The 72,089-nt window shown below is 33.0% G+C and overlaps 2 protein-coding genes across 2 annotated transcripts in view; both read left to right on the plus strand.

Moving 5' to 3' along the window:
- The first annotated feature begins 1,560 nt into the window (after positions 1-1,560).
- Positions 1,561-32,966, plus strand: LOC110107924 (NEDD8-conjugating enzyme Ubc12). Its single transcript, XM_020838372.2, has 6 exons — positions 1,561-1,798; positions 9,633-9,744; positions 25,035-25,143; positions 25,380-25,458; positions 25,547-25,663; positions 32,456-32,966. The coding sequence occupies exons 2-6, from the start codon at positions 9,636-9,638 to the stop codon at positions 32,591-32,593; spliced, it is 552 nt and encodes a 183-aa protein (XP_020694031.1). The 5' UTR covers positions 1,561-1,798; positions 9,633-9,635; the 3' UTR covers positions 32,594-32,966.
- A 16,173-nt stretch (positions 32,967-49,139) lies between these two features.
- The window catches only part of LOC110107920 (clathrin heavy chain 1), a 30,326-nt gene continuing 7,376 nt past the window's right edge, over positions 49,140-72,089 (plus strand). The window contains exons 1-16 of the mRNA XM_020838365.2: positions 49,140-49,375; positions 49,560-49,764; positions 52,791-52,879; positions 52,987-53,065; positions 53,169-53,296; positions 54,879-54,977; positions 55,088-55,196; positions 55,749-55,828; positions 65,238-65,465; positions 65,542-65,607; positions 69,850-69,966; positions 70,668-70,865; positions 71,036-71,152; positions 71,261-71,320; positions 71,787-71,873; positions 72,046-72,089. The exon at positions 72,046-72,089 is cut by the window's right edge and continues 40 nt beyond it. Of these exons, the coding sequence (XP_020694024.1) occupies positions 49,331-49,375; positions 49,560-49,764; positions 52,791-52,879; positions 52,987-53,065; positions 53,169-53,296; positions 54,879-54,977; positions 55,088-55,196; positions 55,749-55,828; positions 65,238-65,465; positions 65,542-65,607; positions 69,850-69,966; positions 70,668-70,865; positions 71,036-71,152; positions 71,261-71,320; positions 71,787-71,873; positions 72,046-72,089 (1,751 nt within the window). The 5' untranslated portion in view covers positions 49,140-49,330. The remainder of the gene's footprint in view (positions 49,376-49,559; positions 49,765-52,790; positions 52,880-52,986; positions 53,066-53,168; positions 53,297-54,878; positions 54,978-55,087; positions 55,197-55,748; positions 55,829-65,237; positions 65,466-65,541; positions 65,608-69,849; positions 69,967-70,667; positions 70,866-71,035; positions 71,153-71,260; positions 71,321-71,786; positions 71,874-72,045) is intronic.

The raw sequence follows: 72,089 nt of genomic DNA on the forward strand, positions 1-72,089 counted from the left end.
CATTTGTATCATCAAGCCAAGGCCTTCTCCCAAGGAAGGGCCTCATTTGTAATCGACTACAAATACTAGTGGATTCATTCAAACTGGGCCAGGCCCCATGATTTTTCCCCCATTTCAAGGGTTTTCACGTAAAAACTCTGGTGTCTCTTATGAACATTACACCCTCTCTCGTATCTGATTGTGTGCTGGATCTTCGTACAACATTAAGACGTTAAACTATTTCTCTACCGCTGCAAATACTCCAAGACAAAATAATAACTAAATTTATTAGGGTATAATAATTATAAAAAAATGTGGTTTGATTTTTAAATAAGAAAAAAAAATTATAATACCCTTAATCAACATTGTGAAAATTGGGCCGGACAATAAACCATAACAAGGAGAGTTTTACGGTTCAATCAGTTCGACGGGTTGAATCAGGCTCAAACTAGATGACATTATAAATAATAATAATATTAAAAATTAATAAAAATTAACATAATAATATAACTTTGATTTTAGCAAATATTAGAATTAATTTTAACACATTTGATTAATTTTAGCAAAAAATAAATGCAATTTCAGCACATACAAAGCTCAAATTCAACAAATATGATTATCAATTTTAGCAATTAAACTTAAACACACAATTTAAAATCACCAAACTAATAATGAGCATGTTTTATAATTAAAAAGAAATAAAACTATGAATTATATAGAGAGGGGCAAACAACAACAACTAGGAAGACATACATTAACGAGAAGAGAAGTTTCATAGAATTGAATGTAGCTATCAATGAGTGTGATATCAAAACAATTGAATGTAGCTATCAAGATGAGAATTCCAAGTTAAAACTAAACAGGAGAAAACATGTCAGGGAAGGGAGTCATAATATTAGGCTTTTAGTTCGAGGTTATTCCTCAAATGCCACTCGATCGAAATCCTATGGCTCATATTACGTTCTAACTGAACCTAATGGTTTTTTCAAAACATGCACCGGTTCCCTAGTTTCACAATCCGACTGCCAAGCCGACCAGTTCAACTCATGTTTTTTTTTTCTCGATTTTGGGATGCATTCCGACTGGTTCACGATTCAACCAATTGAACTGACCGATCTAGTCCAATTTTAAAAATTCTTACCCTTAATAATTAAGAAAAAAATATTTTTCTTATAATAATTCTACAACTATTTTTAAAGACAACTATAACCCCCAAATCCCACGGGCAAAATTCAGTTTAAATATATGAATATTCATTTGATAAAATACATGTATAATTTTTGTGCCAAAATCATATTTTTAAAAAAATTAATTCTTATCAAAATTTTCCTTTTAAAAAAAGATAATATAGTTCTTATAATTATCATACATCATGACCTAATTATAAAAAAAATATTTTTTTTGGGAAATAATATTATTATTATAAGAAAAGTATAAAAAATGCAATCAATTAGAAAAAGACAAGCAATAGAAAATTAAGTTCAACTCAAACAAATTAAATTTTATGAAAAAAAAAAAATAATCTTAAATTTGCATAAATTATAAAATTTGAACCTATAATCATATAATGAGAGCTAAATTTCTCAATCAGAATAGGCTGGAAAATAGAGTTTTGATGCCAGACGGGACATTGTACCTTTATTCTGATTTTTTTTCGCCTTTTCCATCGCTGCGAATTCCAGCCCCCCTAATCTCCCTTTTCCTGCCTGCACGCTCCGATCCGTTTCTGTATTGATATTTCCTGCGCCTCCACGATCCTCTTCCCAGCCGTCGGTTGCCCTGAAAGCTTACTGCAGACTCTCGCTTTCTTACTGCAGAGGTCAGTCTTTTTGGCTATCTTTACCTATCGCTTACCCGTTGCCTCTTCGCGTAGATCGTTTGTTTTGGGGGTTTGCTCTCTTTGATCGGAGATCGGGTGGGCTTAGGTTTTCTTTATGAAAAAACGCTGCTAATTTACTATTTTTAACGAGTTTAGATTGGCGTTTACGAGGGAAGAGCCAAGAAAGTGTTATTTTTTGTCTGATTAGCAAATAAGATGATAGTTTCAATTCTGTTCGGTTGAATTCGAAATAAAGATGGGTGCTCCTTAATTTCTTGAATCAAAATGTTATGCAACCAGCAAAATGGTCGTGATCCGTTAATGGAGTCATAAACTTCTTGTCCGAATTTCTGTCTTGAATCTTGGTTGATGAATTATGTAGAATCAGATCATATGTTGGTATGGACAAGATGTCTAGTGCTAGAAATAAAGTGGGACTAGATAGAAAAGCTGGAAGGTCCAAGTTTTTTTATTATTTTTATTTTCTTGAGATTTTTATTTATGGGCTTTTTATTAGAACTCTCAGGGGCTGTTTGGCAACAAATGAGATTTAACTTTAGTAGGATTTAGTAAATCCTGTAAATCTGAATTTAGTAAATCCAAAATGTGTTAAATCCTGAAAACTGTTTGATATGTCAAATGTTAAATCCTGTTAAATTTTAAGAAACTGTTTGGTACATATTTCAAGATTTATGATAGTTAGAGATTTAAATGTGAAGAAAATAATTATAAATTTAAAAATAAATGTATAATTAAAAATCAAAATTAATGTGTTATGAATTTAATAATATATTATGTACAAAGTACTTATTAATTATTAATTACACTATTAATTATATACTTAATAATATATATATTTTAAGTTATATTAATTAAGCTAATTATATTAATATTAATTACTAATTATACAATTAAGTTAAATCTAGATAATTAATTTATGCAATAAAAACCGTTTGGCTGGATTTAGCGTAAATCCGACTTAAATCCCAACATAAATCCGATACCAAACAGCCCCTCAAGGAGAATTAGACTATTGGATGGTGACGCATCTCAAATATCTAGTATTTAGACTGTACAATTGTATGTTTCACCTTGTCTTCTAAAAGAAAAATTCTTTATTTGAATCATATGCCAGTGTATAGGCTGAATTAAGGCAAGTTTTTTTTTAGCTAAATGTTAGAGAATATTAAAGATTGGATTAAAGTTTATCTTGCTATGCATCATAGATTTTCGACCCAGACATGAGGCAAGTATAGAAATTCATACCTATTTATCTATAATGTTTTGTAAGAAGTGCTAAGATACAATTATTGTATGCCTATTTTTAATCATTTAGATGTGTAAAAGTTGCAGAGAATCTTTGTTATCAAATATGTTGTATGACGCATGATGGGTTGGCATGGTGGTATAAGTTGAGAAAATCTCCCTCCTTGCCGCCATTCGAAGCGTGTGCTTAGTTAAACTTGCAATTTTTTGCTCCAAATTACTGTATGACAAAAAGGAAGATAATAAATCACATAAGTATTCATTTTGTGTAGGTTAGTGTTGTTGAATATCTTTCATTCAGTTCTGTTTCTTTACTGAAATCTAATAGAGGGGGACTAGAATGACAAACATGAACTTACAAATTTTTGAGGTTTCAAATTATGAAATTTTTTTTGAAACTTATGAAGTTTGGAGATATTAATTTATGAAAGTTTCATTAGGAATAATGAGAATGAGAACGTTAGATCATGACCCATCTAAAATATCTAAAATTAGGAAATGAATTTGATTGTTGCCCATATTTAATGGGGAGTTAAGGGTTTGCAAGGCAACTTTTTGATATTTTGATAGTTGACATGCTTCTATTTAGTTACAATTTTCTTGCTACTTTTAAAAATTCTTATGTTGTGAAGCAGTTTTTATAATCAGATTTGCTAGAGTGTGGTAGCTCTAAAAAAACCATTGTCCTATTTTTTTCAAAAGGGAAATAATCTATAATGCATACAATAGCTTTAAAAAGATTAGATTTTTTTATAGTAGTTCTACAATTATTTTTACAAACAACTGCAATGGCCCAAAAATACTCGAAAATCTCTTTGGAATGTTATGCTAGTGTATAGTTTTAACTAAGGTTTTATTTTATTTGTTAAATACTTGAGAAAACACTGCCATTGTGAGGTCCCAAGTCCTGGATGATAAAAGTGGAGGGTTGCGTTAGGTAGTCAACAGCCCACATAGAACTTTCGAATAATCATGACATGAATCCTTTAATGCATTGTGTTAATGCTAGGGCATTACCGGGAAGCGACGTGCTGTATGACCTGAATACAGTGAGAAATGTGCAAGGGCCGCTACATCGGCGCCCGGATGCAGTGTTAAATACACAAGGGTTCCCACATCATGGACGGATATGGGCGAAGAAGCTAGTCATGAAACTAAAATTAGGTTAGGATATTGGAATGTAGGTTCTTTACAGACAAATTAATGAAATTAGTTAATATTATGATTCATAGGAAGATAAATATTCCATGCTTTCAAGAAACTAAATGTGTAGGAAAGAAGGTTAAGGAGATTGATAGTTTAAGGTTTAAACTTTGGTATTCTGATATAAGTCGTACTAGAAATGGTGTAGGTGTGATTACATATAAGAGTTTGAAAGATTATATTGTAAAAATTGATAGAATTAGAAATATAATTATAGCTTTGAAGATTATTGTTGATGATAAAATTATTAATATTATAAATGCTTATGCTTCTCAAGTAGGTCTGGATATTTGTTCAAAATTAAATTTTCGAAATAACTTAGAAGAATAATATAAAAGATACCCCTTGAAAAAAAAGTTTTTATTGTGCGATATTTAAATAGGCATGTTGATGGAGAGGTAGAGGATTTTAAAAGCATTTATGGTGACTTTAGATTTAGAGCGCCTAATGAAGGTGGTAAGACTATTTTAGATTTTGCTCTAGCTTATGATTTTGTAATGGCTATTATCTTATTTAAGAAAAAAAATGAGTGTCTCATCACTTATAAGAATGTATATAATAAAACTCATATTGATTATTTTTTTATAAGAAAAATAGATGGTTTAGATTACATATATTGTAAAGTTATTCTAAGTGAAAGTTTATGTATCCAACATCACTTATTAGTTTTGGACTTTAAGATGAAAGAGCGGAATATAAAAAATATACTATATCGTTATTTTAGGATTAGATGCTGGTATTTAAAGAACTATAACAAAAATATCTTTTAGAGTAAGATACACAATCTTTAGATTTTATCAGTACATGAGGAAGCTAATGTTATGTGGGAAATAGTGGCTTGTACTATTAAGATTGTTGCAAAGGATGTAATTGGATTATCAAAAGAAAAAGCTTCTAATAGTAAAAATAGTTGGTGATTGAATCAAAATTTGCAAGAAAAGATAAAAAAAAACTCTGTTATAAAAATTGGTTTAGATAGAAAAACTCTAAAAAGTGGGAAATATATAAAGTTTCTTGTATAGAGCCTAAAAAAGCAATCTGCGATGCAAAGATTTTAGCTTTTAATGATTTATATAATATATTAGATACTAAATAGGGCAAAAGATATATGTATAAGCTAGCCAAACAAAGAGATAGAGTAGTAAGGATTTAGTTCAAGTGAAGTGCATTAAGGATGAAGATCAAAAAGTACTTTTTTTGGAGAGGATATTGAATAGAAGTGGTTGAGATATTTTACTAAGCTTTTCAATGAAGATTGTGAGAATACGATTGACTTTAGTGACCTTAGCACTCTAAATAAAAATAGAGATTTTTGTTTTTTATCGGCATATTACTAAAATTGAAGTTAGAGAGACTGTAAAGAAAATGAAGTGTGAGAAAATTGTTGGACCTGATGATATTCAATAGCAGTGTGTAAATGCTTAGGAGATGAAATAATTTCTTGGCTTACTAAACTTTTTCTATTATTTTGAAGACTAAAAAGATGTTAGATGTGTAGAGAATAAGTGTGTTGATTCTTATTTTTAAAAATAAAGGTGATTGATGCCCATGATTGTGCGAATTATAGAGGAATTAAGTTGATGTGTCATACTTTCAAACTAAGAGAGAGATATTGAGCATAGATTACGATGTGATACTCTCAAAATCAATTTGGATTCATTCCGGGTAGGTCTACTATGGAACCCATATATTTATTGAAAGATTTGATGGAGAAGTATAGAGAGAATAAGGAGTATCCTCCTATAATATTTATGGATTTAGAGAAAGCTTATGATAAAAGTTTCAAGAGAAGTTCTATGGAGAGTTCTAAAAATGAAAGTGGTTAATAATGCTTATATTCAAGTCATTATAGATATGTATGCTGGAGTTGTTACTTGTATGCAAACACAAGGTGGTTTGATCAAGTATTTTCCAATTTCAGTTGGATTACATCAAGGATCAACCTTAAGCCCATATATTTTTTCTTTAGTCATGGATGTTCTTACTAAAGATTTGCACGAGGATGTTCCCTGGTGTATGCTTTTTGCTGACAATATTCTTCTTATTGATAAGACTAAAGAGGGAGTTGAAGGTAAAATTGAATTATGGAGGTCAACCTTAGAGTCTAAAGGTTTTCGTTTGAGTGGATCTAAAACTGAATACATTGAGTGTAATTTTAGTAGTAATAGATATAGTGGGGGTTTGTGACTTTGAGCTATCAAGTCATTAATAAGAGTACACCTTTTAGATATCTTGGGCTTATTGTTTAGAGTGATGATAAAATAGATAAGGATATTATTAGTAGGATTCAAGTTGGATGGTTGAAGTTGAGGAATGCATTGGGCTTGTTGTGTGATATAAAAGTACCACTCAAACTTAAGGGAAAATTGTATATGATTGTGGTTAGACCTGCAATGCTTTATGATGTAGAATGTTGGCCATTAAAAGAAAAGCATAATATTAAGTTAAGTGTTGCAGAGATGATGATGCTCAGGTGGATGAGTGGCATTTTTCTTAGAGACAGGATATGTAACAAGCATATACATGAAAAGGTTGGAGTAGCTCCAGTGGCAGATAAGATTAGAGAGAGTTGCTTTGAATGGTTTGATCACATAAAACGGCGGCCTTCCGATGACCCGATTAGAAGAGTAGATGCATTAGATTTGACCTATTAAGAAAGGTAGAGGTAGACCTTAAAAGACTTGGTTAGAAAATATTAGAAATGGCATTTCTTTATTAGATATAAATGATAATTTGACTTTTAAAAGGACATAATGGAGAAAATGGATTCATGTAGCCGACCTCATGTAGTGGGATAAAGGGTTGATGATATTGTTGTTGTTAAATACTTGAGAACTTTAAGGATTGATTTAGTTTTTCCCTTGTGATGTACATGGATTTTTCATCGAGACTTGATGATGTTAACACACGTGTTGTATTTGATTTTTATGATAGATATTTGTGTTATTTTATGTCTTTAGGATTCCAGTATTTGTTATGGTTATTTTACCTTATGTCATTATGGTTGTTTAAGTAAGGGAAATCTAAGTCATGCAAGATATTTTATGGAATGTATAAGATTCTTATTACAGATGTGGAGACTCTTATTTATTTTTTGTCGAATTTTGATCATAAATCAAGGCTTGAAGAATTTTGGGAAATGCCGTGAGACTGAAGTTCTATTTTACTAGGACTATAGCTATTCTCATGGTACTATTATTGTTTATATGCCACTTACGGGTACTATTATTGTTCTTCACACACTTCCTATTTATGGAATGTCGAGGGATTTTTTTTTTGTAATTATTTAAATTTTAATTTTGGATGATCTTGAATTATGAACTTGAAGGTTATCTAGTTCAGATTGGGATTTTTGTGCTAACCATATCTACTATCCTAAGGATGAGGAGTCTATAAATAGATTTTTTAAATTATCATCATAAGTAAGCACTTCTACTTTAACTTTTTTTGTTGTCTTTTGTCAGAATTGACATCAATAATTTTTACAAGCATCATTGTTAAAGGCCCTAAATTGTCTACAAGGATGATTACCTTGTCTGCTATCATAATTAACCTTCAAATGATTTGGTTCATTGTTGTGATTACAATTCACTTTAGGTTCACACAAATGAAAATTGATTAGCTTCCTAATTATCAAATCTTATTTTTGCTAAAATAATTCATCACATGTTTGATTTAGCTTATTTAGCAACTCATTTAATTGTTGTTTTGAAGTAGTTAGAGTCCCATCACATCTGTTATTTGTTAAGTTATCTTGATAATTAGCTTACTGTTAAGTGAGATTGTAACACAACCTAAACTCCAATATAGTTAGATGCATGTTTCCTAATACAATTGATATGGTGCGTGTTATGTTTTCATGAAGAAAATGAGGATTTGCAAATCATAAGTTACCAATTAAGTAAACAAGCACTATTAGAGTTTTAAACTAGTTCATGAAAAAATCGAAATCATTTTTTGAATGATAAAGTTGAATTTAATTTCTGTGATTGGATTTTTGATGTGTCACTTTTTTAACAAAATTGGGAGTATTGTAGGAATTAATAGCAAATTATGTAGATAAAATAAAATAAAGAACAAAAATATCAATGCAAGAAAAAACTAGTCCTCAGATTGGTATAAGGAGATTACTTCTTTTGAAATCAGATAATTGCACTTGTGCTGCACTTAAAAGAATCACATCTAACTTACAATCACAAGTATGAAACTAGAAAGTGAAAATTTATTTTAGAGAAAAATTATCTGTCCCATGCCTCATATTAACTATTTCTAGACTCTTGTACCTAAGTAGATATGGCATATGATCAATCCCAATTGAAGTTTAAATTAATTCCCAATTTATTTTTAAATTTCCAAATAAGTTAACAACGACAAAAAATTCCCTAATGCAGATCTCATTTCCAGAAACAAAGAACCTACAATTACGCACAAATGAAATGCCAAAGACTTTACTATAACCCATTGGGGATTTCAAAATCATATGATCCAAATAACTCTATAGTACCACTGCCTTAGACAAAAAAATGCCAATCATAATCCAAACGATAACAAACGATTTGAGCATTAATCTCTTATAGGAATAAACCTAAATTGAATCCAGACTAAAATAATGACAACAAGATAAACTAACATTAAATTAGGAAATTAAATACAGTCTTTATTGACCATAATCACTAGCATGTTCTTTAATATAGTAGTAATAAATGAAATGGATTAAATAATAAAAGAAAATAAATAAATGCCATTGCAATTAATTTTTATATGATACTTTGGATAAAATTAAACATAAAGATTTTCATCAACTGTAGTGTTAGGAGTAAGGAGATGGATCTCATTAGATGGGTTTGTGTGGTAGTAGTGGTTAGTGACGGGCATCAACAACGGCCAGTGGGTGATGGCGGTGGTGGTGGGTGGCGGGTGGCAGCAGTTGGCAATTGGCGATGATAGTGGAATCAAGTTGCAATGTATTTGTAATTTAGTTAGAAACTGGCGAGTCAAAATGCTAGAGGAAATTTGAAATTTATGAGAATTTTACTTTCATTTATTTTCCATCAAACTAAACACCACGATTCCTAAAGCCCTTACATTTGGTATTCTTTATACTCACTTTCCATCAAACCAAATAGACCCAAACAAATTTATAGATTTTGTTTTATTCTTAGAAGGCCAAATTTTCAATGATTGTATTTTGATTTTGCTCTTTAATCAATTGGAACATATATATTTAGATCTATCTAGCTGATGTAGTGCTCTTAGGGTCTGCAGTCTACTTCATAAACTTATTGCACTCATAATATTCTTAAATTCTTTGTTTTTCTTTTCATGCCGCTGGAATGATTCTAATTTCTTTGTATTGTTTTTGTAGAACATGATAAATCTGTTTAAAATCAAGGACAAGAAAAATCAAGATGCAGAAAGTGCCAATGGAAGACCTCCTATAAAGAAGCAAAGTGCTGGAGAGTTGCGTCTCCACAAAGGTGCTTTATTTGCAAATGTATAACGATTGGTTTTGTTTGCTTGATGATTCTTAGAACAGCCGTGTATTTACTTTTAGACTGTTCTGATGTGAGTTTGGTTTTTAAGTCTTGGTGCATAGTTAATGTTGTATAGAATATTTCGAATTATGCAATTTGCTTCTCCTTTCGGACCTCCGACTACAAGGGTTTTCATTACCTCCATGTGGATGTCTTTTTTGTTTTGCTATATGACTTTTATTTGTGCTTTCAGAGTGTGCTTTAATTTTCTTTTGACATCAAGGAAATTATGACTGCTTGTCTTTGGAGCTTTTAAGTGAATTAATGAGCTGTAGCTTCATATTTAAGTTAATCCTCACATATTATAGTTTTTAACTAAGTTATATCTTGACTGCATTATCTTGGTAGCTAGCAAATATGTGGCAAGTGTTTTTGTCATGAGTTTACATATTGTAGATGTACAGAAACGTGCTATCATTTAACTTGAGAGAGTTATACTTGTAGTTGCACTACCATCTATTGTCTAACTTAAGGCTTATTCAGTTCTTTGTAAATAAAAAAATATGTTTTTTTGAAAATAATGATTCATTTTCCCCCTTTTTTGGTTTGAAAGTGGAATCATCACTTTTGATAGTTGTTAAGGTGATTGTAGAATTTACCATTGTTGGTTTCTAGCCATATCTACCAACGAAATGATGAAATCTAGCAAATTCATGATTTTACAAAACATGTTTTCTTACTTCCAAGCAACCAAATGAACCCCTAGGCCCTAGTTGTAAGTGATATGAGATTTAACGGATGGAGCACACCATTTTAAATGGATAATGGGATTAATTAAGAAGTTTTACCTTTATACGATAAAAAAGGTAAGCATTAGACCGTATTGGAACTGACATATGAAATTCACTTCAGCATATTTGAGAGTTTAAAGCCTAAAAGGTCATTTAATGAAATTTAATTATTGCACTCCATCATTGATAGTTCTATTAAACCTAACATTTGAAGTTAGCTGTAAAAAACATTAGTAGAACTAATTAATCGCAGTATGGGGAGTGCACGTGTTATGCTTCTTGATGAATCAAAAGAGTAAACACCTTCCAAGTTGGTGAAAACTCCTTTTATAGAACAAATGGAGAAATAGAAGAAGCAGAATTTTTATTCCATAACCTTCAATTACAGCAACTTTGGGTATTTAAAAATGTTAGGGGCCGGCTGGAAGGGTTTGTAGTGTTTTTGGAGCAGTTGACTTTTTTATGAACATGCAGAAAAATAAAAAAATAAACTATTTATTAAGAGCAGAAATTAATTAGGTTGCTGGACCAGCCCTGAATGGGTGGAATGGGGCTGGTTGACTTGCAGTCTATGGCTGAGAGCTTGCTGCAGCTGTTTGTGGTGATGTTGTGGTTTCTTTTGCTTCCTTCTGATAGGAAGTACTTGAATATTTCAAGTAAAACCTAACGCTTGGTAAAAACAGCAAAAACAATCCACAACTCCAATGGAAAACAGCAAAAACAGTAATTTTATTGGAAAATCTGAGGGAAAACACTTGAAATTCACTAGTAGAAGAAAAAGAAAGCAAGATACAATTGATCCTCTATTCAAGAGGAGGATCTATCTCTCCCAAACCTCTAGACATCGGTAGAGCCCAAAAGAAATCTAAACCTAAGAGATCCCAAATTCAGCCCAAATTCAAGATGTCTGAAACCTAGGAGAACAAACTATTTAATGCATATAATTCAAAAGGAAATCTTTAAACAGTCCCTACATTTAATTTTCCTCCTAAACTTTCTCAAAAATCCTTCCTAAAAAGTTCTGTGGAGATTTGCGATCCGCTCGGTCTCTGCGAGAGAGGCGGAACTTCCACCTCTGTTCGCCTAGGCCGATCCCGTGTGGACCGGCTGGACCGGTCTAACAATACTCTCATCCCAAAGATCCATCACCTTGTCCACAAGGTGGAAAGATGATGTCCTCCATTCCTTCTTCATCACAAACGGTAAGAACCTGAAGAGTTCGGTCTTGTGTCTGGCGTATAACTCTCGTCACATCTGAAATAGAGCCCCTTCGCCCTCTTCTCCTGTAATTCCGCCTCTGTGAGCTTCTTGAAGTTGTCCCCAGGTATTCCTTCTGCAGTCTTTTCCTTCGAAGTCCCTTGAAAAGTATTCGGTGTTGGCTCCTTGGATTTCAATAAGGTGGTGGTCATTCTGTACGGGCCTCTTGAGCTGTTGTCTCCTATCTCTCTCTCTCTCGAGGTGTCTCTGATCTTCTACATATTAAGCTAGCTTCATAGCCTCTCCCAAGTTACGAGGCCTCATTACTCTAATCGATGTCCGGATCTCTGGCGTCAATCCTTTATGAAGTTCCCCTATAGCACTGTCTTAGAAAGGCGGTCCAATCAGCTAGAAAGGTATTCGAACCTCTCCCAATATTCTATCACTAAATCATATTGTATCAAGTTGAAGAATTGCTCGTAGAAGTCTCCTCCCCTGCCGGTTCGAAAATGTTCTATCAAACAATCCTTGAACTTCTTCCAACTCCGGATGGGTCATCCCATGTCCCTCCATTGGTACCAAGCCAAAGTTTTCTCTTCCAAACATAGGCCTGCTAACGCCAGTCTCTCATCCTTTGTCAACCCATCGACGGCGAAGTATCTTTCAACCTTGTAGATCCACCCATGCGCATACACCCCCTCAAAGATTGGCATCTTCAATTTCCTCACCCTCGGAGCACCTCCGTCTCTCTTTTCCCACCATAATTTCTCATCCCCCAAGGGTATGGTTCCCCCCAAGTGTCACAATCATCTCTTCTACATTCATACCCAAACCTTTCATCAAATTTCCACCTTCTCTCAAATTCAGCACCCCTTGGATCATAACGAACTCTTCCCCTTTTAAATTCTGCCCCCATTGACATAATTACCCAAATCCCTTTCCAATCTCGTCCTTCGCCTCTTCAAATCAGCACATCTTCGTTCTTACCCTATCTCGTCACGCCCTATGATGCACCAACACGGACACGGCGACACGGACATGACACGACACGGACACGTGACACGGCAATTTTTAAAAATATAGGACACGGGTGTGGCGTGGACGACATAATAATTTTTTAATATAATATATAGAAATTAAGGTGATATTATAGTAAAAATGACAAGCAATAATAAATCAATTTCATGATAACTTGTTTAGCTTATAACATAAAGATGTTTAGTACAAAATGTCTAATACAACCACAAAAATATAAGTAAAAAATCATTTAGTACAATATGAAGGTCCAACTACTCAATAGAGAGAATGATAGAAATAGATTCAGATGTTGGTCTTTGGCCTTCAATATCATCATCATTGAATATCATTGCTTCCAACTTTGGTTCATCTAGAGAAAGATTTGCAACCTCCAATAATCCCATATCATCAAGGCACTTGAACACCCATCTCTAACAACATCTCACATCTTGTTATCACCTGTCATATAAAGTGGGGTTTTTCTTGATAGAAGACGAAGATTTGTATGCACATAAACTAAATCTTCAGCACGTTGTGGAGTTATTTTATTCCTCTTCATTGATTGAATAAATGAGTATGTGCTCCAATTTCTCTCACAACAGGAAGAGAATGATACTTGACCAAGAAGTTTTATTGCTATTGTTTGAAAAAGCGGTGCTGAAGCTCCATGAATCAACCATCACATTTTTGGATCTATCCTCCATCTATTAACCAAAGATTCTTGATCACCAAAATCCTCTAAATATTCAAAGAACTTTGCAAGTTCTTTATTAATTTTTCTTCTCTTCTCCTCATTTGGGAAATATCTTTTCCGGCATATCTTTCTCATATTTGAAACTTTTAAATCTTTTTATAGTGAGACACGTTGAGGGTCTTCTTGAAGTCATTATTTACTTGAATACCTTCAAATAATACAAAGCATATAAAATTATATGTTCATTTACCAACAAATTTAAATTAATTTAAAAGATGAATATAAATATACCTTGGATTTAATGAGCCAAACAATGCAAATGTGTGTTGCTTTTGCTCCACCTATCTTTAAGAATGGTATAGACAATGCTCCAAAAACTTGAGTCTCATCATGTGACTTTCTTTCATATATGTATATAATTTTTTTCACTTTTGCTAACATAGAGTCCCACATCTCATAAATCAAATGTAGGCATGATTTATCTGTGTCAGCCTCTCTCAACATATCATAAATTGGATCAGTGAAAGCCAAAATGTAGTCTACATTATCCCACCACAAATCATCTAAGACCTTTCTTTAACATATTTTGCCTTCTCAATATCATCTTCTCGATAGCTAGACCACTTCTCACTAATCACCATAGATTGAAGAGCATTTTTAATTTGTTTGAATATTCTCAACATGATTATTACAGAGGCAAAACGAGTTTCAGCAGCAGCTAACATTTTCAAGTGGGAGAAATCATTAAACATTGAAAGTCTCATCGAATGGTTCAGAATAAAATTTATGATCAGAACAGCATCATATGCAACCACTGTTATCCAATGACATACAGCATAGATGATTTTATTAGCCTCTGTATTCTTTGCTGCACAAATATTTTTAGAGCAAGATTTAAAGTGTGCACAACACAGGGTGTCCAAAATATATGTGGATAAGTTTGCTCCACCAATAATCCTGCATCTCTACACATCGGTGCATTATCTGTAATAACCTGCACAACATTTGAAGATTCAATCATGACTATCACCTCTTTAATCAAATTGGCAATAAAATGTTTATCCTTATATTCTCCTTCACAATTCACTTCTTTAATGAACCCTTGGTGGGGTTCGACCTGAACACTACCAAATGAGACAAGGTGACTCAGGTATTCAATTGAAGATACCGAGTGGTACTGAGTATGTACCTAGTAGTACCGAGCATATATTGAGCAGTACCGAGCATGTACTGAGCGGTACCGAGCATATATTGAGCAGTACCGAGCATGTACTGAGCATGTACATTAGGTTTTTCAACAATGAAGAGAAGAAATGGAGAAATCCACTTACAGGTCTTGGCTCTCTTATGCGCAGAAGGTGCTCTGTTTGGCCTTAATTCCAAACTTTGCCTCGGATGACCGCAGAAATCATGCAAGAATGAAGGAATGGGAAAGACGAGCTCTGCTTGGCCTCGGCTCGAGCACAGATGACGAAGGAACGGGAGGCGAAGGCAGCGGGCTCCGTTTGGCGTCGACTGCGAGCTCTCCCAGTCCGCCCTAGAAGATTTCTTTCGTGGATCGGAAAAATAGGGCTTCTCGTTCGCGGAAAAGGCTAAATAGAACGAACGATTTTATCATTTAATAACCTTGTCCGACACGCGTGTCCAATTTTAATTTTAATTTTTTAAATTGCAACACTCCAATGCCGTGTCGGACACGTGTCCGTGTTCGACACTGCATCCCCTCTTTAAGAGGCGTGTCGATGCATCATAGGTCACACCTCTCCTCATACCCTCTGCCCGGCTCCTCCCTAAATATAGGCTCTATAAGAGATATTTTCTCTTCTCCCTTTCGAGTCTCCCCATTTGCCTGATTGGCTTAGGGTTTTTCCCATCTCCGTGGTTGTCGGCCTTCCCTCACCTCTGACGGCGATATTTTGGTTTGACCCTCGAACACTTTGTTCAACATCTCCTCCAAGGTGGAAAATTTTTAATTGAACTTATCATGGATGGCTGAAACATCTTTTTTTTAATCTAAAACTTCAGTTTGGAGATCTAAAATTTTATATTTCATTTGTCCAATCTCCATTTCGAGGGGTTCCTCCAACACATCCATTTTCTTGGCCGCCATTGATGCCCGGATTGTTGTAGAAGTAACAATTTGGACTTCGACCTTCAAAAATAACAATTTTCTTCTACGAAATCCTAAGAACAGACACTGAAATTCACCAAAAAAGCCCACAAATGTCTCAAAAACAGCTCTGATACTAATTTGATAGGAATACTTGAATATTTCAAGTAAAACCTAACACTATTGATAAAAACAGCAAAAACAATCCACAACTCAAATGGAAAACAGCAAAAATAGTAATTTTATTGGAAAATCTTAGGGAGAACACTTGAAATTCACTAGTAGAAGAAGAAAAATAGCTAGATACAATTGATCCTCTATTCGAGAGGAGGATCTATCTCTCCCAAATCTCTAGACGCCACTAGAGCGTAGAGCCCAAAAGTAACATAAACCTAAGAGATCCCAAATTCAGCCCAAATTCAAGATGCCCTAAACCTAGGAAAACAAACTATTTAATGCATACAATTCAAAAGGAAATCTCTAAACATTCCCTACATTCAATTTCCCTCCTAAACTTTCTCAAAAATCCTTCTTAAAAAGTTCTGTGGAGATTTGCGGTCCGCTCGGCCTCTGCGAGAGAGGCGGAACTTCCGCCTCTTTTCGCTTGGGTCGGTCCCATGTGGTCCGGCTAGACCGGTCTAACACCTTCCTCTTCAATGATAGATCTTTATATGAGTATTAAAATCTCTAGTTTGTTCTTCCGAGTTTTTGGCCCAATTTTTACCCTGTTACTACACTGTATTGGTTCTAGTTGAATCTCTCGGTGCTTAAAACTCCCCTTGCCATGAAAAAGCAACTTTATCCTCAAGGTTGAGAGATGGAAATGAAGTACAAAGTGATGGAAATGAAGTACAAAGTGTTGAGAAATTCTCCCACGTGGCATCTTCGGGTTTAGTGGGTGTCCATTGCATAAGGTAAACTGGAAATGAGAATTGCATAAGGTAAACTAATGGGCTAATTATTATGATTGAAAGATGGTAGTGGGGTGGTTGTAATCGGTGGATTGCCTTTAAATGATTTTAAAATTGAAATATGTGAAATTAGATGAATCTTACTTTTTGGGGGTAGTGTAAGTCAGTATGCCACGTGAGTAATAGTAGACTGAAAACGGAAATGTCCAAAATATCATTTTGCCAACTTAGAATGTGTACGATTAACTATTAAAGATTGTCGAAAAGGTTGAAGTTTTATCATTGCCAGATCAACAATAGATAAATGTAAATCTTGCCGATGACAATCTGCCATAACTTTCATTCTATGTTGAGCTTGTTGCATATTATGTCAGAGTCTGAAAGAGTGTGTTGCAATTTGTCAATAGAGTGTCGACGACATCAATTTCAAATGTTCCACGAATATATGATGGGATGGACAATGGTAGTTTTCCACGGAGAGCCTAATGTGGAATCATTTGAATAGCTATGTGGAATGATGTATTATAACAAAGAGAGGTACACCACAATCATGGAGTGGTAGAGGTACATATGCATAGAAATATTATTCTAAATAACAGTTGAAAACCTCATTTTGGTCATTTGTCTGAGGATGATAAGTAGTGTTGTTATGGAGTGTAGTACCACTTAAAGCAAATAGTTGATGACTTGATGCCATAAATTAAAAAATGCTATCTTAATCAGACACTATGGTCTTTAGAAACCATGCAATTGAACAACCATATTGGCAAAGAGATCGATAACTTTGGATGCAGAATTAGCGGCAGGCAAGGTCCAAATGGGTGTATTTGGAAAGAGGATATATAATTTCTAATATTTTCTAAGTCTTTTTAGGTGTACCTCTACATTTCCTAACATATGTTAAATCTAATACACCTACACTCCTAACTGGGTCATCAGAAGGCCGTCATTGTATGTGACCAAACCATCTAAGTCAATTTTCTTTAATCTTATCTGCCACAGGAGTTGCTCCTACCTTTTCACGTATATGCTTGTTTCGTATCCTATCTCTAAGAGTAAAGCCACTCATCCACCTTAGCATCCTCATCTTTGCAACACTTAACTTAATATTATACTTCTCTTTTAATGGCTAACATTCTGCGCCATAAAGTATTGCAGGTCTAACCACCATCTTATAGAATTTTCCCTTAAGTTTAAGTGATAATTTTCTATCACACAACAAGCTCGATGCATTCCTCCACTTCAACCATCTAACTTGAATTCTACTAATAATATCCCCATCTATTTCATAATCACTTTGAACAATAGGCCCAATATATCTAAAACGTGTACTCTTATTAATATCTTGATCGCTCAAAGTCATAAACCCCCCACTAGATCTATTACTACTAAAATTACACTCTATGTATTCAGTTTTAGATCTACTCAAACGAAAAGTTTTAGACTGTAAGGTTGACCTCCATAATTCAAGTTTACCTTCAACTCCCTATTTAGTCTTATCAACAAGAAGAATATCATCAGTAAAAAAACATACACCATGTAACATCCTCTTGATTTTGAGAAACATTAGTATCACAACATAACATATGCTCCATAACTCTCTCCCATAGTTTTAAAGTATGACTCATCAACTTAATTACTCTATAATTCGCACATTCTTGTGCATCGCTTTTATTCTTAAAAATAGGAATCAACACAATCATTCTCCACACATCTGGCATCTTTTCAGTCTTCAAAATAATTTAAAAAAGTTTAGTAAGCCAAGAATTTCTTTCATCTCCTAAGCATTTTCATACCTCTATTGGGATATCTTCAGGTCGATTAGTTTTTCCACTCTTCATTTTATTTAAAGCCTCTCTAACTTTAGTTTTAGTAATAAGCTGATAAAAACAAAAATATCAATTTTCATTTAGAGTGCTAATGTCACTAAAGTCAATCATATTTTCATAATTTTCATTGAAAAACTTAGTAAAATATCTCATTCACCTTTGTTGAATATCCTCTTCTAAAAAAATTATTTTTTAATCTTCATCCTTAATGCACTTCAGTTGAACTAAATCCTTACTATTATCTCTTTGTTTGGCTAGCTTATACATATATCTTTCGCCTTCTTTAATATTTAATATATTATATAAATCATTAAAAACTAAAGCCTTTGCAGATTGCTTTTTTAGACTCCTTGAGATAACTTTATATATTTCCCAATTTTCATAGTTTTAACGTCTAAACCAATTTTTATAGCAGAGCTTCTTAATTTTTTGATCATTTCTTGCACATTTTGATTCCACCGTCAATTATTTTTACTATTAAGTAGAAGTTTGAGGAAAGCATTTTTTTGGTTTTGAGGGTGACCTCATGTACTATAAGAGGTTTAGAATGTAATTCGATAAGTAAATGATTTTTAAGGGTGTAGGTTTCACTGATATGAATGCGTTCTTTATGATAAGGAATGTTCTCCCTAATTTAATAATCCTTCATGGACAATTCACCCTTAGCCAGTTGCGAAGTAATACGAGGTATGTTAGTTGAAGTCATTGTTTCCTATTTTAACTTATTTTGAAAGGAGAAAGAAAAGTGAGTAATTAATGAAAAAAAGGAGGTGTAATTGACTTCCTGTCATCTGGTTGATGTGACAAAGCATCTGCGATCTTATTTATTTTACCCAGTTTGTATTCAATACGAAAATTAAAATCTAAAAGTTGATAAAGGTAATATTGTTTATTTGGAGTTTGAAAGATTTCTGTTTGGAGTTTGCAAAGGCTTATATGATCACTATGTATGATGAATTCAATGTCTAAGAGATAGTGACACCATGTACCTATTGCTTCTGTAATAGCATATAATTCTTTTATATAAGTGAAGGATTGAGATAAGCGAGAGCCCAATTTCCTGCTAAAAAAAGAGATTGGATGATTATTTTGTGACATGTAACAAAACAACACTGATGCTAACATTTGAAGCATAAGTCTAAATAAGGGTTTTGTGAAATTTGTTTAAGTTAAGATAGAGGTGATTTCATAGCATGTTTTAGATTATTAAAAGTAGTGGAGGCATGAATATCCCATTTAAAAGCATCTTTCTTAAGAATGTTTGTTAATGGAGTTGTAATGGAAGCAAAATTAGATATAAATTGTCGATAATATCCTCTTAACCCCAAAAAAAGATCAAAGAGGATGTGAGGAAGGAACCGACCAACTAGTCATTACTTTACTTTTATTTGGACCAGGCTGAACACTACCAAATGAGACAAGCTGACTCAGGTATTCAATTGAGGATTGACAGAAGTGGTATTTATTTAATTTAAGAAATAATTGATTTGTGGCTAAGCATTGGAAAAAAATTCAAAGATGATCTTAATGAAGATCTATAGTGGGACTATATTTCAGGATTTTATAGAAAAAAATAGGAACAAAAAACTTGATTCATTTAAAATTGAAAAATAGATGGGAGCATTCGTTAGATCAAGTGGTAATTGCTTTACTTTTATTTGGACCAGCCTGAACACTACCAAATGAGCCAATATAACCCTGGTATTCAATTGAGGATTGATGGAAGTGGCATTTATTTAATTTAAGAAATAATTGATTTGTGACTAAGAATTGAAAAAAAAATCCAAAGATGATCATAATGAAGCTCTATAGTGGGGCTATATTTCAGGATATCATAGAAAAAATAATAACGAACTTGCGAAGATAGGAATGAAAAACTTGATTCATTAAAGCTTGAAAAGTAGATGAGGGCCTTTGTTAGGCCAAAAGGCATGACTAAGAATTTGAAATGGGCATCATGAGTATAGAAAGCTATTTTATAAATGTCTTTTTGGTGCATTCGAACTTGATGTAGCCCAAATGGAGATCAAGTTTATAAAAAAGAGAGGCGCCATGCAATCATTCAAAAGTTCGTCAATTGTTTGAATAAGGAATTTATCTTTAATAATAAAAGCATTAAGGGCTCTATAATCTACATGAAAACTCTAAGTGCCATCGTGTTTTTTAACAAGAAGCATAGGGTTGAAAAAAGGGCTATCATTGTGTTGAATAATCTCAGATTGCAACATTTATGTGACCAATTGTTCCATTGAATCTTTTTGAAAATGAGGGTTGTGATAAGGGCAGATATTAATTGATTTGGATGATGATGGAAGATTAATGCGATGAACGATTGGGCATGGAGAGCGTAAACCTTACGGTGGCTGAAAGAAGTGCTTAAATTGCAATATTAAATTGGAAATAGAGTTAGGTGATATGGTGGGTCATGGAGGCAAGCTTGTTGTCTAAAGTATTTTCAGGTGATGAATTATCATTATTTAAAAGCTCATATTGAATAGTAAAAATTTTTATCGAGGATGAATAAGAGATCAAGGTGCGAAACAGATGAAAAGAGATAGGACCAGCTACCAATTGAGGTTTACCGGATAATGTAATTTAGCAATTTTGATAAAAAAAATTGTATTGTAAGGTCGCAATAGTTGTGGAGAATGAAACCTAATGATTGAAGTCATTGCATTCCTAGAACAATATCAGCTCCATGGATGGAAAGAACAAACAAGCCTAAAAGAACTTTATATCCTTGCATGGAAATGGTAACTTGAGAGCACTTGGAGTTGCATAATAATAAGTTTCCATTATCTATCGAAACCTTGAATTATTTGATAGATTGTGTTTGAAGAATGCATTGATGATCGAGATTGTCTTGAATAAAGCTATGACTGTTACCACCATCAATTAAGATATGAGCATTATGATGGTTAATAGGTCCAGTTAAGAAAATGGGATGAGGATTAATTGGCCGGCTAAAGTATTTAAGCTTATTTCCGAAGACAAATCATCTGTATGAATATTTGGATTAGGAGAGATTGGATCCTCTGATTATTCTTGGTCGTTCGTGCAAAGTAAAACAACAAAAACAAGCCTTATCCCACTACGGGGTTCTGTGCCAAGTAAAAGATAAAAAATTTTAGCATTGTAGTTTTGGGGCTCAAATTTGGCATCAGATTTAAAACAAAGTAATTTTTTGTGATGAAACTAAATTTCAACTGGGGAAAGTTTACGAATATGAAGTGAGGGTGTTTTAGTAGAAGTGGGTGTTGGTGGAAGAGGGGTGGTGGACAGTTGGCCAATGGTGGGAGGTTGGTCAAATGTAGAGTAAAGATATTTTGCCTGCAGAAAAAGGAGGGATGGATTTGCACCAATGTGAGAATGGAAGGAAAAAGAAATCTTGAATTTTTTATTTGTGACGGCGAGGTAGTCCATGGCATCCAGGAGAGTAGGATTTGGTGAGCAAAAGTTCTCTATATAACTCTTGTTTAAGATAAAAAAAACAAAATAACTAATTAGAGTGGATTTCAATAAATTTGAACTTTAAAAGCAATATTTTCAAAAGATGTTTGGTATTCAAAAATGAAAGAAATTTGGGTTACTTTAGATAGATTGCCATCCAAATCTTCATAAGAAGAGATGCCAAAACATTGTTGTAATGATAACATGAATTTGGGCCAAGAAGGATTTTGGCCTTTCATTTGAAGTCATTTGAAGTATTATGAAAATTTAAATACTCATGGATTTTAAAGATCCATATTTCCACAATGGATCCATTAAAATGAGGGAGTTTGATTTTCATGTTTTTAAGGAAATGAAAGCATGAAATGGACGGAGGCTGTTATTGAGAGGTGGGATTGACGGCTGATCCTAGGATTGAGCGGACTGAGCAGACGGTGGCGTTCTTTGATGTAGGGGAAGCGGCTGGTCAATGCATAGACTGTCGAGGCACTTGTCCACACTCCACAGTCTATGAAGATTGAGAATTGTTGTAAGGTTGTGCCGATTGAAGTGAACTGAACATCAACTTGTTGAAGGGATTTTTTAATTTAAAAAATTTTGAGATTCTTGATGTGTTTGCATAGATCTCAAGGCTTCTGACGAAGGTGCGACTTTCAATGATGAATAGGAAGAAGGAGAAGGCCTCAATTAAATTTGTAGATGCTGTAAAGCAGACATTTAGCTAGCATATTATTGCTTAAGTATTCTTTCATTTTATCATAAAGAAATTATCATTTAAAGGCTATTCTTGAGCTGCATTTTTGGGAGTGCTTTTTCATTAGAATTTACTTTTGAATTTGATGGAAAAGCAGGCTGGAAAATTTACTTTCTTGTTTACTAAAACAACGACAATAATAATAAAACATACCTAGATGCCATGCAGGCCATGATGCCGTCATGCGCTTGAGTATGTTGCCTCCATAATTGAACGCCTCCACAATCTTCTTCTGCCATTTTATGACTCTCACCTTCTCCTATAGAAACCCCCAACACACACACACACGTTCGTTTGTGCTTTGACACTCTTTTTCCTTCTGGCCTTTTCTATTGTGTGACACTTGCTGACAACCCATCCCTCTTTCATTCCAATGCTAGCTCTCTCTCTTCATGCGCAAACAAATGTAAAATTTTATTTTTTTTCTACCCCAAAATACCCTCGCTTGAAAATATAGGTGAATCATTAAAGGGCCAATGATCTTTGGTCAGGTTAAATTCACTATCATTGGTTGTGATATTTGGTCTGGTACTAAGTCACTTCTTTAATTATTGGTTTTGGATACAGGGAGTGATTGCTTGTTTGCTAATGAATATGAATAATCAAAACAATGCAAGTTAATAATGGAGGAGCTACTCATATTAATTCTAACTAAATTGAAGACCCTATATCATCGATACTTGGTCTAATTGAATTTTGAAGATGACTACTTTACTATTGATCTTTGGTTTAACAAAGGGTCCCTCCTTTCTCCATTGTTTTTTTAGTCCGGATAAATGGAGTGATTGCTTTTTCGCCAATGCATATGAATATGAATGATTAAAGTTAGGTGGTGATTTTTGAATCGTTGTTAAATGATTGTCATCATGTTTGTTAAATGAACAAACCACATCAATGCATCCAACACTTACGACTGCTCACTAGAGGGATTCAATATCACATCATTCTTGCAACCACTGACAATAACAATAAGAAAAATAAAATACCAAAAAAAAATATTACCAAATTCTTACAAAAATTGAAAATAATACTAAATTATTGCAAAAATTTAAAATAATGTAGGTGAATTGTTAAAGATCTATTGATCTTTGGTTTAGCTAAATTGAAGACCCCTCGTCTTTGATGTTTGGTCCGATTAAGTTTTGAAGACTGCACTTCTTCCATTGATCTTTGGCTTGGCATGAGGTCTCTCCTCTCCATTGATCTTTGGACCAGACACATGCAGTGATTTCTTTCTTGCCAGTTATTGTGTCAGATTGAAACTCATCAATGGCTTATGATCTTTGAGGGAAGAAGTGACAACGAGCTTAGTGTGCCATCTCAATTATCAACATCATCAAAGTCCTTCTAATGGGATAAAAATAAAGATGGGTCTACTAGCATGTTTTTGACCCACAAAAACAGGTAGGGAAGAATACCCATCATGATTTAAGAAAGCACACAAAAGCAAACACATAAGTTTGAAATGAATGAAAGAAAATGAAATTTAACCTTTGTAGTATATGTCGATATATGTCGATAAATATGCTTAATGTAATATGCATTTTTTTTATACCACAAAAACAACTAGAGAAGAACACTTATCATGATTTAAGAAAGCACACAAAAGCAATCACATGAGATATAAGCTAACTATTCTTAATTAACATAATTAATTAGGATAGCATATAAATAACAAATTTATGATATAATTATGAAATATAAGCTCAAATAAATTTTATAATAATATTAGCAAGCAATTCTAAGATGAAATATATTATTAGCATTTGATTATAAGAATTCATGCAAATAAGAAATACTATTAAATTAAATACTTAGAAAAGAAATTCAAATAAATTACTAAAAATCTTTTAAAAAAACCTAGAATTATTTGACAATATATATATATATATATATAATAAATTTTAGCTTATGTTTATTATATTTGAGGCATTTAAATGTAAATAATAACTTATCCATGCATTAAAATACTTAAAACACTGTAATTTATTTCTTATACTCTTTTGCTTTGCCTCCTTAAAATGTCTAGATTCACCATCTATAGCTCAATTTCAAACTTCAGATCCTCCATGCAAACCTACTCGAATAGATTATCTTCTCTATGATTTAATCAATGCCTGTATAACTTGTAGAAGCACTTCGCAAATAATTAGATGACACCACATAAAGGTGGGTCACACATAGGTTGCATAGGCTCGTGGGGTCAATAAGTTTGTAAGCTAACATAATCTACCTCAAGGAAAAATAAGTCCTAAGTACTCTTATTTACGGAACAAGGAGCTCAGAAGCAAAAGATAAGTTTTTCCTAAATTATCATTTCTTTGCTCGCTTTTATAGCGATTAGCTTATGGCCACCAATTATTTATCATAACTTGGGTATGTTTTATCATCTGTTTGCCTACTTTATTTGCATATGTTTTTTTTTTTTTTTATTCTCCAAGTTATCCTAAAATTTCAACATGAGTTGTATGCCTACTACTTGGTGCATTGCATTACCAAACTTTTATATGTTCTCTATTCTTTAATATTTTGATTTGTAGATATAAGTGAGCTGAACCTGCCAAAAACGACAACCATATCATTTCCTAATGGGAAGGATGATTTAATGAATTTTGAGATCAGCATTCGGCCTGATGAAGGATATTACCAGTAAGTCGTAATGCTTATTAGAAAACATTGGTTACTTGCGCAGCGCGCATTTATTCATATTTATATTTATACCATATTTGTATGAATGTTTTTTTGTTTGTATAATATCTGATAAATGATCATAAACCTGTTTCTTATGAGATGACCTCTTGTTTGCATCCCTTTTTAATGATGCCTTTCCCTCATCATTTAATCAACTTGAACTTAAAAACTCAAAACTTTTATGCTTTTCCTAGGGGAGGTACATTTATGTTCACGTTTCTAGTTCCTTCATCCTACCCTCATGAACCACCAAAGGTCAAGTGCAAGACAAAGGTACATGTATTGTTTGTAGTCTAAATGATCTCCCACATTCATTTTTTCTTAGAGAAGATCATATTTCATTTGTTCATTTATAATGCAGGTATACCACCCTAACATTGACTTGGAAGGAAATGTTTGCTTGAACATTTTGCGGGAGGACTGGAAGCCCGTCCTTAATATAAATACTATTATTTATGGATTGAATCATCTTTTTACGGTATTTATACATAACCTTGGACGATTAATTTTCTTTGTTCATTTCTTTCTTTATTGGCTCAACGAAGTTAGATTTAGTTAATTGTGATTGAGTTTTTATTAGTCCTTCGTTGTGCTATTATTGCCTTCTATTGTGTGGAAAAATATTTCTTAGGTTTGGTGTTTTGTCAATCTCATATGTTTTAAGGCTTGTCCTAATTGGTGATTGGAAGGATAGGATCTCTTATTATTTAGCTATGCCTTACAAAATGTATTCAAAGATGAAGAATTTGTTTGGGGTTGTCATCTACTTCTTTCAATCTGAAATAGCTCATGCACGTTGTGCCTAACATGTTTAAATTTGAAGTCATGACACAAATACATATACATCTAATTTTTTTTGGCTGTGATGTCACCATTTGGGTAGCATCTCATTTGTGTCCTCGTATGATTAAGCCTTTTTTTGTTGATCTTTACTTACAGGGATCCTTTTAGTTTGTGCGAGCAAATGCATTTTGGAGCATAAACCCTAGATTGATGAAGTTGCCATGACTTCTTCCAAAGAATTTTTGATGGTGTATTAATTGAATAGCCAATTGAGATTTGAGAGTTTTGACTGTCATTTGTACTCCTATTGTTCTGTAAATTTTATATCTTCTGTTTTTTTTGTGTTCTATTTTATTGAAATATTTGCAGTCCTCTCAAGTATTAAGTGATATAGAGTAGTGCAGTACAAAATCGAATAATCTGCTGTAGGAGGAGATTCAGGGAGATAGAGAGACGAAGGGGTATGTAGTTAGATGAAGGAATGCCTCCTAGGAAGGGTGGCAAGGGGTAGAACAGTAGGGGAGGGCATAAAAAATCTCACTTGTCAATTCACTTTATTATTCATTTATTCATTGCAAGCCATAGTTCTCCTTGTTTATAGAAGTAGGGCTACAAGATATGATCAAATTTAGAACTGTAAATTTATTCAAACTACCTAAAATTATGCAAAAGGTAATTGAATATAAAATTAAGTAAATAAATCCAAAATCCTAATTTAAATGAAAATAAATTCTAAAGTACTAAAATACTTAAATCTAATTTATTATCCTGGATCAGTAAGTCAAGAATTTGTGAAATCAAGTGTGCTTCTGTGCTGTTCATGCATGAAGGGGCACTCACTTGCAGATTTTCGTGTTTCCTATTTCTGTCATCAATTAAGCTTTTTTATTTGTTTTGTTATGATTATGAACATATTTTTTTAGGAAAAGCATACTCCATTTAGCTTATCCTCTTTTTTTTTTCTTGTTAATATTTCAATATTAAATTGAAGTTAAATAGGCTTTAAAGAATATGAAGTGTGGAAAAGGTAGTGGACCTAATGATATTCCAATTGAGGTGTGGAAATGCTTAGGAGATGAAGGAATTTCTTGGCTTGCTAAACTTTTTAATATTATTTTGAAGACAAAAGATGTTAGATGAGTGGAGAATTAGTGTGTTGATTCCTATTTTTAAGAATAAATGTGATGCACAAGATTGTGTGAATTATAGAGTAATTAAGTTAATGTGTCATACTTTAAAAATTTGGGATAGAGTTATGAAGCATAGATTGTGACGTTATACTAATGTTTCTCAAAATGAATTTAGATTCATGCCAAGTAGGTCTACCATGGAAGCTATACATTTATTGAGAGGTTTAATGGAGAAGTATAGAGAGAGTAAGGAGGATCTACATCTACATATGATTTTTATTGATTTAGAGAAAACATATGATAAAGTTCCAATAGAAGTGCTATTGAAAGTTCTACATAAGAAAGGGGTTAACAATGCTTATATTCAAGTCATTAAGGATATGTATGTAGAAGATGTTACTTGTGTTCAAACACAAGGTGGTTTGACCAAGTATTTTCCTATTTCAGTTGGATTACATCAAGAATCAGCCTTAAGCCAATATCTGTTTGCTTTAGTCATGGATGTTCTCACTAGACATTTGCAAGAGGTTGTACTCTGGTGTATGTTTTTTGTTGATGATATTCTTCATGTTGATAAGACTAAAGAGGGAGTTGAACGTAAACTTGAATTATGGAGGTCAACCTTAGAGTCTAAAGGCTTTCGTTTGAGTATATCTAAAACTGAATATATGGACTGTAATTTTTGTAATAATAGATCTAGTGGGGGGATTGTGACTTTAGGTGATCAAGTCATTAATAAGAGCACATGTTTTAGATATCATGGGTCTATTGTTCAGAGTGATGGTGAAATAGATAGTGATATTATTAGTATAATTCAAATTGGATGGCTGAAGTGGAGGAATGCATCGTCTTGTTATGTGATAGAAAAGTCACTCTCAAACTTGAGGGAAAATTCTATAAGTTGGTAGTGAAACTTGCAAATGCTTTATGGTGCAGAATATTGGCCATTAAAAGAGAAGCATAATATTAAGTTAAGTGTTGCAAAGGTGAGAATGCTGAGGTGGATGAGTGGCTTCACTCTTAAAGATAGGGTATGAAATGAGCATGTATGAGAAAAGGTTGGAGTTGCGTCAGTGGAAGATAAGATTAGAGAGTTTGATGGGGACATCAGAGCTTTGAAAGTCTATTAGAGGCGTGGACTCCGATCGACGGCCACGATCGCGCCGATATATTTTTAAGTCGTCATATATATTTGTTTTTATTTATTTGTATTTATTTTAGTCGTTTTTCCTTTTTACCCCTTAAGGGTGGTCTTGTCTAAGCCCAAAGGGCGATGTTCTCTTTTATTTTCGTCCATTTTATTTTCGTCCATTGTATGGGGCTTTATATAGCCATTATGTTCTCTCTTTTGAGGTAATGAATGAATGATAAAATTTTCCTGTGTTTGAGTTCTTGTTAGAGCTTGATAGAGATTGGAGAGAGATCCCTTGGAGAGGGAAGTGGATCACCCACCAATCTTGGAAGAGTTCGGATTCGGGGTAAGTTTTGTAGTTCTTGTTCCTTTTTCCTCCCTTCTCTTCTATCCCACGGTCTTCCCCATTCAAAGCCGCCGGCCATCTCCACCAAACCTCCACTGCCGGCCAACCAAAAGCCCCCATCCCCTTTGATCTTGGGCTAGCACCCCTAGCTCCCCACTCCACCCGACCCCCCCACCGACTTTTACCCAAAACCGGCGGCAAACCCATCTAAGCCGCCAGCCCCCCTTGGGGATTTCCCCTCTTGGCTTGTGTTCAAACTTTTCCAATTGGGTATTTCTAAGATAAGAAACTTATTTAATTCATATTCAAATTTAATTTGAATTTAAATTATTTCCTAAATTGTGAAACCTATTTTTGGAAAGTTTCCTAAATTAAATCCTATTTGAATTTAAAATTCAATTGGATTTAAATACACCTTTCCAAATATCTAAATCCAATTCAAGCAACTTTTAATGCTTTCCATAAACCCATCTCCCTCCCATGGAAGGCCCCCACATATATATATATATATATATCATAGTTAAATTTTTTGGAGGCAGATGCTGCTGAGAGATTTCGTCCGCTTGCTATGACTTTATATATTAGTTAGAGGTTTTCCTATAGGTGCATGATGCAAGATATCTTAAGTTCTAGGGTTCACCCATTATAATTAGGATTAGATACTCACAAAAATACAAAAGAGTAAACTTTGCGGTAGCCTAACCTTTTTAAGGCAAATAATTCATTGAGACAAAATTCAAACACTATCTATTCCAGATAACAATATAAAACTTGAAAATTTTAACATTCTACTAGAAATATGAGAACTGATATAAAATTTCCCCAAAAAATAAATAAGACTTACATCACAAAAATGAAAACCAATGTATAATGAACTTGACCAAATCTTAATCATGTATGCAAACCAATCACATAATGATTTAGGCTTCATTTGAGATAGCTTTTTTTTGCTTTCTACAACAACTTTCTAGTATAAAATTTCTTAAAAACAGTAATCAAAAGCTGTTTCAAATGAAGCCTTAGTTGAAAGAAAAGTGATAGAAGTCCCCAATTTAAAGATCCAGGCCTTAAACTGGTATAAGGAAAAACATCTCTCTAAACTAAACGTCATGACTTGTGACATGTTTAAAAAATACATCCTTTATCAAATGAGCACATAAGCTCATATAAAATTACACACAAAAAAAAAAAAAGATTTACTTCACAAAAATGAAAACCAATATATAATGAACTTGACCAAATTCAATCATCTATGCAAACCAATCACAAAATGGGTTAGTTGAATGAACAATGATAGAAGTCACCAATTTAAAGATCCAGACCTTACGCTGGTATAAGGAAAAACATCTCTCTAAACTAAACATCAAGACTTGCAAGATGTTTAAAAAATACATCTAGTATCAATCGCTTACACAAGTCTGAGAGGAAGTAAAAAAATATATTTAAAAATTCATTAAAAAATATAATGCCTCAAAGGTCCTATTTATAACTCAAAAGACCAAATATTAGTAACTTAATTTGAAAACTTTAAGATCTAACCTAAAACTGCAAATTTTAGCACACTCGGCATAAAAAACCAAAGGAGACCATTGCCTTCCTTCTAGATATAGCTTTCTATCCTCTGCTTTGGAATCCCAGCTACAGGAAAGAATCCTATGTAGTCATTTAAGGAAAACTTCAAAGGCAGCAAGCACGTGAAACAACTGTTGCAAGGAATTGAAGACCGTGGTATTTAAGGAAAACCACAAAAGACAGCAAGCATGTGAAACACCTGTGACAAGGCACTAAAGGCAATGCCATATTAGGAAACCCTCAAAAGGCAGCAACAATGAAATTCTTGCGGTCCGAGCGACTCTCATAATTTCAATCAATATTGAAAGTCAACTAGTCAACTAAAGCAGGATGATAGGGAGTGCTGCAGCCTGTAGGAAAGAGGAAATTTGGATTCTGAATTTTAATGTGAATGTTGGTTGGATTGAAATCACTTTTAAAGTAAACCAAATTTAACAATATAATCAAATATTAGAGAATGCATCTTGTTCTTGTAAGCGTCGATATTATGGGCATGTTACATTTAAAAAAAAAGGATAGCAAAACTTGATGCCAAAATCAATTTACATATCATTTACTTTCGGCTCTATCAAATTGAACATTTGATATTCATCAAGTAGCTTTGGGCATAATAGTTATGCTTCATGTAAGTTAATCCATGGATCATTATAAATAGATATGTCATGCTAATGTATATAATCTCTCACAAATTTACAACCATTAGTGAACAATCTCACCACTCGTAACAACTTTAGTAGATCTATTTGGTAACTTATTTGTGTGAATTAGCGAAGAGGAAACTTATTGTGTGAATTAGTGAAGAGGAGATGAATAGAGAGAAGAATCTAAGACATTGATAATAGATTTATAAATAAAATAAAATCAAATAAATTGAAGATTGGGATAATACCCATTTTTTTCTTGGAATTTTCAATATAGATTTATTTGGTAACTTATTCGTGTGAATTAGCGAAGAGGAAACTTATTGTGTGAATTAGCGAAGAGGAGATGAAAAGAGACAAGAATCTAAGACATTGATAATAGATTTATAAATAAAATGAAATAAAATAAATTGAAGATTGGCATAATACCCTAATTTTTTTTGGAATTTTCAATTTATAAGCATTTGTTCCAATGCATTGTATTATTTCATATGCTTTCATATGCTATCGCATTTCTTGCAGTTAATTTCTTTGAGGTTCCCATACGAAACTTGTTAGGATACAGACAGAACATTGTATTGTCACTTCATTTAAATTTCATATATCTCATATTCACATCAACATCAAATATATAATTTTCATAAATAGCAATTAATTTATTGTAATATTTTCATGCAAATTCTGCAATTCATTAATATGAAGCAATTTATGCAAATATGAAAAATGCTAGCATTCCTCATAATGGATACTAATGTGATAGGCCGGCCCAGGAGGGGCCGGTTGGACCGGTCCTGGTCTACAGCCGGCGGAAGCCAGGAAGAAAAGAAGGGGACGGAACATTGGGTGGGGCCCACTTGGAGTTAAATCCAATATTAGGAGGAAAAATTTGAATTAGAAGGGTAATTAGGTAATTTGTAATCCTCCTTTCATGATTAATTAGGGGGAATTAGGGTCATCTTGGTTTTGAATTTCGTTTGGAGATCTAGGTTTATTCTTGGGCTCTTGGCTTTGCCGGAGATCGTGGAGAGTGCTTCCTTCCTCTCGAATTGAAGGAAGATTTGTATCTTGCAAGTGCTTTTCATCTACTATTGAAATAAAAGTGTTTGCTTTGTTTTCCTACGAATTTTTGTTGAGTTTCCTCTCAGTTTTCCACTGTTTGGGCTGTGTTCTCGCTGCGGACAGCAGTTTCTTTGTGTAGGTACTTGATTTGGGTTAGGTTTACTTGTGCAAACGAGTATTTCCTATCATAATGATGGTTTATAACTTATTCCTAGATTATGAGATAATAAAGGAAAGAAAAAGCAAACAAACCACACATATATGATACCTATATGGACTTACTATGAAGAAATCTATAACCCAGATGGCTTAAATATTAATTGTGATAATTTATATACTTTTTAACTCATTTAGATGGTTGAAAAGATATCTTTCGTATTTTCTTTAGGGTTGGCACGGGCCCCTTATGGCCCTCCCCCGCCACTGTTTGTAGAGCTTGCTTATCCGCAAAATTAACATAGTTGGTATAGATCATCAGCATAAGAAAAAAGATAAGAGCAGAAAATGACTTCCAATATTTTGAATTTGCATGATACCATAGTTTCTCCATTGAATTGCCTGCTCCAAAAATAATCTTTCAACAAAACTCAAGATATTCTACTTGCAGCAACCAAATCATGAGGATCCCCTGAACCATGACGCTGCAGCTGTTCTGCGTGACAACCCGAGGTTGTTCGAGACCAATGTGAGAAGAGCAATGGCTGGAGGATATGTAGGCCAGGTTCACTTTCCCCGTTGCATATGATGAAAGCCTCTGATGCCTTGCAGAATAAAATAGTTAGATTGCCTTAGCAAAGCTGCTCAGGCTGCAGCAGCTATAGCTTCTTCTGTGAAATAGCATCGGCATGTTCTTCAATGTAAAGCAGTCTGCACCTTGCTGTATCTCAAAGACCTTTGCTTGTATTATTATTTCAATGGAATGTTCACAGATGTGTGAGAGACAGAGACTGATTAGCAGTTTAATTTTTTTTTTTAATTATTGTTATTGTTATTGGTAAACATGGCATGGCTAGCTTATGATTCATAATGTATGCTTGTATTTATAACTTGATTGTTTTTTTTTATTATTGTTAAGTGTATGGTTATAATAATCTTTTGATGTACTCAGTTCATGAATTTTCCTATGCTGTAGCTGTGTGATTTATTGTAGCATTGGCACAAATTTGTGATTTATTCTTTGATTTTTAATTTTTATTGAAAGATTCTCACTACCAAGCTCAGTTATTAAGATGTGGTTTCCTTAGGTAATGCTCTTCTTTTCTAGCTTGTCAGCTCAAATAATGGAAAAATTATTCTATGCGGACTCCGGACGGCGGCTGGAGACCAATCAGAATGCGCCATATCATTTGTTTGCTCGGCACCGGGTGATGTGATGATTTTTTATTGGCCTTTGGACCGCCTTGTATCCGCACAGAATAATTTCTCTCAAAAAATATGGCTTTAATGTCCTGAAAAGCATGCTACTGTACATCTTAATATGTCTATCTTTATTATTGTCATTTTTTGCAGGGGGATACTGATGAAGGGGAAGACATTTTCTTGTACACAATCTTGAGTGATTCAAATATGCATATAGCTTAATTTTAAAAATATTAATTTATTATACATTATATATTTATTTATTCATATTTTGATAATTAAATTATACATTATGGATTTTTATTTATAAAAATAGGATTATAAGGTTTAGATAAACATTCAAATGCAAAAACAACCTTATACAATCTTAGTAATCATTCAAATTTAAATGTATTTTTATTTGATAGAAGATAAAATTTTAATAAAATAGTAAACATTTTAAAAATATGAGGAATTCAGCCATACTTTAAAATGTGCTTAAAAAAATTTATATATGAATCATGAATCACTTTATTATGTTCTAGATGACTTCTCTTAACATTTATATTGGTAGAATATTTCAAGTAGTGTTGGAATATTTATAGGTTGAATAAGAATAGCAAATTATTTTATTTGATAAGTAGAATACCTCTACTTAGCCTTATTCAATTTCTGGCCATAATAAATGATTAGGTGATTGTGATTAAGAATATCACTCATATTAATACTATAGGCATTGAATGATATTTTAAAAGCATTATAAGATAAGAAATTTTAAGAATTGGTGATGTTGTCACTCATTAATATCCTTATATATTCATAGGTATTCACAAATTGTTCCTAAGCTCATCACAATCAATTTTAGTAACCTTTTAAGAATAGTCTAAATAATTAAATCATGAGGCTTTAGACCAATCGCTTTGATTGTGATGCATTTGATAATAACAAGACTATGACCAATGTTGATTTTGATAATCCCGTCATAGTATGATTATGAAAAATATTATCTAGCCTCGTGTTTAGCCTGATTGCAATGATGTCATTTTATTATAATTACAACCAAGGTCCGTATGTTCCTCTCAATGACATGCACCAAGCTTTTTATGGTATGAGTTAGTATGAAATCAATCAATTACTTACCTTCTACCTTGGATCTATAAGATTCTCTTGGACAATATAGTACATAATTATTAATAAGGATTTTTTTATTAAGTTGAGCTTCTCCACTAATTGAATTGATCAAGGTCCATGATTTTTTTTAAAGATGACAAAACCATAAGATCTCAATTGGGTGAGTAATCATCCCCTATTTATATATGTCAATGCATGATAAATGATGTCTTCTATCAATGAGAGAAAGATATTATTCTTAATTCCAGTAGTATAATAAAGTTGATGGAAGAAAATTTTGATGGCCTTATTATTAGGAATGATTTTAAGAAAGTATATGATCTAATTTTAAACTTCTAAGAAGATGTTAAGGATATTCTTATTCTTGATATGAAGTTTTTGCCTTTATAAGAGTAAACCAACATTGATGGTGCTTTGTGAATAAGGGAACTATAGGATTTGTAATAATTTTGAAAAAAAAAAATTCAACTTGAGTTTTAATTGCTGAAAAAAGGTGATGTAACTTTGCTATTATTGAGGTGAAATTTGTCTCTCAATAACAAATATAATGTTGCAATTGAATTTTAATTTAGTCAATTGTAAAGGTCATTAAATGTTAGAGAAATTTGTATTTTAAATTTTCTCCAACAAATTGCATTTAATCTAGTCAATTTCATCACAACACATTTGCCCAAGTCAACTACTTACGATAAGTGCCAAACAGGTAGTAGTGATTAGCAGTGTAATTCGAGTCAACGAGAACTTGACTCATGAATGGCAGGTGAGTGGAGCAAATACAACCACTAGCTCAATTTTACATTACATTTCTAATAATAATTATTATAATAATAATAATAGCAAAATTTACATTATTATTAAAAAAGTAAAATGTGATTATATCAATTTATGATCATATTTTTTTAATTGTAAAAAATAATCCCAACTGTTTATTAACTTTTCTTAATACTAAATCATCAATTTTTGAAGATTGAGAGTTGCAAAGAATTTTAAGAGTTTGAATTCGAAACGTATAGATCGTACATATATCAAATATGTAAAGAGTCATTAGAACACAGAATGTTAATACTAATTTTAAACAATTACCAAGTGAATAGCTAATAGCAATCATTCCAAATATTTATGGTAACCGTTTTGAGAGTTAATAAAGAGAGTATGGAGTGCGGAAGAGCTAGGGTTAGGGGGGAAGTGAAGGGAAGAGGTGTGGCGTGTAGGCCATTGAACCCTAAAAAACACAAGTGGTCACTAATAGGGTTAAGAATTTTTGGGGAACAATGAGATTATTTTGTGGATTTTAGGAAGAGGTTAAAGGTTAATTGGATTTATAAAAGATTTATAATCAAAGCAAAAGTCTAATTTCCACACCAAATTGACTATAAGAGTAAAATGTTAAAAAAATTAGCATAAAATTTTAACACCATAAGGAACATTATAAATATCATTTAACCAAATGATTACCTTAATTATGATGATAATATTGTAGTATGGTTATGATATAAATCCTTTCACTAAATAGTTAGCTTGTTTGAGACAATGCCATTATAATAAGATTATGATAAATATCATTTAGTTGGGGGGTTTAGCCCATTTATTACAACAACATTATACTCTTGGGCTTTTTTATATTTTTATTTCTGTAACAATTTGAAAACCATCACTTTGAATACAAAAATGATTGTTCCATTGTTGTATCTACAACGATACCAAAATGCTATGTGAACCATCCATTGCATCAAAATTTCACAAAATAAAAGCTTGCTAATATTCAAGCTTCATTTGGGACAACTTCATTACTATTTTCTAAAATAACTTTTTAATACAAAAATTTTTTATATCAAGAAATTATTGTACTAAAAAACTAGTTTAAAAAGTAATAAGAAAATCATTCCAGATGAAACTAAATTTTGTGATAAGAAAAAATGAGAGCTATCAAAATCACAACATTAGCCCAAAGAGATTCAATAACAGCTCAAAAAAAATTCAACTACAGAGCATCAACAATTCTTTTATTTTTTTCATTAAATCATAAATTATTGAAACCTAATAAATAATATCTTATAAACCACTACACGAGAAATCATATTAGTAATAATGCATAAACTTACAAAGAATATGTTAGAACTTGGAGGAAGTAGAAGCTTCTTTTGGCTACAAGAACAACCTTTCTTGCAAGAGATCGAGAGAGGAAAGGGAGGAGAGGGAGAGAGGAGCGCCTATAGGAATTATAAATTCCTTCATTATTGAACTTATTACAATAGGGGGTCTTCACATTCCATCAATCTATAATGCATATTTATAGGCTTTAACATCGGTGTGATGTCATGCAAAGCAATATAATTAAAAACCTGGACCACTACACTAACAGAATAGCTAAATAGTCATATCAATTTGATAAGTGAAGTGTATTTTCATAAACAAATTAAAATGTATTTGATATATCTCTGTAAAGGCTTGTTAGAGAAAAAATAAATGGTATAATAATTAATGAAATAGCATTTGGGATAAAAGAATTGTTGGAGGAGTCTATATGAGAGTAATATCATCTTAAATATTATTTTAAGAAGTAATAAGAAAACCGTTTCAAATGAAGCCTAAGTGTAGATTGAAATTATAGTTACAGTATGGCAAATTTAAAAGAAAAAACCATAGTATAAATCATTTTATAACAACAAATCTAGTTATGTATAAAAATCATCCTAAGCATTAGGCATGTATTATGCGGTATTACCGGGCGTGTTTCTTGCAAATTAGAAAATAAAATCTCTCGATGGAGAAATCCTTCTGCTCGGCTTCATTGCTTCGCAGGAGGTAAGATTGCACGAGTGGCTTCTTCGGCTCCTTTGTTCTTGTTCGACTTCGCTCCTTCGACGACACTCCCTTTGCCTGTCGGATCGGAAGTTTCGACATTTTCATCAGAAGTAAGGACGGGAGCTCGCAATTTCTGAAGATAACTTTCTCCCTTTCGCGCTTCTTCGGCCAAATCCCGTCAATCCTTTGAACGACATGAATTTGGTAAAAAATCCCTATTTTTTTCTCAGTGAGATATCGCGGAACTTAATCACTAAAGCTATACGGAGACTTAATCACTGAATCTTCACGGACAAGAAGGTGACTTAATCACTGAATCTTGATGGAGAACTGAATCAAAAGGAACTAAGGCTGGTCACACCTATTTTAGTTATGCTGAAGCATCTCTCTCATCTTCCACTAGTGACAACTTAAATTTATCTCAGCTTGTTATCATTCATGCACAAATTTTTATTTGTACTTCGTTACCATGGCAATTCTAAAAGTTCACTTTGCTGAGTCAGGGAAACCTCTTCCAATTTGTGGTATAGGTCATATACAGTTCAAAAATTTACATCTTTTTGGAGTTGAGCTGAAGATCTCAGGTCTTCTTTTTGGCTGTTGTTGATGAGTTATTAAAGAAATGAACTGTATTTGCATTTGGCTGTTTTTCCGATAAGCTTTTCTAATTACTATTATGAGCACTCGTTTCTAGTAAAAAAAAAATTTAGCCATTAAGCTGAAGATTGTAACATAGTTTAATTTGTATCTATATCAACTTATTGATCGGTCATTATAAACAAATTGATGTTGAAACAACATATCTTACATGATCTCTCTTTGTTTTGATCTTTTTTTGAGTGCAGTGTGTATTTTCATTAGGATACCATCCTTACAGAATGACATTTTTAGTTGTAATATTTCATATCATAGTTTGTTGACTAACCTTGTTGCTACAAAAAATTGAATGTGCATATTTTTCCTACATAGAAAAATTCAGTTGCTATAGCCATCTCTTATTATTTATTAAAGTTTATTGCTCATTTACTATCAAACTTTTTCTGTTTATGTGATGTAGCTTCTTAGCTATACATAAACAGATTTTTTCCCAAATCCGACTCCCCTTCTAATGTTTTCCAGCCTTCCGGATCTTCTTCTCTGGTTCCTCCTACGAGTGTTGAAGCCCCATCGCTGGAGCCGAGCTCTCTGGATTCCGTCTCTTCGTTCGTGAACTACATCGAGAGCTTTCTTATGGACGATCTCTATTGGGGCGACGGAGGAAAGAAGGTCGGCCAGGATAGTGTCGTGGATCTATTCTCCACGCTTGTAAATGCTCGTTTTATTTCATATTTATCTTTACTAATTTGATGAATCTTAAAATTGAAAGTTTTCATTACTTTCAAGTTGTTTCGTGGTAATTTGTTAATAATCTTTTTACAATCTTTTTACACTTTACTCATTTAATGTTATAGGTTACTTTGTTTTATATGGATATTAGATTAGAGGATGCTGTTTTCATTATCCAATAAATAATTAAAATTGATTTTGTGCTTCATTTTTGTTATGAAGAGTCTCGTGTCCTTTTTTTTCGTTTAAGGTTTCTATTGCTGCTTATATAAATCCAGCAAAGCAGACTTTGAGTGTGCTTACATGATCTGTAAATTACTTGAGGAGCTTTTGAATTCAAACGTGAGCAAAAAATTTGGTGAAAATTAGTCTATAATTTGAAGAAACTGTTATCATCTCATTTATGTTCCCTTACTCCTTACTGAAATTTCTTATTCTTTGTTTTATCTGGATTCATATACTCTACACAATTACTGGATTTCTTACATGCTATTCCAATGGATGAGTAAAGTTGGGTGTAGAAAATTTTAGTCCTGGACGGAGGTGTGTGCATTTTTAGTAAATCCAAGCGTCAGATTTAGTATAGAAAGTAGAAAATGAGATAGCCAAATGGCTTGTCTGAAACACTGTTCAAATGTTTAGTTGTTTGACATGTTATGGTTCATAATCAAAGCTTGAATTCGTTCTTCATATGGAGGTCCTCAGACCAGACATTTGATGATTTCCTTTTTGCAGATTAAACTGAATTGATCATTCCTGTTCTTAAATAATTGTTTTGGCTCCTACACTGATACCTACATTGTCAATATCAATGTCCATTTTGATGAATAGTTGTAGAGTTGGCAACTCAAGATTGATGGCTCAATGTTTTCATGTTCAACATATAGACCCCATTTTCATATCAGCTTAGCAGCTTTTGTTGTACTGTTTTTAATGACTGTGATTCGGCATTTCATTGTTTCCTCTGTGGGCATGTTGACTTCAGCATTGCAGTCATGGGATACAACCTCCATATCTCTCTCAGCTGGCTGTGATTTATTCATGCGCTATGTGACTAGATCTTCCGCATTGGAGTATGAGGACTTCAACGCTGCAAAATTTATGCATTGGAGATTTTTGCTTCAGCGAATCCTTTGCCTTGTCTGAAGCTTTTTAAAATTTTCTGAAGGACCTCTTTAAGTGGCACATTTATAGAATCAAGCAAGCCTTGCAAAGATTGATATTTATGAATGTAGTGTGTTAACTCTAAGAAACACATTTTGATAGGTTATTTTTTTCATTTGTTAGTGAAGATTTAGGTTAAGAACAATCATTCAATCATACATAAATTCAGCATGCATACATTCTCTATACAAATTTGTTGTAAACTAAAGTTCATCTTTGGATCCTTTCTAATTTTCAACAACGTCTACTAGTATGCATTGTCATTTATAAATTCCATCCTGTTCAGGACTTACATGTATTTATCATATTTTATGTAAGGGAGAATTATATGATTTATTGATTGCTAATCGAAATCAATTATTTTTATAACTAAATTAAACAAAGAAATCAGTGTGAAATTTTAATTTTCTGCAATTTTTTTGTAAAAACATTGCTTGAAAAATAAAAATTAAAAATTTGAAAAGAATTTAAAATTAAAATTTCTCTATATCATAAGTATATTTCCGTCTATTACAGCACACTGCTAAATTAATATATAGCAAAATTTTAAATCTTAAAAAAGAAATTATAATAAGATCATGCAATAAATGAATATACTGATTTTATTTTATAACACCAAATAATACTAACTATGATAAATACACTTCTTTTATAAATACACTAATTTTAATGTCAAAATAAATTATTAAGAAAAAATGCTTTTACTTTACTCTGGAAATACTTAATCAAACAAGGGAAACAATTTTCCTGCGTTTATTTTGCAGACAACCAAACAGGTTCAAAGTATTCGAAATACATTACATTTAATTTACATTGCATTTACTTTACACTGCATTTCTTTTTCAGGCAACCAAACAGCCCCTAAGAGATTTCTAGTCAAAGCAAAAGTCTACATTCACGTCAAATTGACTAAATGGTTAGCTTGCTTGCAATAATGTCATTATAATAAAATTATGATAAATATGATTTAGCTGGGGGTTAGCCCATTTATTAGAACAACACTACATTCTTGTGCATTTTTTATATTTTTATAGTAAAAATTTGAAACTTTCAAATTTGGGCAATGTGTAAATAAAATGAGATGAGAGGGAGGCAACTTAAAAAACCTAAAATAAATATTTTTTTCTATAATTAAAACTAAAAATCAGTTTTATAGTACATGAAAATCCTCAAATAATGTGGGTAGTAATTATTATTATTATTTTGGAGAACCATCACTTTCAATACAAAAATTATTCTTTTATTGTTGTATCTACAACGATACCAAAATGCTATGTGAACCATCCATTGGCATCAAAATTTCACATAATGAAAACTTGTTAAGATTCGGGCTTTATTTAGAACAACTTTCTTACTACTTTCTAAAACAACATTTTAGTACAAATTTTTTTTAAATCAAGATATTTTTTTTATAAAAAACTACTTTATAAAACAGTAAGAATGCTATCTCAAATAAAGCCTCTATCTTGTTGCACGAAGAAGCCCTAATTTTTATCAAAGATATTTGTATATTTCAGTTTATTAATATAATTTTACTGTTGATTAAGATCAGAATAAATTTCAAAAATATTGAATTTACTTTAAATTTGATGCAATGAAAACTCTTCTTAAAAAACACTAATAAAAAAGCAAATAAATAATTTTTAATTCTTACAATATGTTCCATCAGCTCAATGCAAATGGATCTCCTCTTAGGCTTAAAATTAGAAATCACAGTAACAAAAAAAGAGAGAAGTTTATTAGGTAATATTTTTGTTTTCAAAAATGGGTTTATAAATGAAAAAATAAAAATATATTTAGAAGCTATATTACAGTCTCTTATATCTGAAAATAAAATGGATTGCTTTTTAAAATTGTAAAAGCCTATGAATGTGTTTTCACATGATTAATTAGAATATGCTTAGTTAACTACTTTAATTAATTAGGCTAATTAAATATTGATTATTCGATATATCTATATAATAAAAATAATAATTTAATAGTTAATTACTATCATAATTAAGATCACTAGACTTTCTAATTTTTATCATAAAATCAAATACTTAGTTTGATAATTACATAATGGATATGAATTAATTTAATAATTAGTTAGAATAATGTTTAAATAGTATTTATTAAACTGACAATTGATTAATTAGTCTTAATTATTCTAAATTACTTTTATTATTCTTTAATCTCAATAATTCAACATATTATAATTAATTGGGAAATTAATCAATAATATTAGTAACCAATAATTAACTACTTAATTAAATTAACCGTTAGTGAGTAATCATAGTTGATTAATATCATTATGTATCAACTATCATTATGTTGATTAAGAATTTTGGCTATCAATTAAAAGATCTTGAATTTAAAGTTTAAGTATGTGACTTGTGTATTTGACTTATTTGTTTGCGTTTTTATTTTATTTTCTGGGCTTAATTTTCTCAAAAAATTTCTCAAAAAAAAAAAATGTTTTTTTAGAATTTAATTATGATAATAAATTTACTGATCAAAATGATTAGAAATTATATAACTTATTAGGCTATTTAGAAATTAATTAAATTATATTATTATTTTATCAGTATTTAATTATGATAACTGAGAATATAATCAATTTGAATTTATAACTAATCAAAGCAATTGATAACTAACATTTTATATAAGCTAATTAAGATTTAACTAAAATGTAATTATAATCATTAAAATTTTTATTAGTAACCGTAATAATTCTAACAAAATTAAACACAGCTAACAAGCTCTATCACAGACATAAAAGAGCCCCCAAAAAATTGTAAAAAAGGCACTGACAAAAAAATTAAAAAAATGAGGAATAACCCCATCACGCTCCCTCACTTGACTCAATCGGGAGAGAAATCAGACAACGCATGCGCGGATTCATAAGTACCTCCAGGCAAGCTCTCAATCCGAGACAAACCCCTTTCCTTCCTTACTGCATCTCCATCCTTCTCATCAACAACCCCGTTGCCCCGTTCCCCTACGGAGCCCCTCTTGCCGGCCACCTTCCGCCTCCTTCGTCCGGTAATCTCCACACCTCTCCGCTGTTTCTCCTTCCTCAGATTCAATTTTCTGACGCCGCCCGATGAGCTATCGGTATCGCATCCTCCCCTACGGCGCTCAACGGCGAGAGCGAACTCGAGGAGCTGGGCTAGGGCTCGGCGGTGCAAGTAATAGGAGGAGAAAGCGGCGACGGAGGCGCCTGCGAGGGCCGCCATGGCCATGTGTAAGGGGAAGTCGCCCATGGGTGGGAGGATTGGAGAGGTGAGTGAGAGAGCGAGAGGAGTTTTAGGGTTAGGGTTTCGTCTTTGAAAGCGCGGGTTGGGTTATTTATAGAGCGGAGAAGAGGGCCTTTGCGTGATTGGAGGGAAGGAAGATGCTCTGATTCGCCGGATTTGGCATTATGAGTTTGTGGAAATGACGGATATGCCCCTGAGAGAATCGGACTTCGAATATGTGGCTATAGCATATGTCATTTAGTTTGAAGATATTTTTTTAATCATAATTGTTTCTTGTGCTAAAGAAAATGCTTTCCCAAGGACAAAAATATGTTGCAAAAATTTTAGCTTCAAAATTTGTAATTTATATTTAAATTAATATAAATTAAGATACTATTAAATTTAGTATAATTTAATTTATGAATAGGGTTCGGGTCGGACCCGGAACTGACCCGGGTTCAAATGGGTCAACCCTAACCCGACCCGGTTAGGTAAACGGGTCGAAAATACGAACCCGAACCCGACCCGACCCGAGAAAGCAGGTCACGCTGGGCGAGTGCGGGCGGATGTCTAGCTTGCCTAGCGCCGCAGTGCTCATCAGATTAGTGTTCAAGCACTCTACTTCAAAAATTTTATATTTTTCAAAAAAAAAATAATTTCATGTATTTGAGTTATTATAATGCTTGGCCATGGGATGGTGATTTTAATAATTTGAGTCTTAAATATGAAGATGTCTAGCTTTCTTTTTTATAAGAAGCTCATTATTTAGGTTTTGAAATATAATACTAGTAAAGGACACTTAATAAATTGAAAGTCAAATATGATAGCTTCAAAGATGACATGATCAATGTTTTCTAACATTAAATAATACCTAAATCAACATAATATCCTAGAGTTATAGCCTAAGAAATTTGTTGGAGGGTAGAAGCTTTATAACCCAAAAGGCTATAAAAAGAGTAGGATTATGATAAATGAACTTAAGTGATATCATCCTATTTGAGTTGGACAATCTTACAAAGAAGGCTAAAGTAATGGTCAAACTGACTAACATAAAGGAATGTTAACTAATCCTAAGAGACCTGCTAACTAACCTAAAGAAGGCTATTTCTAGCTTAATATGAGGGATCATAATCCTTAAAAAAGGAGATGTCTAATCATAAGATAAAGGATGATCATCCTAAGCGAGGAGAGAAAATAAATCGTATGCATAGCACATTATGGTACATCAATATCAAGTCCTTATAACTCCTAATGCATGGCACGTTAATATCATTACCTTAATAACCCTCAGTACATAGCATTATTTTTCAATTCAGAACTCAAGTTCTTATACCTCCACTTGGCTGCAAAAAGCATCAATTATAACCGCCAAATATTTATTCGCACATTCAATCACACAATTACATAAACATTACAATTTTAACAGAGATAAACATAATTAGACACATCACTGAATTTTCATAAAATTTATAACAGAGCAGTCAAAATTTTAGGGATAAATTTACATATACACTACTTCAATAGCTGATAATCGTAAAATTGTTTTCGTGGATAACATTCATAATAGTATTTTGGGGATTTTATCCTTTTATAAAAATTTCTATCAAAACCTGAATGCACGTAAAAAATATTTAAAATCCCATACAATCAGAAATACCCAATGAAAATTTAGAAGAAATATGTTAAAATATACATAATAATAAGAGTAACAATATACTAAAAGTTGCACAATAAAAAATTTCTAGATGTTAGAATATTCTGATTTTTTTGGTGTCATTATAAACCTAAAAATTACATAAAACTTCTACTTATTAAAAATACAAATATGGTAAATGTAACATATCTCGATTTGAATAACTTTCTCAATTGGTCTATTGGAAGAAAATTGCTCTAATACCCCAAATGTAGACTTTTTCTCACAAGAAATCACATCTCATCTATTTCTCTCTAGTTTGACGATCCGATGGTAATAGTGAGAGGGGTTTTGGAAATTTTAATGAAAATTGATATTTGTAAAAATTGTAGTTATAACATTGTAGCGTCAAAAGGACCAGCGTCGTAGCGCTCTTAAGGAATTTCATTTTCAGTTTTGAATATAAACAGCTCAGTGTTGCAACACCCAAAAATCCAACATCAAACAAATCAGAATACCGAGAACACATCATTGCAATGTTCATAAAGAACATGTTATTTCTACCAAGAAGTAGAGAAGATATCGTCGTAGTTCCCAGAAGACAACGCCGCAATGCTCTTATAGGATTTTTCATTCTCATGCAGATTTTTCCACACCTGACCCATAAGCATCAATCTAGTGTAGAAAACGCATACAAAAACATTTAAGAAAGAAACATAATGAATATCTCATTTTACCAAATCCAAATTATGATTATAAAAAGTTCACAAATCACTGCTACATCAGTTCTCACAACCGTTCTACATCTTGAATTAATATACAATCTCAACTTGTCTCGCTACCTTGTAGCACCACCCTGCCTTCACAGCCTCATTAATCATTCATATCATCTCACTACATCTCATAGTGTTGCCTCTTTGCCTAAAAATTACATAAAACTCCGACTTATTAAAAATACAAATATGATAAATGTAACATATCTCGATTTAAATAACTTTCTCAACTAGTCTATTGGAAGAAAATTGCTCTAATATCCCCAATGAAGACTTTTTCTCACAAGAAATCACATCTCATATATATATATATTTCTCTCTAGCCTAACAATCCAACGTGATAGTGAGAGGGGTTTTGGGAATTTTAATGAAACTTGATATTTGTAAAAATTTTAGTTATAACATTGTAGCATCAAAACGACCAACGTCGTAGCACTTTAAGAAATTTCATTTTTAGTTTTGAATATAAACAACTCAGTGTTGCAATGCCCAAAAATCCATCAAACACTCCCAAAGACCCTAAACAAACAAGAATACAGAGAACACATCATCGCAATGTTCATATAGAACATTTTATTTCTACCAAGAAGTAGAGAAGATATTGTCATAGTTCCCAGAAGACAACGCCGCAGTGCTCTTATAGGATTTTTCATTCGCATGCAAATTTTTCCACACATGACCCATAGGCATCAATCTAGTGTAGAAAACGCCTACAAAAACATTCACAAAGATAAATAATGAATATCTCATTTTACCAAATCCAAATTATGATTATAAAAAGTTCACAAATCACTGCTACATCAGTTCTCACAACCGTTCTACATCTTGAATTAATATACAATCTCAACTTGTCTCGCTACCTTGTAGCACCACCCTGCCTTCACAGCCTCATTAATCATTCATATCATCTCACTACATCTCATAGTGTTGCCTCTTTGATCCGTCATATGTTTGAATTATCACCCTTTTTGTAGTAAGGAGATAATATTACATTGCAATTCAATAGTGCATCTAATTTTGAATTGTATTTTCAATCAAACAAAAAAAATACTAATTTCCATACATGCATTTACCATAAATACAAGCAAATAACTCTTTAAAATAAAAATAGACAACATTTGCTTAACCACAAAATCTCATCATAAATACATGCAGTTTTTAAATATAGAAATTTAAAATTTTGTACTGAAATGTTGCTTTAAGAAGCAATAAAAAAGTCGTCCAAAACGAAGCCTAAGCAATCATAATTACCCTATAAAAAATTAGCTGCAAAATGGAGGTGTATTTTAGTTTAATTTATTTCTCAATTCCTTAAAAATAGAAGTGCCTAAATTTGTGGATCTTGTCGCCATCAAGCAAGGCTACTCAAGTTGGCAATGTTTGTTCATGTATAGAATCGCAATAGGCTAGCTGAGGCATACAACTATTCCTTCGAATAATGCATTCATGAGCTACAATAAAAAGAATCCTTTGAAGGACACTACAAGTATCTAATGCCTTCTTGTATTGTTATCCAAATATTCTAAAAAAATTTCTCATTTATCATAAATCATATATATCATCTAATTTTTTTTTTATATTTTTATATATCTACTTTCTAAAATTTAATATTTAGTTATATAACAGTTAAATTCTTAAATCATATAAAAAATATCAATAATATTATTTTTTAAATGAAATACATATTTACATGTATTTATTTTAATGTGATTGAGATATTAGAGCCTTAGAGGGTGTCTTATATAAATAAATATGAAAATTTAAGTATTATATATATAAATACATAAAAATTTTATGGTATATATGTAAATTATTGGATTCATTAAGAAGTATTTATTCTTCATGGGTGGTAAGAATTCCCGCTGGTTTCAAATAGAAAATAATTTAGGATGGAATCGAATACGTCTCAACATTAAAAGTGAGAAAGGAAGAAAAACTCCTTAACTTAATTTGCCATTCTATTTGAATGCAATTTTTTTTATAATGAGAAGCAAAGAATATTATGATTTGAATTGATTTTATTTGGTCTAAAATGATTTATTTGTTTAATTTGATTTTGCAAATACTAATTTATGTGATTATTTAAAAGGGGATTGATATTTCACAAATTAAAAAAATCTCAATCATTTATTTCAAAAATTTTGTTTTAATTTATATCTATATTTTTATTTGATAGTGTAAACAAATCAAATTATTTATATATGTTTCAATTATAATTTTCTATTTTATGTAGCTATATTAATTAAAATTATTATTTTGATTTATGCATAATTATCAAGTAGTCAAATGACTTTATATTTGCATTTTTTTTGTCTAATACCTAAAAAAACACTAATTCTTTTGATTAAAAGAATAAGGAAATTTAACTAAATATGCCTCATTATTAATCATTTTAGTTTAATAACGGCTTGTTTTTTTATTTGAATAAATATCCCCTAAAATTCATTTGAGACAAATTACCCTTTAAAAGGGATATATCCTTGTACAACAATATCTCTCTCAAAACATAATAATAGCATCCTTAGCCTTAGCTTGGCCACTTGAAGTCTTACATTTCCCCTTATAACTATTGCTAATATCTTCTTTTTTCACAAGGAATTTGCTTCTTTGGCTTCGTTTGGGACAACTTTCTTATTGTTTTATGAAGCGATTTCTTAGTATAAACTTTTTTTTATTTTTAAATTTTATACTAAAAAACTGCTTCATAAAAAAGTTAATAATATTGATATTTCTAAATGTGATTAAAAAAAAAAGGTAAGATATAAATAAATATTAAGATTTAGATTTTATTTGTGAAAATTTTATTACTGCTTTTTAAAAGAACTTTCAGGCATAAAAAATTTTTAAACTAAAATTTTTTGTACTAAAAAATTTCTTTAGAAAGCAATTAGAAAGCCATCCCAAACGAAAACCTTAGTGTAAGATATTATAAATTCATAAGAATTATATAATATATATGTAAATCTCCTCTTTTATAAATATGCAAGTTTATCAAACTACAATTCCAGTGAAGAATTTGAGTAAAAAAATTTCTAGTTCAAACTGTCTCAAGTTTGATTTGTCTGGTGACCGGACGTAGCTCTACGTGCGGTCACCATTGAGATCACGCCAGATGCTCATACTCTTTACCGTGCGGCCCGACGACTTGACCCGGACCGGAACCCGGGAATGCTATGTTCGCGTATTGCTAGGTATTACTCGGTATTTGCTTGGTATTGCTGAGTATTGCTTGGCAATAACGAGAAATACCGCTCTGTGAAGACCAATATCGAGTAATACCGAACAATACCGAGCAATACCGAGTTTTTCTCGGTATTTGTCTTCACATAATGATATTTCTCGTTATTGCCGAGCAAAATAGACAAATACATAGCAATACCGAGCAATACCTAGTAATACTGGGTTGTCATGGATTTAAAAAACGCACGTGCGACATACCCACTATTCGTCGAGTAGGGTCCGCGGTTTTGTGCCTGCTACGTGGCGCGTTCTCAGCGCTCGCCGAACGTAGCTCTACATCCGGTCACCGGACCAAATAAAAATTCTGATTTGGGACGGCTTTATTACTGTTTTTTAAAAGCAACTTTTTAGTATAAAAATTAAAATTTTAATTAAAAAAAAAAAGAAAGTCATCCAAAATAAAATCTAAATCTTAATCTTAAATATTGATAATCAAGACGAGTATCTCATTGTCGTAATTACAGTACCCAAAATAAGTGTCCTCTCTACCTCTGAAAGCCAAAAGAAGAAGCTGTCTTAAAGTATAATTGTTTCATCAGTACATTTTCGACAATGTTAATTTTAGGTATCATCACCACCGTTAATCCCCACCAATATGATTCAGATCTCATATCATCATCACCCTGCACCGTCCGATCCCTCAGCATCCCCACAACTGTTCCAGGCTTCCAGCACATTTCTCCCCAATTGACTGCGAGGAATGAGAAAGACGCAGCCACCTTGCTTCCTCATTATATAATCTCTCCATTTTACCTGAGATCCGATTTCGCCATTTTTCCCATCCTCTGCGTTAGATCCGCCGGATCTCCCACCTCCGGAAAGACAACCATAGTCGGCCGCCTATTGTCATCACCATGGCTGCCGCCAACGCCCCGATCACCATGCGTGAGGCCCTGACGGTGAGCAACTTCACGGATCTCGAATTATCGTTTAAGGGACCTTGGATCCCTTAGATCCGTGTGTTTCAATCTCGATCCCGCGGTTTTGAGATCGGGAATGCACCCATTGTTGTGTTTTTTAGTTGTATATGGGATATATCGGGCTTTTTACATATCCGCTTTCTCTCGGTTATTTTGCTCGCAGCTTCCTAGCCTTGGTATCAATCCGCAATTCATTACGTTCACACATGTTACGATGGAGTCGGATAAGTATATTTGCGTCAGGGAGACCTCTCCGCAAAATAGCGTGGTGATTATTGATATGAGCATGCCGAATCAACCACTGAGGAGGCCGATTACTGCGGATTCGGCTCTTATGAATCCTAACAGCAGGATTCTTGCACTAAAAGGTACCAGCGATTCCCTTTATGGTTGGAATTGTAATCATGTGATGTTCACATGATGCCGCCCAACTCTAAATGGGTGGTGGGAGATCATATTTTTCGTCTTGCTTGTCACCTTTTGGTAGCAGGTTTTTTTGGTCTATATACTTCGTATGGTCTTAATGTGTTCTTTGATGGGAGTAATAAAGAAAAATATAATGGGATTTAGAGAGATTTGTGGATTACATAATATATCTTATTAAATATCATAGCATATGATAATTTCTCTGCATCTGCTGATTTGGTTTATGTGGATTTATAGTGTTTTCTCTTTTATTATGAATTTTTAACCAATGCTAATTGATTACTTTCCATTAATGCTCGTTTTTTGAAAACACATTGGCTTTTGTTTGAAGAAGGGGATTGGTAGTATGGAAAAATGAACTCAAACTATCTTAGGAAACACGGGCTTGATGTAATTACTATATCTATTTTATCTGTTTGTTAAATTTCACCTTTGCTAGAACATGCCGAGAATTGATTTGTAGTATTTTTTCTTCCTTGAATTGAACCTTGAACAGTGATATACTATTATATGATTTTCATGTTGATTGCAACGTTTCGCTTTTCCATGTCCTTGATTTATTTCAGTTTGATCAACATTATACCTAATACCCACATTGTAACAAAACTGAACAGTGATATAATTTTGATGGGGCAGTTACCTTTTGTTTCTTATCAGTTATCACTGTTCTTCAAGTTTGCCTGTGCTTTCTTATTATTCTACGCGGGTGATTGGCATAGAACCATTTTATATCAGTTTGATGAGGCTGTTTGCCTTGCAGTTAAATTGTGAGAATTGGGGTCACAAGCTATACTTGTTTTAGTTACGCAAAATTTGAAAAAGAATTTACCTCCATCAAACTTACTGCTACATTGCTAATATTTCCCCTGAAATTGTAAACAGTCTAATTGGTGCTGTTGTAGCTCTTATTTTAGTTGTATTTGTTCTTGCTGTGGCAATCCTGCAATCTCTGATTTCAGAAATGAACAGTTTGCACTTTTTTTTTCTTTCTGTATGGTGAAATGTATGAAAATTCAAGGTTCTTTTTTCGAGTCATCTTTTAACTAGAATAAGGAAATTAGATGCCTGCATTTACATGATTATATCTTATTGCATATTGAGCAGATCCGCCCTATGTCTCTAATTTTTAGCCCTTTTGCTCGGTAGAATTTGTAGTTACTTAAGGTTGTAGAACTTTGAACTTGCTGGCACTTTCGTTACCAACATTTAAGGTTGTAGAATAAAGGTAAAATTGATGCCAGGTTCAATCTATAGAATTTTTCCTTACACAATCATTCACGAAGGCAACCTATAAAAGAGACAGCATAATAATCAAATGAAATAAGTACCTACTTGGCATTTGCTTAACAGATCAGCTGTCTCATAATTTCTTCTTGACCGTGCAAGCTTTTATTTTGAAGTTGAATTATTTATTGTATTAATTCTGGAATCTAAAAACTTTAAAGTAAACCTTCTAGCTTTGATTGAAATTCTTTGGATATGCATATTCAATATGTGATATGCAGCATTGATTACTTTTTGGAATGATTTAACTTTTATAATAGGGAAGAATGATTTAACTTTAATAATCTGGAAGAATGATTTATCGGTCTCTCCAATGATAAATAATATGGTTGGTGGAATAGGGATGCACGTGATCAATATTCAATCCTTTCTTTGTCAGTATATTGCTCCTGCATTGCTTCTTACAAAAAATAACTTTGATTTGTGTGGACAAGGCTAAATGGATTTGCAATTCAACTGCATGCAAAATTTAGCAAATGATTCTACTTCATGTTAAAGGCATCATAGCAGCTTTTTTTTTGGCATCATAGTGGCTGTTTGTGTTGGTGTGCTTGAAAACATAGTAATGATAGGTACTATAGATTTCATTGCATTCTATTGGATTGATCTTTATAGGTACACTCTCGATCAGCACTTAGAACCTACAGTCAAGCTAAGGTATGCCACTGGAGCTCCATAGTTTTTGTTTATAAATTATAATTAAGTGAAATTGATAATACGTTCAAAAATAGCACCTGTGGCATCTCCGTAATGAGCCATAATGCTGCAATCAGCACGATGAAGAGCTAACATGAAATTTGAAGTTGAGTCAATGCCCTTCTTGACCATTAGTATCTTGAGGTACTTTAACGATTTGTAAAAGCTTCTTGAATATTTTCTTTCAATTAGAGCTTCATCAATTCATCATCATCCTAATCCTATCTATTTTGGATTGACTTTATGAATCCTCATTTTCCTATCTTTCAGGGAGAGTACTAATGCTAATTTGTATGTTGTATATAGTTGGGTAGACCTCATGGAAATTTTAATGGTTTTGAGATGAACACAAGGATTCGAGAAGATTGGATTATATCTTGTCATTTCTGAGGAAGTCCATAATTCTTGCCGGAATCACATCCCATCATTTATATGAAGGATAGGCTAACAAAAATTTTTCATTAATTTGATTATGTGTCTTAAATATTCAAGCATTCTTAACTATTTATGTGGTCATGTTATCTGTTGAGGTTTTTTTTCTGCAGGTGTGTTTAGCACTTGAAAGTTTAACCAAGAGAAATGATATTTTCTTTATAAGCTTAAGTTAAATTTTTTCTTTACCACTTGTTGGTATGCAGCCAATAAAATATTTCTCTGGGTGAAGAGGCAGTGATATTCTTAATATAAAACGGAAACTAATTTAGGTAACAAATGATTTGTTCTTTTAGGAGTTATTGGACACCACAAGTTGTCCCATTTTTTTGGCAGAGGGCAAAACTAAGAAAGAGAATGAATTTTCATATCCAGTCATCTTAGGAGTGTCTAGGTACTATCCAAATATGTTGTGGACGTTTTTCTGAGAATTTCTTTGTGATATTAGGAGGTTATATGTTTTTTTTTTTTAATTTCCTTCTCTTTCTGAGGTTTTTGTCTTACTGTTTTGAATAGTTGCCAGTTGTTGATCATGGTTATCTTTTTAAATATGCAGCTCAATTGCCTGGAACTACTCAGGACCACCTGCAAATATTTAATATTGAGATGAAAGCTAAAATGAAATCACATCAAATGCCTGAGCAGGTAGGATGCTACTTGCTTTGAAAGGATACCTTCTTTATGTAAAGTTCTTTTTGCACATGTTTTACTCTCTTATTTCTGAATTATTTAACGTGTCTTGAGATTTTCAGATTGTCTTTTGGAAGTGGATAACACCAAAGCTGTTGGGGTTGGTTACACAAACATCTGTTTTTCATTGGTCAATAGAAGGTTAATTTTCTGTTTAAGCATGGTCTACATGTTACTGTTTCTGCCAGTTTGCATCACTTTCTGTTCTGACTGGATAAATTAATGTTTTATATCTTTGATTTAGGTGATTCTGAGCCAGTGAAGATGTTTGAAAGAACAGCTAATTTAACAAACAATCAGATTATCAATTACCGGTGCGACCCATCAGAAAAATGGCTAGTTCTCATTGGCATTGCACCTGGCTCTCCAGAGGTAGATAGAAGAAAGGCTTTCCAAAATTAAGCTAAATGATTTAGGAAAGAATTTGAAATTTCAAATTTGTTTGAGTTTGAATTCGAAAACTTATCAAAATTAGAACAACTTAATTTAGGAAAGAATAAATTTTAGAGGGAAAGGGATTTGATTGAGAGCATTAATTGAGAGGAATTAATTAATATGTGAGGGAAAAGAAGGGCGGCTAAAGGAGGAGGGGGAGAGATGTCCACATACGATGTATGTGGCCCAAAGCATTAAATGAGATTTGATATTAAATCTGAAATTGATTTTAGATTTAGAGGAATTAGGAGAAGGCTTCCAAAAATAGATTTGTTAATTCAGAAAGGATTTGAAATTCAAACATCTTTGAATTCAAATTAGGAACTTTCCAAGTTAACAATAGATTAATTTAAGAAGGTAATAAAGAGGCTATTTTGAATTCAAAATTCAAAATTTGTGGAGGGAAGAGGCTATGGGTGAGGTGGTCGACCGACTATGGAGGTGGAGGGGTTGATGTTTGATCCAAAAGAAAAGTTAACTAAAATCAAACGAATTAAAATAAAAAACGGATGATGAATGGTGGAGACTAGAGACGAGAGGACAGAGAACAAAGAAAAATAAAATAAAAATGGTACAAACCACGAGCCCGGACTCTTCCTATGACTGGTGGGTACTACGTTGCCCTTTCCGAGGGACTTCAATCCACGAGCCCGGATCCATCCTGCAGCTGGTGGAAACAAGGTTGTTCTCCCATAGGACTTTTCCTCTCTAGAACTCATACAGAGATCAAGACAAAGGCTCCAATTCTTTTTTTATTAAGAATCCATCATTACATTACACAAGCAAGGGCCTTTATATATAGGTCTAAGAAACTAAAACAAGACACATATGCCCCTAGAGCTTACATAGGACAACCCTCTTAAGTAAGGGTAAAAACGAAAAGTTCATAATAAAAATAAAAATTACAAATAACAAATTAAGGTAAGGTGGAATAATCTCGGCCGTCGATCGTCGTCTCCTCCTTTGAAAATCTTCATGATCAGATGTCCGCATCAATATTGTTTTGTCACTCGGCATCTTCATTTAGATCATCATCCACCATACTTCAAGCCTTCTAGTTGTCTCTTTGGTTTGATGGCCTCTTTTATTTGATTTGAATTATATCCTGTTGACCCTAAGTTTCATTTCCTACTTGTGAATTGTAGGCCGCTAAGAGAAGGTGGCATAAAAGTGACTTGTTCTTCCAATTCCTCTAGTATTCTACTTGTTTTTTTCTTTTTGGATTTGTTAGCTAATTATTGTTCATCCTCTCTCCACCTTTCATGTTCTTCAGATCATGTTTCTTTTGCATCATACAAATCACCTATAAGTTGATTTTCCTTGTTGATCGGTTCCAACTTCCATCCACCCCAATTTGTAATGAATATATGATACATTCAATGGATCGTTCCCTCTGGAAACTATTTTAACTGAATAAATACCAGCCAGCCTGGTCTAGCATAATTTTTCTTGTACTAAATGCTGCCAGTTCATTAGCTACGACAAAATTCACACCATTCCCTGTTTTGTACTTCTGTAGAGACCACAACTAGTTAAAGGAAACATGCAGCTATTTTCTATGGATCAGCAACGAAGTCAAGCACTGGAAGCACATGCTGCATCGTTTGCATCGCTCAAAGTGAGCATTTTTTTAATCTCTCATATTGGTCATCATGAAAGATTGTACAGTTTGTGTGACGATATTTGTGTTGTTTTATTGACTTGGCACTTGTTCTCATTCATACACAGGTTGCTGGAAATGAGAATGCATCAATTCTTATCTGTTTTGCTTCAAAATCCCATAATGCTGGGCAAATAACTTCCAAGTTACATGTGATTGAGCTTGGAGCCCAGCCAGGTTAATACATGCCCTTGCATACATTTCTTTGACACTGATGTGTTTTGCCCTTATCTTTTTTCACTGAATTCACAACCATTGTTATTCCCAAGCACAAATGAGATTGGTTATATGATGATATTTGGCCAACAATCAATTATGAAACTTTTGCCCATGTTCCGGAAATGAATTTTAATTCGGTGGTTGATAAATTTACTGAATTCACTTCAATTTTCTTACCAATTTTATCCTGTTCAATTGTTTAACTATATATAATTATTGAGAAAAGCATTTAGGCAAGATATGTTATCTGTGTTAAAGCCAAAACAGATATTTGTGCATTACCTGTTATACCTGCTAGCTTTCACCAACGCCGCAATTTTCACTGTAGCATTATATTGTATTATCTTTCCATTATTACTGCTATTCTTTTGGTTTTGTAATGGATGTTGACACTTGGCATGTTTATACCTTTCTCTATATTGATCTCTCTCTCTCTCTCTCTCTCTCTCTCTCTCTCTCTATATATATATATATATATACAAAGAACTCAAGGTTGGGGTTTTTTTACAGGCAAGCCAGGCTTTACAAAGAAACAAGCTGATCTATTTTTCCCACCTGACTTTGCTGATGACTTCCCTGTGGCCATGCAGGTATGATTTTCATTTCCAGTAATAGTCAGTTTTGAGAGTTTCATGAGACCATTCAGCTTATCTATTGGCGATTGAAGTTTCTTGTCAAATATTTAACCATGTGCAACACCATGGTCCTTAAAATATCGAAGTGATCAAATAGCATCAAATCTGATGGAGGTTCTTAGCTCCAGAGACATTGCAATATTGCATTAATTGAACTAGGTGCATTTTAGAGTGAAAGTTTGTTAATACCGTGCAGTTTTCTAGGTTTAGTTTTTCATGCTTCCATTTAGTTTTAATTTGTAATATCCTCTTTCAACTGTAATGGCATTCTGGAACGTTAATTTCTCATTCTTTCATCTATGTCAACTACAGCTTCTTTCCAGTAGCATTGAATCTAAAATTTTGATATACTTTATTTGCATATGATTTGATTTTGTTTAAGTTCCATGATGAAGTAAATTGTATGTAGGTAGGTAGTAAAACTGACCAAACTGCTGCATCCTTGGAATTTGATATTTGTCTTGCCTTTTGATGTGATTCAAGAAGCTAGATGTTCTTTAATAATTTATACTTGTAATTTGCATCATATTTGACTTTCATAACTGATTTCACATTTTCTTATGAATGCAAATCATTGGAATTGATTTATAATTTATATCTTGCATTTCTTGTGCTCTGAGGAGTTGCTGGCTAATGATTATTTTCCAGTAATTGAGGGACTGCATTATAATTGTCATATTGAAGTGCCATGCATCAAGTCTTTGCAAATTCTTCCAATGTCTAATGTGGAGCTTATAGCATAGTGTAGGATATCTCTTTCCAACTCTTTTGTATGAGACATGGTACTCTAAACAAGTGTGATTAGGTATATATCTTAATCATCATCATTGCCATCTTTGAAAGTTCGAGGAGGTTGTGAGACCTCAATGAATTGGCTCGAGGCGCACCAAGAGGAGGGGGTGAATTGGTAATTTAAAAATCAACTGCTAAACAAAAATACTTATTTTTTATTTTTGCTACAAAAATAATTTGTAAACTAAATCCAAGTAGATAACTCAAATAAGTGCGGAAGCAATTAATAATTATATATATATATTTGATCATATATTACGATATGAATCGTACAATACAATTAGTTCATAAAATTCAACTTTTAATATTGTCACTAACTCATTTCCTTGAGTGTGTGTGTGCATGGTTACCAAGCTTAGTATACACCAAATATATGATTTGACTAAAAAAAGGTAAAAATACATAAGAATTGAAAATAAGAACTCTTCACGACATACTTAACCCTAGTCTACCCAATTTTGAGCTGATCAAACTTACAAGTGAACGGTGGACTTAAAAGGTTAGTGCATAGGAAAAAACAAATAAGCAATTAGCAGAAATCCAATAATGTTTGTTATCATCAAAATCGTAGGATTTGAGTCCAGATTTACGATAATCTTCAACATTTATGCCATATTCGAGCTATTTGGGGGGAGTTTCTTTATGAGTGCTATTTGTTGGGACATATCTATTTTGCACAATTCTTTTGCACAACTTATTACCATGAATCCACTCCTGCCATCTGATTTTTCTATGATAAGTCTATTTATCTATCTTATTAGCATACCTTATACATTCCTTGTTGCTCAAACCATCTAATTTTAGTTTTTGCTAATTTGTTTTTTATTATTGATGCTGCCGCCATTTCTCCATTATAATATTGCTTGTTCTATATTTTATACTTTTACAAAATATCAACAAAATTCTCACTATGATTACACTCAACATGGCTATTAATAACTTATTTGTTCGCCGATCCATATTGCATGGTCGATCTAATCACATCCTTATTAAATTTTCTTTTAAGTATCCATCATATTTTCTTAATCATATTACTCTTGATACACTCTTTATAATTGTCAATTTTAACATTTGAAGCTCTCTCCCATTCAAATTTCTATTCTTTTATGTAATAAATATGACATAATTAATCTATCATACCTTAATATTATTTTATCTTTAGAAGCATTTATTGATGATTGTCAAATTTGCCTTCACAAAACTGCATATATTGTATTCTCAAATATTTACTTGCTACTTCCAAGCCTTTCTCTTCTAATAATTGCATCCATATCCTAGCTTTTAATTTACTTTTAAGGATGTCTCACCTACCATAATTGTCTTCTGTAAATGTCCATAAATATCCTACACTAAGGCATATTATTTTGAATATTTTTGTAGGCATCTCTGTAGCTAACATAAAAAGAGGGATTCAATGTTGATCCTCAATATAATTCTAAAAACTGTCATTTCACCCCATAATTTTGCTTATTACCCATTTTACAATTTTTTAGCTATTTGATGATTAATGCATTCTATTAGACTATTTATATTTTTCATCTTCATCTTTAAAATTATATTTCTTTCCTTTAATTGACTTTTGTTCCTCATTTCACTATTCAGTTTCCTTATGTATGATCTATTTTTAAATAATTTTGAATTTCTATAGCAATCATTATAATGTAGGTAGATATCTTATCTTTTCCCGGTTTGATACAACTTTAAATTTTCATTAATCCTTTCTAACAACCTATACGAGAAGTCAAGCAAATGTTTCTTATTTAAACTTTAACTTTTTACTTTGGGAAAATACTTATTCTAATTTTTTTTTATACTTCTAATTTGTACATTCACGACAAATACTATATGTTGTGTTAAATATTTATATTTTGTGCTCTCAAACTATCCTTAAAATCACCTTACAATCTTTGCACATCTAATTTTCTTAAGTAAAAATAGTTTTTTTTATTGTGCCGCTTTGAAAACTATATTTTTTTAGTTGTCCCGCTTTTCCTTTCCGATTTTTGTCTTCTCACACTTGTCATGAATTTCTTTATAATTCATCCTACTAAACCTATATAAACATTCAAAACTTTATCATTAATTACCTTCTCTTCCACATGCATACATTTGTAGTAGTTCATATACTTCCTAAAACTAATGTTTCTCTCTTTTTTATCCAACTTAAGTAGCATTAAGCTTTACTACTTTTATAATGTTTGTGATTAACTTGGTATCAGTCATCATATAACTAACTTTATTCATCTAAATAATTAATTTTCCAACTTTTTAATCCTTTCTTATCTTAGTCATAGTTTTAGCCTTCATATCCTTGAATTTTTTCCCTTTTTATCCAACTTATTGCATTTGTCTTCTTCAAATGACTACCCATTAATTTTGTATCATTCTTATTTAAATCCCCAAATTTAAAGTTGATCAAGCTTCCATTTAGATCTGCTCAACTCTCTTTTGACATTTCGCAAACCCTTGCCTAGTTAATGAAAAGAGTAAAACATGAATCAAATGCAAAACATTATTAGATAAAAAAACTAAAAAAAAAATTAAAAGAAAAAAAAATGATTGTCCACATTAAAAATGTCTACTTTAAAATATTGCTTATGTTGTCGAATGAGGATATACTTTCTTGCTTTCACTTCTCTTGTTATATAAATTTGAAACTTTTTGTCCACTAACTCTGTTATGCTAGAAGTGCTAATTTCAAAGCCAACATACTAAGGGTCTAGACACCAATATCTCCAACAGTAGAATGATCATCATTAAGTAAAAGCTCTGGTGTATCTTGATAAAAATCATTTTAATTAAATACGAAATCAATTATAACAATTGGGCTTGCATCTTGGGAAGGCATTGGATCCAAGGTTGGATCTAAAATCGATTCAAGGTTTTGTGTACAAACCAGATTAAGCGTAGTCAAAACTGCCATTATGGCATATACATATTGATGAGGACATCGAAGATCAACGGCTACGATCGTGTCTATTTATTTTGATGCATTTTATTTGTTATTTGTACTTTTCCCTTTCTACCCTCACTTAAGGGCTTTGTCTTATGTTTGCCCTAGGGGCAATTGTGTTTTTTTTTTTTCCTTCATGTATTTGGCTATTTAAGCCCTCCCCTTCCTCTTGAAAAGGGATGATGATTATTGAATAAACATTTTTTTGCTCTTGTGTTCTCTTTGTGAGTTCCATCATGAAGATCTCTTAGTGAGTTCATCTCTTCTAGATCTCTGTGTGAGTTCTATGGAAAGCCCAAGGTGAGGGCAAAAGCAATACCCGCCAGTCGTCGGAAGAGTCCTTGGCTCGTGGTCTACCTCCGCCATCCCAATTCTCCTTATCCTCCATTACCCGCCAGCCCTAATTCATTCTCAAGACCGTGATCTTCGTTCTCTTGGATTTCCCCTCACAATCCTCCCCCCAATCCTCCATCCCGCCGCCCCTTCCCAGCTGGCCGCCTGCTGCCCGCCGACTGCACCTCACCACCGGCCAAGAGGCCGACTCTCTATCTTCATAGTTGCATCCTTGAATTGTGAATTCATTATCTTCATGAAGATCATATTAACGCTTCTCCGCTAAAACCTAGTAATTGGATGAGTTGTGTGAGGGACCTTCTCATAGCGACTAATCTTATTGTTAGTATTGGAATCCATTGTTGGAACTATCCATGTATGCAATGTTGGATTAAGCTGTCTATCTTTTGAACTTAACTCCTATGCATGTGAATTAACCTAAGCTAGGTACTACGTTAATATTTATCTTATCGTTCAATTCCACATAAGATCTTGCTTATTATTGCCTCTAAATCTAAACGTGCAAACTTTTTCAAGCAAATTATTTTCGCATGGATTGTTTCACATCACATATATTTTATAAAACTAATGTTACTCTCTTTTTTATCCAACTTGATTAGCATTATGATAGGTCGGTTCCTCCGACCTGGGCCAAAGCCAAACTGACCCAATTGGGTCGGGTATACCAGACGCGATTTTGCACCGCCTCTCCTTGCCGCCTAAGAGGGTCCACCGCCTCTTGCTTGCCATATTGGGGACCAATAGGGATTTATTTTCTAAATTAAATGCAAATATGGAAGGTAGGGAATATTTAAATTATTAATTGTATTTGGAAATGAAGAGGGGGGCGGTGGGGAGGCTTATAAATAGAGATGAGGGGGGAAGGGGAAAGGCATGCTTAGATTGGTGTTCTCTTGGAGTCTCTTGGAGTTTTGGGGCTCTAGACATTGCGTCTAGAGATTTGGAGAAAACGATCCTCCTCTCGAATAGAGGATCACTTGTATCTTTGCTTATGTTTCTTTGCTTTGAGTTTTCAGTAAAGTTCTCTTTGGTTTTCTTGTCCGTTTCTTCCCGATCTTGGTTATTATCGTTGTTTTGATCAAATTTGTATTAGGGTTGCTTGAAAACTCAAGTAGATCCAATATGATTACTTGCGAACTCAAGTACTTCCTATCACATCAACTTTTACTACTTTTATAATGTTTGTGATTAACTTGATATCAGTCATCATATACCTAATTTTATTCACCAAAATAATTATTTTTTCAACTTAATATCCTTTTCTATCTTAGTCATAGTTTTAGCCTTCATATTTTCCCTTTTTACAATGTATTGCAAATGTATTATATTTAGTCTTCTTCAAATGACTGCTCAATAATTTTGTAGCATTCTTATTTAAATCCACAAATTTAAAGCTGATCAAGCTTCCTTTTAGATCTACTCATATCTCTTTTAACATTTCACAAACCATTACATATTAAAAAAGTTATGATTAGTTAATGAAAAGAGGAAAACATGAAGCAAATGCAAAACATAATTGGATGAAAATACTAAAAAAAACATATTAAAAGAAAAAAATTTTGACGGTCCACATTAAAAATGACTACTTAAAAATATGGTTTATGTTGTAGAGGATATACTTTCTTGCTTTTTCTTCTCCTCCTGGTATATACAATTTGAAAATTTTTGTCCACTAACTCTGTTGTGCTATAAGTGCTAACTTCATAGCCAACAGGCTAAGGGTCTAGAGACCAATATCTCGGACAGTAGCATGAATGCATGATCATCATGAACTAAAACATCTGGTGGATCTACATCAAAAATCATTTTAAGTAAACACGAAGTCAATTATAACCACTGGTCTTGCATCTTGGGAAGACATGGGATCCAAGGTTGGATCTAAAATTGATTCAAGGCTTTGTGTACAAACCAGATTTAGCATAGTACAAACTGCCACTATGGCATATATATATATATATATATATAGACACACACACTCACACACTCACACATACATAGATCTACATAGATATACACACATATACATGGATATACGCTCACGTATGTGTATATATATATATATATACAAGTTCGCAGTTTGGGGTGTTCCTTCCAGCATCTTGAGTTTTGACAAACATTTAGCAAGAAGAATAGTAGAAGGAATGCCTTAAATTCTATATTATGCTAGTAGCCGTAAGTAGTGGAATCAATTAAATCTCATTCTCCAAGAACTCAATAATATCCATTTCAATTAGAACTCTAGCCACTAATGACCTGGAAGGTTGTGCAGTAGCAGCATCCAACTGAAGCTGTTTAAAAAATTTTGACCCAAGAGAATACATAGTGGATTTGTTGAAGTAGTGACTTTGTAGATGTAGAGAAGCAACCCAAACTAGGGTGATAGGAGGTTCCTCGGAACAATTAAAATGAGGAGACCACTTAAGCATACGTATTAAGAAGTTATTATCATAGTATGATATATGAGAAAAGTTTATTGAATAGGTTGATAAGAACGTGTTGAGGTTCGATAAGTACAACAATGTAATCTCCTACAAATCTCATTTCAGTCATGAATCTACAAACAATCTATATATTGGGATGGCCTCAGGAAAACGTGCTAACAAGGGAGAAAGAAAAATGAGATGTCAACTTAAAGATCTCCTCGTTAGAAAAAATTAGTGCTGGTTTACCTTAATGAGGGTATGGAAGCTTGTGATGAGTGGTACCCTATGATGCACAGACACGGACACGGCGACATGGATACGACACGGACACGGGACACGTCAGTTATTGAAAATATAGGACACGGACACAGGTTGGACACGGTATTATAGTTTTTATATTTAAAAAATAGTGTATAAAAATTAAATAAATATAATTTCAAAAATAATTTGAAAATAATAAGTCATTTAACTAGAATTTATGCTTAAAATGATTAGTATTAGGATGTCGAGAGTCAGACGTCGATGCCGTTTATCAGTCACCGAGAGAGGAGATGAAAATACCTTCACTGCCAAAAAGAAATGAAAATGAGAATATTCGATGATTGCGTATTAAGTGCGGATGTTGATTTGGTGTTGTGGATATGAAATAAGAAATTTAGTTTCAATCCCGCCAAATACAAGAAATTCTATTTAAAAAAAATCATAAAATATTTAAGATACGTGTGTCCGACACGCGTGTCCAATTTATATTTAATATTTTTTAATCGGACATGTTTTCGACGTGTCTGACACGTGTCGGAGGAGTGTCGGACGAGTGTCGTGTCGGACACTACACACCTCTTTGAGGAGAAGTGTCGGTGCATCATAGGTGGTACCACATGACCCTGCTGAAAGTATCTGTGGAAGCAAGAGGAGGGGACATGTTGAAAACTACGATCATTATCCCCTCTAATGGCCTCAACGAATGAACGGGGAATAGCATTCAAGGGAGATTCCATTGTGGTTAAAATCCTCGCAGTGGGAACTACCACTGGGAAAGCATCACATTATAGAAATACTTGAGGAGCAATTAGTTGAGTAGTAGGAATGAATACTGATAAAATATTCAGTGCTCTTGGAAGCGAGGTGGCACAATTTCATAAATGAGGTGTTGAATAAAAGTTGACAAAAAATGAGCTTGAATAAAGCAGTAATGATGCCATCCTAATGCCCCACAATAGCGGCATGAGATGACATCCATTACATAGGATGTGACCATAAGTCAATGGCCGCAGACTAAGAGCGCTAAGAGTGAGAGTGCATCAGGCCACTTGGAGTAGACAAGCCTTGGATGTGGAAGAAGTGCCCTGATTGAGATAGGAATGATGTCATTCCATGTGGGTCGGCGAAGGTTGTAGGCTGCGCTAGCACAAGCAGACATGCCACATATTGGATTACAATCAATAATTAAAGTCAACAGAGCAGTCAGGCCTTGCACGATGGTGCCAGGATGCGAGGGTGATTTCCTGTGCATGCGAGCATTGGGACAAAGGAACAAAGGTGAAATATCCACATGCGAGTGTCGTGACTAAGGGGATTCACAAGTCCAATGATTGGGTAAGATTGTGGCTTGTTATTTGTGGATGACATGCAAGCAAATCTTTTTTTATTGAGCATCACTTACGATGACATGCTAGACAACTTTTTTCCACTTCTAATCACAACCAGGATATGTCGTTTTATTTTGGTTTGAGGAAGATCCCAATTCTACAAAACATACTACAATAATTCATTTTATTATTTTAGCGTATGCTTTATTATTGACTATCAAACCAACATCAATCTCAACTTTTCTCAATAGGTTGGGATTGGAACAAGTTGTTAGTTTTGATAGCTAATTATTGACCTTCAAGATAGGTTAAGAATAGGCGACAGACAATGCTGGCTAATGATACTAAAGAATAAGATTCACAACCTTAGGAATGCAGTACTGTAAACTCGCAATAGTTAGTGGAGTTTTACCACTCCACATAAGTTGCTTCAACAGAAAAATAGGTTTGGAACGCTCTACAGAGATTTGGAATAGCTAAAACTTTGGAGAGCACAGAAAATTTGCCTGAATTAATTAACATGCTCACTTGATCAGATAGAAGACTGAAATCTGCCTTCCAGTTCTCCATGCACCATCACTTGCTCCAAGGGAGTCCATTTTAATGCTAGGAAAATGATATCAAATCCCACCACTATAAAATAAACTAAAAGTGAATACAAATAATGTTTTATATATAGTACAAATTTTGCCTTTTTTCTACATTCTGAACCTATACTAGATTTGAATAATTTACAACTTTTGATAAAGTTTCAAAGTAGTTTGGTATGTTGCTTGGATGTTCTCTTATCATTTACCTACTCGTGAAAACTGGCATTAACACCATTTGTGCACTGAATAGTATTGACTAGAGCAGAATGATTTATAGAGTAAATCCTAGATAGATCGAATAAGACTAATGATGGTGATAATGAACACATAATTCTCTTGTTAGTAATTTTTTATTGAGGATGATAATACGTAAAATTTAAAAATTATGAGAAATGCACTTTTTTTGCTGGTGATAGCAGGCTTGAAAGTAATCCTTAAGTACGATTTTCTTGTGTTGAGCTTATTTTTTGGCTTGCTATTAGATATGGTGAAGCTTTTGGCTTTAAACGTTTTAAAGTTTTTTCCCTACGTGGACAAATTTTTTAGTCCTATTTTTGCGGATCATAGAGGTTTGTATGGTTATTTAATTCATGTTTTTGGCATCAGCTTTACACTTGGTTGTTATGTACTCTGGTTTTAACTCTTACTCTTTTTTTTTTGCAGGTTTCACATAAGTATAATTTGATATATGTGATCACAAAGCTTGGTCTTCTATTTGTATATGATTTGGAGACGGCTGCTGCAGTTTATCGAAATCGAATAAGTCCAGATCCAATATTTCTGACTTCAGAAGCTTCTTCAGTTGGTGGATTTTATGCTGTTAATAGAAGAGGGCAGGTTCTTCTTGCTACAGTGAATGAGGCAACTATAGTACCTTTTGTCAGTGGCCAGGTAAGCTACCAAATTTGTACTTTTCCCCTTTATAGCTGCTACAGATAACTTGTTTATATTTTACATTTTTTAACAGTTAAACAATCTTGAGCTTGCTGTTAATCTTGCAAAACGAGGAAACCTTCCTGGGGCAGAGAATTTGGTGAGTCATGATATTTTTGAGGTTATCTTACATATGAATGTGCAAAAGCTACCAGTTGGTTGACATGATTTTTATCATCTGAGTTCATACCAAGATTCTTCCATGAGCTATCTATAAATGCTCGGTGTTGAACTTCATAAATTCATGCCTTGAAGCTCCTTTATATTGTAACTGATGATGTCATGTGCTGATGACTTGGAAATTATTGTTCTTTATTTTTATATCAATTGGCATATTCTCCGAAGCCCCTTTAATTTATAATAAAAGCATGATCCTTTTTAATGCTTTTTGGCTATTCCACTCAATTGATCAATTGAGATGTTATTCAAGTGAAATGGTAACTTTAAGCTTATAAAGTTTCATTATATCTTTCTGAACACTAATGCCTATATGCTTGTGATAATATATATTGTGTAATATGTTACCGTAATACTATTATTTATCTTGCTATTAGCTCTTTTTCCTTTGGATTGTATAGGAAGCCAAATCGAAAATAATTAGGATTTTAACTATTGTTTTGATTAGAGGAGATAGATTAAGTTTTTTTGAGGTATTGCAGAGAAGAATGGAGTAGATATAAATAGGACTATGCATTGTTTGGATAAGGTCAAAAAATTAAATTGAATTGATCTTATTTGGTTGGTTTGATTTAGTTTTTAAAACATTGCTTTAATTATTCGGTGTAATTTTGAATTTCTTTGATTTTTGTTTATTGGTTTAGTTTTTGTCTTTATAACTGATCAAACAAAAAATTGAATTATATTAATTTTTCAAATGTTGACCTCTAACTAATTAGCCAATCGACCCCCACACACGGTTCACGACGCTCACATGATCCCATGTTTTGGAAATAACTACTAGTTTAATTCATATAAAATGACTGAGGAACGAACGAGGAGAGGCTACGCTAACCATTCAGACTCTCACACATGCAGAAGGAGCTTTGAGCGACGGTTCTCTCGATTCTCCCTGCCCTCTCTACCGCATGCAACTCTGCGAGCCAAGCCCAAGGCTTCTCCTCTCTCACAAGCGACCATGCTTCTTGTTCGACCTCCTGAACACAAGTCGGATCTCCCGATCTCTAAGCCTCTCTTATGCCCGACTCACACAAGCACTGACTCTCGTGAACGACTTGACTTTTCGCTCCGACTCCCTCAAACCGTGGCACCTTCCTCCCAAACCTCCCATTTGTCCCTCACATGCGAATCCGCTTAGTCGCACAAACCCAAACCTCCCATTTGTCCCTCACATGCAAACCTACTGAGTCGTACAAACCCAAACCCAGTTCGATCCGGCCTCCTGATCTTCCTATTTCTTGATCTAAGCAGTAGGTGAGTGAATAAGGAAGAGAGGGATTATGTGTGTATAATAATTATAATTATATATATATATAAAAGAATGGAATGTCACAATCACTGATTGGAGGAGTCGAAGACATATACCGGGGTTGATATGCCCCCGAAGCCCTCGACTGTTGATTTGATCCATAATTAAATTCCTTAAACTAACCAATTATAACATCAATGAATTAATTAACTAATTGATTGAAATAATTTGAGATATTAATTAATTTAAACAGTTAAAATAACTAATTAAATGATCTAATTAGCATTAACTAACAAAAAAATTTAAATTCTAATTTAAAATAATTTTATTAATCAATTGAAACCTAATTAATTTGATTAACCACTTTAAAATGAAATTTAACAATTTAATTAAATTAAAATGCACTAATTTTAAAATAAACTTTCATTTAAATAATTGATTGAGCAATTTAAATTTTAATTTAATTAATTAAATAATTAACAATTAATTTTGAAAAAATAAAAGAATTAAACTGAGCAATTGATTTTTCATTAAAACTTAACTTTAATTAAAAATTTATTTAAGTAATTGACCTAATTAATTAAAGTAATTAAATCAAAATAAAAGAAAGAATCAAAGATGTTTTCTGCTATCATACACAAGGTATAACTCACACTAAAACTCAAACTCCTAAAAAACTAACTAAAATATAAAACAGAAAGAAAACTCTTAAATCCTGGACTAAACCCCTCTAACTCCAGGTAAGCTCCAACTCATGGTAAACCCTACAACTGCTAAAACCTGCAAGTAAACAAGCAAAGTGCCAGCTTGGTACTAGTAAAACAAAATTGGTAATGGTAAAATAAAATTGGTACTGGTAAAACAAACTATTACCATTAAAACAAAACTGGTAGTAGTGAAACATAATTGGTATTGAAATAAATAGAACAAAACTAATACCGGAAAGAACATAATTAATACCAAAGCAAGCAGTGTATTGAACAAATAGCGGTACTAAAGTAAAAAAGATAGGGTATTGAAGTAGGAAAACTATAAGCAAAATCATAGTAAACTACTGAAAGCTAGGGTAGAAGGCACTAATGTTGGGTGATAGGGTGCATAATTACTCTAAAGTCGGCCTAATCGGCAACTACGAGCTAAAGCAGGATGAATCTCAATTAAATTAATGCACATAACATCCCAAAGGGAGTTATAAACCTTCATAAGGGGAGCAACAAATCATCCCCAAGGCGAGTAATCAAACCAACAGGCTAATTTCAACGAGAAGCAGTAAGTCCTGCAAACCAAACACTAGATTGACAACCTCTAATAGAGGCCGTAAGACCTACTATACGAGCCACCTTACTTATAAGGCTAGGTTGTAAGACCCGCCCACAGGCTACTTCCAAGGAAAGACTTAAGACTTGTTGCTCGGGCTACTTCTAATAGAAGCAGTAAGACCCACTCAAATACCAAATTACATGTTTGCTAAAACCTTGCTAACCTAAACCTTTGTCCCAACAACTTCTAATAGAGATTATAAGTCTGATTTTAATTAATGCATTAGGGGAAAACCCTAGATAGAAGAGAAGTGACTTAACCCCAAACTCAAGTATATGGGCCACTTCCAAGAGAAGCTGTAAGACCTGCTATACATGCTACTTTCAATGAAAGTCGTAAGCCCTAACCCAAATCCGAACTACAGATAACTCATATATAGGGTCGTAAGACTTAATCCAAATTCAAACTATAAGCAACTTCTAAACAGGATCGTAAGACCTAACCTAATTCTAAACTATAGGCAACTCCTAAACAAGGTCGTAAGACCTAAACTACGGGCAACTCCCAAGCGGAGCCGTAAGTCTCAACCCAAACAATATCAACCTACATCTATCTACTTCAGTTTATTCAAGATCCCTGAGAGGAGGCAACCCATGAGTGTTAATCAGATTCTTTGGACACTACAATCAACGATTGTTAGTGTTGGTAGACTGAAACTTAAGGTATTCCCGGGACGATGAAACAATGGGATCTTGATCGGATTTACCTCCATCCCCCACAACAAAAATTAAAATTATTACATGTCTAAATATTAATTCATCCTTAATCGAGAGTTATGTTCTACACGTTAGGAGGGGTAATTAAGTATGAGGGTTTGTCGTCATAGGAAGTGGAACCTTAGAACTAAATAAACCCTAATGTCGATCTTTAGGGGAAATCTGGTTAATTTAAAATCCAATTCACCTCAGGGAGAAATGGGACCTAAAGCTTGTGAAAGCAGAGTTCGTGCCGTAGCGTCACTTTTCCTGAGCGAACATCGAATATTAAATCAATAAAATTATGTAAATAAAGAAGTGACATAAAGATCTTATATGGATTCATTCCACTTGTCAATATTATAAATTTAAACAAAAATTGCTATGTATTATTCTATGTATATATATATAATTAGTTTCATCATTAAAATTAATTATTTGATTTATTTAAAACAAAACCAAATTGATCACACTAAAATTTTGTTCAATTTTAGCCAATCCGACAAAGTGGGATAAAGGCATGATTTTGGTGTTGTTTGTTTGGTTCGAAAAATAGTTTGGTCAATTTGATTTTCTAACAATTGAAATCCATTGGTTTAGCTAATATGTAAATCAAACTATTCAAATGATCAAATGCATGCCACTAGAGATAAATTTGGCCTATTTGTTGGCATCCTAGGGAAGAAAACTTGCTTCCGCTAGATTTTCCTCTACTACTTATGGTTTTTCTTGACGAAGATTCCTAATTGCTTTGGTGTACTCTTCAATGATATTTCAATATTTCATATCATGTAAAATGCATAGATTGTGGGCTTCTGCTGGTGTTATGCACCTCTTGAACTTGATATAAATAGATAAAATCATGAACCATTTTCTTAACTGTTCTGATTCTACTCTTCAGGTTGTACAAAGGTTTCAGGAATTGTTCTCTCAAACGAAGTACAAGGAAGCTGCTGAACTTGCAGCGGAGTCACCCCAAGGACTTCTCAGAACTCCTGAGACTGTAGCAAAATTTCAGGTACCAACTCATCTCACGGACGCTTCATTTGAGTTACTGGAGCATACTTTTTTCAAAGCCTAGGTTACATAAGAATGTTACATACTGAATTTATTTATATGTTTGTATATACATTTGTAATTCATAAAGATCGTGGCATATATGAAACAAAATATTTATGTGATCATATTTGCAAACTCAAAAATTAATAATATGTCAAATGAGTTAAAATATCAAGATGAAGTGCAATAGTTCCTTAAAAAATGGAAAATTGGAGAGTGAGAGTGAGAGCAAGAAAATCTAAAATAAGATTGGTTTTCAATATAACTTCGTTACAGTATTATAGGTGGTATCTAATTTGTGCCCAACTTGTGTCTATGACATCTATATTATGAATGCCCCAGAAGTTTCTAATTTTTGTTTAGAAAAACATGAGAAAGAGATGGCCTAATGGCTTGTTTGACATATCATCCTGAGGTTACAAGTGTCCAGCATGATGCCCATTACATCATGACGTAGTAGATCTGTAGGAGCGTTGTTCCTTATAATCGGCTAATTGACACTATTTCTTCTCTAACTGCTGAACTTGAATTCAGTCAGAAGCATATTCACTTGCCTTTTTATTTTCTTTACTGTATCTTATGCTACACATTGTCTTTTGATTTATTTTCTCAGAATCTTACTTTGAGGGTCATTGATAACTTGTAATTAATTTCATGCAGAGTGTGCCTGTTCAAGCTGGGCAAACACCACCCTTATTGCAGTATTTTGGAACATTATTAACCAGGGGGAAGCTCAATGCTTTTGAGTCTTTAGAGTTGTCGAGGCTTGTTGTAAATCAAAACAAGAAGAATCTTTTGGAGAACTGGTTGGCCGAGGATAAACTCGAGTGCAGTGAAGAACTTGGGGATCTTGTGAAGGTTGTGGGAATGGAACAACTACCAAATACCAGGCTTCTTATTCTATATTTAATCCCAACTAAAATTATGGGTCATGCTGGGCTTTTTTCTTATTATAATTAACTCTTGATACTGTAAGACCTGTTGATTTGTATGGTTGTCCTTGACGTCTTTGTTCTTGCTGTGGTCAGACTGTGGACAATGATCTTGCACTTAAAATTTACATAAAAGCAAGGGCTACTCCTAAGGTTGTTGCTGCTTTTGCCGAGAGAAGGGAATTTGATAAAATTCTTATTTACTCCAAACAGGTATTGGTGCTAACTTTAAATTTAATCCAGCTGTGATTTGGATACGATTGGAAAATTATTATTTTGATTTTATTTTTAATCAATAAATATGCTTAATGATGAATGCAGGTTGGCTACACACCAGACTATCTTTTCCTTTTGCAGACAATTCTACGGTCAGATCCGCAGGTAAAGGATAATTTGTTTGCATATCTGATGGTTTTAATATTGTATACATTTCACTGTTTTTATGGTCATTACAAGGAATTCTTTCATCTTTCACTATGAGATTTGTTTTTGAAAAATAATATCAAGCATGTTGTTAGTCTAATTGGTTCATTAAGTTTATCGAACTTAGTTTTTTTACCACAATCTTGCTTTCAAGGTGAAACGGTTGACCTCCTGATTCTTAAACGCATTTGTAAGTGAACTAGGTATAGATAGACTCTTGATTACAAGTAGTTTAGTGCTCATGAAGGTTTAGTTAAACCTTCACTGCAGGAATGCTGGCTTACCATAACAGCCCTTAGACAACAAGCTTTTTTATCTTGATAAATTTTGTTCTTCCTAAATATATTTTATTTTTTATATGTAGAAGCTAATATAGTGTCTTACATATCAGCTGATTCTTATTTTGAAATTCTTGGATTGACAGGGAGCAGTAAATTTTGCCCTCATGATGTCTCAAATGGAGGGTGGTAGTCCTGTTGATTATAATACAATTACAGATCTCTTTCTTCAGGTTCTTCTTTTCATCTATTTAATATACATATATGGACTATGGTTATATTTTTTTATAAATAATCTTGTTATAATCATTATATATATTCATTGGTCAGAGAAAAAAAAAAGCAGAGTTTGCTCTTTTTTTTTCTTTATTTGTGTTCTTATTGATGGCCTTTTGTTGGGTGTAGAGAAACATGATCAGGGAGGCAACAGCCTTTTTGTTGGATGTGTT

This window comes from Dendrobium catenatum, unplaced genomic scaffold (genome assembly GCF_001605985.2).
Source record: "Dendrobium catenatum unplaced genomic scaffold, ASM160598v2 fragScaff_scaffold_615, whole genome shotgun sequence".
Classification (NCBI taxonomy): Eukaryota; Viridiplantae; Streptophyta; class Magnoliopsida; order Asparagales; family Orchidaceae; genus Dendrobium; species Dendrobium catenatum.

Coding starts and splice junctions, on each gene's coding strand:
- LOC110107924 (XM_020838372.2), top strand. CDS start 9,636: ATGATAAATCTGTTTAAAATCAAGGACAAGAAAAATCAAGATGCAGAA. Junction 9,745..25,034: donor AGAGTTGCGTCTCCACAAAG/GTGCTTTATTTG, acceptor TTTGATTTGTAG/ATATAAGTGAGCTGAACCTG. Junction 25,144..25,379: donor CCTGATGAAGGATATTACCA/GTAAGTCGTAAT, acceptor TGCTTTTCCTAG/GGGAGGTACATTTATGTTCA.